This window comes from Podarcis filfolensis, assembly GCF_964270895.1.
Source record: "Podarcis filfolensis genome assembly, chromosome: 12".
In the NCBI taxonomy this organism is placed as follows: Eukaryota; Metazoa; Chordata; class Lepidosauria; order Squamata; family Lacertidae; genus Podarcis; species Podarcis filfolensis.
In genome coordinates, this window is record NC_139614.1 from 26,398,128 (window position 1) to 26,466,003 (window position 67,876).

General features: G+C 40.0%; 1 protein-coding gene and 1 long non-coding RNA gene across 2 annotated transcripts; both read right to left on the bottom strand.

Moving 5' to 3' along the window:
- Positions 1-11,652: 11,652 nt before the first annotated feature.
- Positions 11,653-59,233, bottom strand: AHR (aryl hydrocarbon receptor). Its single transcript, XM_083578596.1, has 11 exons — positions 58,360-59,233; positions 47,528-47,715; positions 30,838-30,947; positions 28,973-29,062; positions 27,764-27,887; positions 27,279-27,409; positions 26,371-26,573; positions 25,403-25,512; positions 23,939-24,080; positions 21,147-22,407; positions 11,653-14,551 (listed from the first exon to the last, which is right to left on the bottom strand). The coding sequence occupies exons 1-11, from the start codon at positions 58,413-58,415 to the stop codon at positions 14,399-14,401; spliced, it is 2,568 nt and encodes an 855-aa protein (XP_083434722.1). The 5' UTR covers positions 58,416-59,233; the 3' UTR covers positions 11,653-14,398.
- LOC310745899 lies at positions 40,482-46,655 on the bottom strand. Its single transcript, XR_014540441.1, has 2 exons — positions 41,372-46,655; positions 40,482-41,190 (listed from the first exon to the last, which is right to left on the bottom strand). It is a non-coding gene; the product is annotated as an uncharacterized lncRNA (long non-coding RNA).
- Positions 59,234-67,876: the final 8,643 nt, after the last annotated feature.

Sequence of the window (67,876 nt, forward strand, 5' to 3'; positions counted from 1 at the left end):
AGCAGAATATTGTCTTCAACTCTTTCCTCAGCAAAAGGTCTTGAATCCATGCCAGGAAAGTTTGGGGGGTGGGGGGAAGGCTTGACAGATCAGAGTCCATAGTGTTTATTCACTCCCTTTCCAAACCAATCCCTGAAGGAATCCTACTTCCCCCCGCCTCCGCTTTATATAATGAAGTGAAACTCAAGCAGCAGGAGGTTGCCACAAAAGTTATAAAAGCATTTCTACTGGCACGACATTTACTAGTACAGACAGATGCCACTCATTCAGTCTGTTTGGTAGGAGTGGGAATTGAGTTAGGCAGAGGATTAAACTGACTGTCAGTCACAGCCATCCTTGACTAGTACACGGAGAAACCGCCGATGACAGGGAACACTCAAGACTCAGCGAACCTAACAGAAAACAATAGGTTTATTCACGACAAGCAAGGGAGTCTCCCTGCAGTGCAGCGGTTTAATATGCACCAGTTACAAGTGACATGATGATCAAACGGCTTTCTGTCCCGCTGACACTACTTCTGGCATGGCTCCGGGTAAGCAAGCAAGTTGTAACAGCAGCCCGATTGGAAAGGAAGAGCTTTCGACTCAAATTTCTTGAGGACGATTGGAGGATTTGTTGGCTGGGTAATGGGATATGCCTCTTTTCATCTGCATAGCTTTGGCTTGACTCTGCCAAGGATAGTGGTTACCAGAAGTTTGTAAAAGAGTAAAAAAATAAAAAAATCCATTGGATTAAAAAAGAAAGAAAATCCTTTTAATGTCAGCTAAGTGAAAACAGCATGCCCAGTTCATGGCATGCAGTAAATTCTGATTGCCACCAGCAGTCCCTCTATTGCCACCCTTAGCAAAGTCATCAATGTGGATAGGCCTTGACTGTCACTGGGCAGGGCACCTGCCCTATCATTAGGCAGAGTGAGGTGGCAAATGCTGACATGTGGAGATGGAGCAGGGCTGCATGAGCCACATGGCCTGCCTAAGTGCCCTAAGCTGCCCTTGAGCGCAGTGGTTATGGATTCAGTCTCACTGCTAGTGTTAAAGAAAAATCCGCTGCCAAACTGGCCACTGTTTATACACAGAACAGGAAAGGCAGCATGGTGTCCCTTTGCCTCAGGCAGCAAAATATCTTGAGCAGATCTTGTTCCGTGACTTTTAAGTTTGATCGAGAGTCTTTGGGGATAAACGTTATCCAAAGTGTTTCCAAAATTCCAAGCACTGGATCACATGCTTACTAACGCTCTCAAAGAATTCTTGAAATTTAGCGAGACCAGACTTACCTTTGCAGAAACCACGCTGATTCTTCAACCAGACTTGTTCTTCTTGCTGGGCCTGTTAAGAATCTGATACCTAATCCAAACTATTTGCGTAGATCTCTTAGTCTGCTGTAATATAATGCTTTGTTGAGTTGTACCAGAATAATAAATTCAATAAATAATAACAACAACAACGTTTAAAAATGGCTCTCCTTAGTAATTCTTTGAGAGAGACGATGGTCAATAAGACATTTGACTTTCTTCAGGGAGACTTGTGCTCAAATCCATACACAGCTATCAAAAATCAATAGGTGACTTCAGCTTTCTGAACTTTCTTCTTGAGTTTCCTGTGGAGATGAGCAAGACAAGAACGGACAACATTTTGCCATTGCTTTAGCTTCTGTAAATTAAGACCTTCGTGGCTAAAAGGCAGGCCTAGATCCGATGGGCACAAAGTTACAGGAGGACAGATTTCAGGTGAACATAGAATTGCAGAGTTGGAAGAGACCACGAGGGTCCTCTAATCCTACTCCCTGCAATGCAGGAATCTTTTGCCCAATGTGAGGCTCAACCCCACAACTTAAGAGTCTCCTGCTCTACTGAGCTATCATGAGGAGAAACGTATTAATGGGAAGAGCAGTTTGACAATGGAAGCAATTACCCAGAGGGATGGTGGATGCTCTCTCTCAAGAACTGGCTATTCATCTTTTAGGACTGCTCAAGCTCTGGAATTCCTCAGTTGAATGGGGGCTTGGGCCGGATTGCCTACACATCCCCCTCCCTCCAACTCTATGATTGATTTACAATCTAATGCTTTTTGATGCCAAAATGTTATATTAAAAATGCCTACTCTGAATGAAATTCCAAGTTTGTAATATATGCCCAGTCTCAGTGTATGCTCTTTTGCTGTCTGTGACTAATGGATGTTCTACATTTGCGAAAAGCATAAATGCAAAGAAGAGCAAGCTTTCGAGTGAAGCAGGGAAAACCAAGATGGCACAGTAATGAAGAGGCTTATTTGCATCTCCCTGGGCACAAATTCTATCAGGAGCTTCGTGGGCTCTGTTTTGGCTGCAGCGTTTTGGGAGAATTCATTGGATTTCTTATGTTTGCATTGTCTGTGTGTGTAATGGTAGTCTAAGGTTACATGTTTATTAAAAGAAAAGCTATAGGGCTTAGCCAAAATATGATCATCTCAGATAAAAGCTGATTCATTTTGGCCCAAGGGCAGAATCACTGAAATAAATCCCACTAAGCGCTCAAAATCAGGGAGAATCAAAGCTACAAATCTGGCAGGCAAGAGTATTAATCTAGCAGTGCTATATATGTTGCATTATAGTGAGGATTTTAATGTGTTCATTCCTTGAGAGGAAAAAAAAAAACCCCACACATCTGCTTTACATTAGGCCTGCAGAGAAGAGTTAAGTTGATTTCAACCACACTGTAGGCACAGAAAACCAATAAATGGTTTCTGGGCCTCTCTCAAAATAACTTCTGATAAGAGCACATCAGCAATTATTCTTGAGCTGCTAGTTTGAGAGCCTAAATATAACATAGGGAGCAAAGCTCAAACTCCTTGGAAACTGGTGAATTCCACAATGCATTGGGAAGCCTCCAGTAAACAGAAGTACCACCATGGCACCAAATGCCTCTGCGCATGCACAGATTGCATTGCTGAAGACTTGGAGGCTTATGGAATCCACTAGATTCCTACATGCTTGCCACCAGAATAGGAGCTTCCAGAATCTAAAACAGATCTTCAGGGGGTTAGGGGAAACGAGTTGAACCTACTGGGTCCATGCATCTCTGTTAAAAGCACAGCACAATCAAAGCAGAAATCCTACATTTCCTCTCAGGTATTTCATGGGCAGATGGGCATTTCTTATCATGTAAGTATACTTTTGTGTTAGTGGAGAAAATAGTATGATGTGTTAAGCTTGTAAGTAGGGATGAATGGATCCACATAGTTGTTTCTCTCTGCTTCTCATTTTTAAGCTTGGTCCTCCCCATTTCTGCATTTGTTTCTTGAAAAACTGTTTTAAAGTCTGTATGAAAATTGATATGTGTTCTTAGGCACATGTATTGCATATTTTAAACGCAATTTTGCAAAGCATGTATGCCTTTTTTCCAAACAATTTCCCCTTGGACAGAATGCATTTATGTATGTTATTGGCACTAATGCATGCATTTGTGTGAGCACTTTCCCCTAATATATACATTTTTGTGGCCATTCTTTGGTTGAAGCAGTGCACTGCAAAATTCGGGAAAGTGCAAATGTCGTGATGTTGAGGTTCACCATTGGTTCAAGAAATGCAATTTTTGTAGTTTCGCAAATTACTATTTCATGAAACAATGCACAAACCAAAACACAACTCTCCTTTAAAATTCACATGTCTCCAAAGTATTTTTTGGAGAAGTATTTTTTTGGGGGGGGAGGGTTAAACTGATTAATTTGGGGCAAATCAAAAATTCATCCTAGAATTCCTAGTCTCACTTCTCTCTTTCTGAAGTGCTCTCGCAACAAGGTCTTTAAAAGAAATAAGAAACAGCCTGTGTTGCATGGATAAACATAACTTGCTGGAATTTTAATGGAGAGAGACAGTTGAAAATAATGATCCTTTGATTCTATACATTACGAATAACTATAGCAAACAATCTTATAACTAGTGAACCACATACCCATTAGGGTCACTTTATTACAGTTTGAATATGATGACAGTTTCTATCGCTCGGTTTTGAAAATGATTCCAATTAGAGCTCTCTTTATTCACATATAGTTCACTGAAACAACATCCTTTGGACATGGAAGCACATATGCTTAGTACTTAAACACTTCTGAACAATCCCCTCCCCCAAGTAAAAATAAATAAATTAAGGCCACATGTAAATCTTTTCATTAAATGTGATCTGTTTTGCTTCAGCATAGCCTGTCATACAAAGGAAGGATGAGAATTAATGTGGTGTAGTGGTTAGAGGCATTGGGTTAGGACTAGGAAGATTTAAGTTTGAATTTTCACTCAGCCATAAGATCACCAAGGCTGTAATCCTATCTCTGGGAGTAGGCCCCATTGAATTTACCACAGAAATCGCCCGTTCTTGTGTTGCCACTCTCCAGACCTCTCATGGAGGAGGCACATGAAGAAGGGCCTCAGATGATGATTGCAGGTTCCAGGCCAGTTCATATGGAGAGAGGAAGTCCTTGAAATTCAGTTCCCCACCCCCCACCCTGCCTTACAGCAAGTCTCAAATTGGTTTAACTTAAAAAAAATCCAGTGGTCAGGCTCCCTCCCCTCGTGGCAGCAAAGCAGCAGATAAAAAAGAAAGAAAGAATGTTGTTGTTGTTTAGTCATTTAGTCGTGTCCGACTCTTTGTGACCCCATGGGCCAGAGCACGCCAGGCACTTCTGTCTTCCACTGCCTCCCGCAGTTTGGGCAAACTCATGCTGGTAGCTTCGAGAACACTGTCCAACCATCTCGTCCTCTGTTGTCCCCTTCTCCTTGTGCCCTCCATCTTTCCCAACATCAGGGTCTTTTCCAGGGAATCTTCTCTTCTCATGAGGTGGCCAAAGTATCAGCTTCAATATCTGTCCTTCCAGTGAGCACTCAGGGCTGATTTCCTTCAGAATGGATAGGTTTGATCTTCTTGCAGTCCATGGGACTCTCAAGAGTCTCCTCCAGCATCATAATTCAAAAGTATCAATTCTTTGGCGATCAGCCTTCTTTATGGTCCAGAATAGTTCTTACCAATTTTGTTGTTGTTCAGTCGTGTCCGACTCTTTGTGACCCCGTGGACCAGAGCACACCAGGCACTCCTGTCTTCTCTTGCCAGAGACAAAGAAATGCAGTCCCACTCTAGAAATGGTGTTGCTCCAAGTAAAGTCCCACCCCAACCTTCGTCTCCCCTATTCTATGTCAGTCCTGCATCTGCTAATCTGAGCCTTTGCCTCTGAGCTCTCTGTTCTACTACCCTCAATGCTGGTCCTGGGAGAAGGGGTGTGTGTCCAGGAATGCTTTCCAAGGACACTGAGTCTGTCAGCTGTCTCTCCCCTGGTGTTTCTACTTCTTCCTGCTGTTCCTCTTCCAATATTTCCCAGCTTCTGCCCTCTGCAGCCTCTGAACTATGCCCTTCTGCAAACCACTGATCTAAATCTATACTGTCCTCCTGTTTTTGGGAAGGTTTGGGAGAAGGCCCCCACTATTCCTCCTCCGTCCAGCCTCTGACACCAGTACATTTCAATGGCAATCAATTAAATATAAGGAATAGGGGGGGGGGAAACACCACTGCAGTGTCTGCTAAACCGCTAGAAAAATAATTGTCACAACAATGAGAACCACCAGCATAAGCATTAAAATGGATCAGACTAAAAAATACCCATCGGGAACAGCAACAAAAGTGCTAAAACCATTTGCAGTCCTGAAATAAAAGGAAGGTCTTCAGCTGGCCTGAAAACTGATGTTTATGCAGACATCTGGTGAGCTTCTTAAGGGAGAGCATTTCATAAGGGGCAGACGGAGGGGGTGATATTTTTGGATGGAAATGCCCACCATCCTTTACAGTTGGGGCTGTTGGAGTTAGAATGTATGACAAATACTGTGTTGGCTATTCCTGGAGTAGGAATTTCTCTATGGGAAATATGATACTGAAAAGCTATGCATTACTGTGGCTATGCATGCATTCTGGAATAGTCATAAATGGCACAATGGCCCCTGATGGTATAAGCTTCATGTATGTTAAAGCTTAAATTTGTATGGGAAATTATTTAAGTGGGATGTTGCCAAAACATTTGTTTGATGCTGTATTAAGGATACACCTTTAAAGACTTTGGGGTGGGGTTGGGGACAGCTGCTTCATATTATCTCACAGTACATGTTCCAAGAACAACTGAGGGCTTTTGTTTTTACAGTGTACCCTATATATATAGGGTTTGCAGCTTCAGTGTAAAGTGGAGCCTCATGGAATTGTTTGTTTTGGGGAAAGTTCACATTATCCATTGCCGTTGATTTAGTTCTGAAGCCCGGTTTCCAGTAAACCAACCCAAGAAGTTTGATGAGAGCTGTTCCTGTGAAATAAAATTTCTGAGAATGGGAGACACAGGGCAATCAAACTGTAACTACAGATAGCAAGAAGCCACATTTTTGGAGCATAACTGATGAGGAAAAAAGTGCACTAGCATGAAGGTATCTTTTTACTTTTCTCACCTGCTGAAAGAGATGCATCATAGCCATGTAAAACCTAACAGATGCTCACTTTGTCTCCAATGGAGGCATTTGTAGCAGGAAGGGACCTCTTTTAGAAGAAAAAAACTCTGATAGAAGTAGGGTGACTCTACTGTGCTCAAACAATACAGAACGTGTACATCACTCAAGCTCCCATAATTTAAATGACTTGCTGTTGAATGTGCCAACAGATGGCACTGACAATGATTGCATTTGAAATGACATCCTGCAACATGGAAATCTTGTGATGTTAGACTGGAGAGGGCTCATTCAAACATAAAATCCACAAACCAGCTGCAACAGTGATCAAGGGACACAGGTGTGAACTGGTCCTCTTTTTAAATTATTATTACATCCAAAGACTGCAGGAGCACTAAAATAAACAGGAGCAGGTCCTTTTGCCACAGCCTGCATCCATTTAAAGTAGCTACTAGTTTTCACGTCATTATTTGAGATTTGCAATCTATCCCTACAGAAGGGATGAGAAAGGTGCAAGACTACAACTCCCATCATCTGTGACCATTGGCTGTGCTGGCACCAACTGATGGGAACTGGAGTGTAACAATACCTGGAGAACCACTGCTTCCCTCTTTCTGCCTTAAGGGATCAGGTCTCAGGAATAAAAGACAATAAATGCATCCTGCTTTCTTGATGCAATCTTATGCATGCCTGCTTAGAACTATTTCCAGTGCACCTTACCCACAGGTAAGTGGAAATAGATATGGAACTGCAGTCTGCATTAAAGGGCCCTCAGGCAGGTGAGGCAATGAAATAGATCTAAAAGAGGCAGATAAGAGCAAATGTTGTGTACAAGTGTGCTTGTGTTTGCTTGTCCATTGTGAAGTGTTCAGCAAACAAAGGAAATGAATTCAATTAATGTTAAATTCACCTTGATCTATGTGGCAGTTGATAGCAATTTTATCACTCGCTTTCCAGTTCTGTCTCTTTTTATGTCTCACTTCTGATTTGGTATTGTGTACAAGGAACGATGATGGAACACCGGGCCACAAAATGTACAGAGGAGCTTTCCATCTCTTTAGAAAAAGAAGAAGAGTTTGGATTTGATATCCCGCCTTTCACTCCCTTTAAGGAGTCTCAAAGCGGCTAACATTCTCCTTTCCCTTCCTCCCCCACAACAAACACTCTGTGAGGTGAGTGGGGCTGAGAGACTTCAGAGAAGTGTGACTGGCCCAAGGTCACCCAGCAGCTGCATGTGGAGGAGCGGAGACGCGAACCCGGTTCCCCAGATTACGAAACTACTGCTCTTAACCACTACACCACACTGGCTCTAAGTGGTGGGTGGGGCCGCTTCCAAGTTTTCTTCGATGCCCTGTGGGTTTCGTTCTTGTATTCTTTCCATTCTTTTATTAGTCAGCAATCACAAAGGGTATTTATAGAACTTTATTATGAGAACTTTTCGGAAGAGCCAAACAGAGTTCTCTCCCCCACAACCTGCTTTCTTTGCCACAGTGTTGAATATACAGGCTTATTTTACATAATCAGAAATAGATGTAAGGAAACACCCTGTGGTTCTCCATTGCTGGGTCAGAAAGTGGGGGTGCTTTAAAGGTACAGTCAAAATGAAAGAGCTTAAAGACCTAGACAAGATGTAGGTTTTTTAAAAAATGGACCAAATAAGTTTTTACGCAGCCCATCTCTTTTGCTTAATAGCATCTTAGGAGGATGTCAATTGCCTTCAGCTTCAAAGCATCTTAAGTACTTCACCATGGACATGAGTCAGTAGGAAAGAAGGGTGAAATAGAGTGCTATAGACAGATTCCCCCCCCCGGGGTACCAGAAAAAGGGCTTGGCCTAGTACTAAAACAAGAGGTGGGGGTGGGGGAGAGAAGCTGCCCACAGTGAAGGGGAAAGTATGTTTTCTTTAAAGAATGTCTCTAGGTAGGCCATTTCTAAACTCACCTGCCACCTTTTGACAGCCAGGTTTTGTTTTGCTTGCTCTTTTATTTTTTAAAAAACTGAAGATTGAGCTAAATGCATTGTGATTGGGCCTCTAGGGCAAGGAACCAAAGTAATGAAAGTACAACTAGATGAAAGGACAGAAAGCCAGAGGGAAAATAAACTATATCCACACACACACACACCACTTTAGAAAGAATTCCAGAGCTTTTCCTAAAAAATGCCCACAAGGGAAAAGGCAGAGACAAGGAAATTATATTTTTGTAGCTAACATTCTGTATTGTTCATGCTCTGCTGCCTGACACTTTTAAATTGCATCTGAGATAAGGGGATTTCACCCAGTCGCTGCGTTCAGTTGGTACTTGCCCCAAATGCTTTTGAGCATTCAAGGGGTGTGGTTCCGAATCATAGCACTGGACTTGCCCCCTGAGGTAGCACAAGAAGCACGGTCAGTAAACGGGAGCGCAAGTACAAATAAATGAAACTGTGAGTGCCATCACTTCAAAGTGACTGAAAATACTGTTCACCTGCAACACTCTGAAATGAGGTGACTGGAGGAACTTCGATTCCACAGTGCTCAACCTACATGTAAGGAATATGTCTAGCTTTGAGTGTGAGCAAGCACTGGGCCATTAAAGCACAAAGAAAACAAAGCACACAATGTCAGAAGAGAAGAGAATTTATTCTGAAATACACACAGGGAAGGGGAATCTGTGGCCTTCCAGATGTTTGTTGGGTTACAACTTATCTTACTGTTAAGCCATGCTGACTGCGGCTGAAGAGACTTGGGAGCACATCTAGAGGGCTACGGCTTCTCCATTCTTGCTATAATACAAAAAGCTGGGAGCAATAATTGCTATGTGCTTACAATGAACACACATTCTAGAAATGCACATGTGAACGAGCTGCACAAAAATGCACACATCACCACATTCCAAAGATTTTGCAGCTGAGTGACAGTTCACACCCTTTTTTTTTTACACCTCTTTTCATACAGCTAATCGGAAACTCAGGGGCTATTTTCCCATGGAACACAAAACCTTTCTGGTATGCACACTCCTTGGACAGATTTCTTTTAACACCTGAAAGCAACTGCCTTTCATAAATACTGCATGGCTGCCTTGCGCATGCAGATGACTGCCTGCAAAAACAGCTCATGGAACTGGGACACTCCACTGAATGCACCATGTATTCACATGTCCCTTGAAACAACAAACAGCAACAGATCAATGTGTATTTGCACACAAACCATGTTTTCGGGTTGCTAATTCCAACGAGGCTGTCTACTGGAATGGGTCTGCAAGGATATTTTATGCAAGACTGAAGAATAGAAACCAAATTTAGTTTTCCACCATACTCCATAGCAACAGAGGGGGGAAACCTGCAGCCTTCCAGATGTTGCTGAAGATAGTAAGTGGTCCTTAAATGGAAATAATGACTCCCACCATCCCTGACCACTGGCCATGTTGGCTGGGATGGGTGTTCTGCCACATCTGGACCACTGCAAGTCTTCCACTTGTACCAGTAGAATGTTAAATGCTGCATTTCGTCCTGGCAGCTAAAGGTAACTGATTTTTAAGTCTAAGGGGTAGAGTTAAATTCTGTGGTCGAGAGCTAAGTGACCTTTTCATTTTTCCTGTCTTATATACGAAAGGGAAGTCGAAGCTCACTTCAGTATGCCTGTACATCAAAATGCTTTTGTTCTAGAGCAGCCTTTCTCAACCTGTGGTCCCCAGATGTTGTTGAACTACAACTGCCATCACCCCTAGCTAGCAAGGCCAGAGCTCAGGGATGATGGGAGTTGTAGTCCAACATCATTGTGGACTACATTGTGTTGTGTTGTACTGTTTTATTGTTGTTAGCCGCCCTGAGCCCGGCTTCGGCTGGGGAGGGCGGGATATAAATAAATTTATTATTATTATCATCATCATCTGGGGACCCACAGGTTGAGAACCGTTGTATCTAGAGGCTTCAATGTGAAGGGTATTAAAACAGCTGGAACAACAGCATCCCAATCTGTGTCACACATTCACAAAGCATTCAACAGAGGTGAACAATTCTACGTTAAAGTACATAAGGGTAGAGTTTCAGAAGAAAGCAGTATGTTGGACTCTGATATCAGCTCTAAACCCACCTAAAAGTTATCCTTTATGGAGTTGTCAGTATTTTGAAGACAATTTCTCTGAAATCCCATAACCAAAAGAACGAAATATTATGGTTGCAGTCAAAAGGTTCCCATGCGGAGTTGTGTAGCATCAACCTTGTGCCAATCCACTCTTCTGTGCGGTCCTAATAATGTGAGCAGAATTACATACCACTGTCATAGTGCTGAAGCAGAGATGTAGCTGCTGAGATGTAGCCAAAGGAAGAGAGTACCAGCCTTGTACAAAAACATGCTTCTGTGTGTGGGACCCATCTTGTTTGAATAAAAATATTGTTTAATATTATCCAAGGTCAGGTCTAGCATTTGGAAATTCTCACTGGGGGGTCAGTGTCAGAACAAATCCTACAGTCAAAAAAATGCCCCCCTTTACTTCCTCCCTCGTCACACGCAGGCCTTAGATCTGGACCTTAATTATGCTTAGAGCAGGCCCAATACAACAATGGAACTTAAAATATAGTTACCACTGAAGTCCCACTAGCTTTAATGGGTTTCCCATAAGCATAACAAAGTCCAGATCAGAGCTTTCCAAACTTTTCATGTTGGTGACACACTTTTTAGACATGCATCATTTCGCGACACAGTAATTCAGTTTTACTAGCAAACTGGAGGTTAAACTAACGCCTTTCCATCCCCGGGAGGAGCACTGAGCGCACTCACGCAACACACCTACACACTGCAGCCGACACACTAACATGATGCAACACAGTTTGGAAAGCTCTGGTCTAGATCCACCTCAATTGTTTTAAAAGTAGCAGCAAGAACTAGGTGAAGCCTCATTTTGAATTCTATCATCCTTTCCACTCTGTTCTGTTTGGCACTTGAAGGAGGGGTTTAAAGGCATCAAAAGCATTTTGAAATTCTTTCTGTTACTGGGGAGTAACACGAACTCAGCTGGTACCTTTGCCAGAGACAGACACCTGAGGGAGTATGCAACAGATGGTTAGAGAGAGGGAGGTCTAGCAATGTTGGATCTTGTGTATGAAAGAGGGTTGTCCATCCCAAGCAGTCCTGGAAACCAAGTTATACAATATACTTTCAAGTGTCTGTATTATCTTCCAGAACTAGGAATAAAGTATGGTGTGCTGTGGAAAAAATTACGTATTAGCTCTAGTCAGGTGATATTTTATTGTCGTATATTATGCTTTACAAGTTTGACTGAAGCTCATTAAAAGCACTATAAAATTATACCCCAACACGTAAGAAATTAACTGCATGACATAAAGCATAGATAACAAAGGGTGATGGGAGACAGACGGAAAGGGGAAAAGCCAAGATAGAATCTACAAAAATGGGTAGTCTAATACTGATTAAAACTAGGAAATAATTTGCTTGGAGGTGGGAGGGTAAGTGTGGGGTTGGTGGGGCGATAAGTCAGCAATTCATCACTTTTGAGAACAGTTTGGTGTAGATTAACAGTGCACCACCAATACACAGGTTTGTTACATATAGATGCAACTAATGCAGAGAAACAAGTTGATATTACACACAACAGAATTAAACTAGGCTACAATAAAGCAGTACACCAGTTTGTACTGCAGCCTTGGCACTTAGTGGCGGGATCATATTTGGTTTAGCAGAAGTGATATGATATGCAGGTCTCAATTTGTTGTGGAGTTTAATGTTTTGTTTTTGTTTTGGTCTTTTTCTTTAAAAAAACAACCCTACATTATCCCTTTGAACCTTTCACATTTTACAGTACAGCTACTGATTGTCAACATTACTCTTGTAATAATAAGAAGATGATACTGTTACAAAAAATATTACAGCAATTGTTTGGAAAGAAGGTAATAAGAAGCAATCAATGGCTACTAATCTAATGCATTTGGTGATGGCCAAAGCAAAGTTCAATGCTTAAAGGGCATTATAGCCCAAGCTTCATAGCTATTATTGAAACATAGTATCAAACAATATTTCCTTTTTAAAAGCAGCGCTAGATCCTAAATTTGAAGGTCTACAAACTGCCTGGCCATCTTTTCTAGAAGGACAAATTTACATGATTTGTGTAAGCAAAATTTTACCATGACTCAGATTTAAGATGAAAACAACTACACCGCTTTCAAGTGATTAAAATGAGTAGCCACCTCCCGCTATCCATACAACCTTACCCTTAAAAACATTCCTTCTTGTTATATAAACGTATATATATATATATAAAAACTTAACTGAAACTCTTTTCTCATCAAAAATTTAAACACCACCCTGGAGGGAGTTGGTTTATTATTTTTTTCTTTTTTGAAGAGTCTACACTGTCATTTACATTATACATATGTATGCAATAGACATTTTAATAATATGGAATAACACTTTAAAATTAACTGTTTGTAAAATATTTTACAAAGACATCATTAAATGGTGCTTATTACATATTAACAGCATGTAAGGATATTCACTTGTTTGAACATGTACACATCCCTCCCTCCCTTCCCCATTTAAACTACTATGAAACACCAAACATTGGTGTATGCGGTTCTAAAAATCCTCAGATAAAAATCCAATACAATGTTTTCCATTTTTAAAAACAAAGCTTAAAATATCCTTTTTTTTGTTACAAGGATCATCTCTCTCTAATTTTGAACTAAAATAAATTTTCAGTTTTTTCATCTCTTGAACAAAGACATTTAAAGTGAATTCACATACACATAGAAAGATAGCTTTTTCTTTTTAGAGTGCAATCATCAGGGATATTTAACATGAACAGACCCTCTCCCCACTGGAACGGTTGAAAAACAGCAGCCAATCAAAATTTGACCCTCAGTGTAGAAATTTTATTTTACAAAAGTAAACTTTAGTACTATTTGCTACTGAGACATTGCTTTCCACTGGTTTTTTAAAATTAACCTATCTCAATAACCACTTTAAATGGAAGTATTTGCATAGAGCAGCCTTGTACTTTTTTTTTTAAGAGACCATTTGACAAGTGTTGTAACACAAGATAAGGCACATGTTTTCAGTATTTGAAATTCAGAGCTAATTCCGAGGAGACAATTTTCTCCTAAAAGGTTTCTGCTTTTACCCTGTTCTACCTGAAGAATGCAGAAAAGCAACAAAACACAAAATCAAAAATCCCAGTCTTTTAACAAAGTAAAAACTCTGCACATATAGAATAATATCAAATTCTAAAGAAAAACAATATACATTTAATAGAGAAGGAATACACTGCTTATAGGTCTCTAGCTGTTTAAAAACAAACCAAAGTAATCACTAAATAGTCACAAAGTAAATATGATTTGTTCTTACAGTGAATCTCCTTTTTCCTAACAAGCTCCTTTCTGAAATAAGGTAGCAAAGTTGTGAGGCACTTAAGGCTAACTGTAAAGGAGGAATGCAACGGATTTGGTTGTACAAAACCTAAAACTGTGTATCAAACCCTTGTATTAAACCGTCTACTAAAGTGCTAGAACCTGACATGTAAAGTAAAAGGATAAGCTGAAAAACTACTAAATAAAGTTAACTGAAGAAAAGACATAAAAAATTGAGTGCTTCACTTGCTCCTCTATTTAGAACATGGCTTTTTAAAAGGCCTAAAATAACCTAAGATTAACTATCTTATACCATTCCAAATAAGATTGTCGAAAGTGCCCATTTTATCTGCTAAACATAAAACCATTTGCCTTATCTTATGTTCTACAATGTGATGCAGTAATATTGCAATAGTGCATGTTTTCACACTCACTGAAAATTACATGTGCACACTTTTAGGCCACGATTACAGCTCCAACTTCCACCTATGAATATTAGGTTTGGGATGACAAATCCTATATGCATGCGTTTTAAGTGCAACCACACATGATTTTCAATCTCTGTTCAATAATCCAGTCCTGATCTCTTTCTCTATATGACTTTGTTCTTGAACTACATAAAACCACTGGATGCCAAATCAGAGAAAGATCTGGATTCTGCTGGATGATGAAGAGGCTGAAGATGTGTTCCAGGCTGGGTGTTGACAACATCTAATTGCGGTGGATATGCATCATTCATATTTCCTCCATTAAAACTATTCTGGAACTAGAAAAAAAAAGGCAAGGTCTTATTAAAGATAAATTGCTTTCTTCTTAACACTGCTAATTTATATCCAGGTACAGAATAAATGATCCTACATGCAGTATCCTAATTTCACTGCTTAAGCAGAAACTATTTGATCCCAGCTAAGCTAGTTGCACTCAGGTCCTTTGGGAGCCAATGTGAAAAGTTATTTCAATGAAAACTAAATGCAACTTATCCCAACACCTGTAAAATACGTAACACAGAATCTTAACGGGACACATTTAACAGGTAGTGGAAAGGACAACTGTTTTCTTTCCCAGCTACCTGAAATGATTCTTGCCTAGCAGGAAAGATTGGTTTCTGCTGAATGAAGAGAAAAGATTTCATTTCCCCCATTTCTTCTTCTAAGTCTCTCCATATAATACAGGTGTGTGTGGTGTGGTGTGTGTGTGTGTTTAAAAAACAACTTATGGTTTTCATCTTCCTAGCACAGTATCTACCTAATATCTGCTCAAGCAGGCCTGTTTCATCCACCTCACCTCAAGAGGATACCCTCAACAGTCCATAGGTGCTGGATGCTGACAGCATGGGCAAGCTCATTGGAGGTTTTATGATTTGCTTTTTAAAAGTACAAACTAATATAATTCTGCATACTTTGGCAGTCTACCAAGTTTGTGGAACATACCACCTAATTTTAGGGTATTCCATTCCAATGCCAAATTATTAGAAGTTATTATGGTGATGAATTTGCTCTTAAAATTTTCAGAAAATTTTTGAATTCTGAATCTTTTGATACATGTTTAGCTAAACAGCCTCAGAGTATTTTGCATTTGGCAGCAGCAGATATTCACTGCTATTTAGTGCCCTCTGGATTTTGCTCTAATTTCACTCGCCCACCTACCCATGAAAACATTATTTCACAGGCAGCAAAGATCACATTTCAGTCTTTGAATCAAAGATCTAAATTTCACATTTTGTTTCAAGCTCTAACACAGGCAACATCAACAAAAGCAGAAGTAAAACATCTAGCCTGGTTTCCGAATATGCAACATCTTCTGATTGAAGAAGTGTTCTATCAAATAGATTATACACAAGTATCAAATGCAAATAACTGCATTTCTAGCACTATAACTTAGATATGCAGTGTACAATCCTATACATGGCTATTCAGAAATAATCCCCAATGAGTTCAATGGACTTATTCCTACATAAATGTGTACATGTCTGCAGCCTAAAATATATACCACTATGAACTGCTGCTGAAACCTATTTAGACTTTTGGATACTGACCCATTTGACAGCTCTGAAATCTTTTTGTCAGTTGTAGAGAAAAATTATAACAAAATCCAATGACTTGGAAGATAAAGCATATTTTGTATCACTTGATCTGACCACAAGTAAATCTCGGCACCTTAACAGGTCAAAAATTTAATTTATATTTCTGTCAGTTAGAATATTTTGGAGCCTGTTTTCCAGCTACCCCTAACTTTAGATCTTTCTAGTTTATATAACGGAAGTTCCACTAGCTCTTGTCTGAATCATTCCTTTCACTGAACTCTTCCTCTTAAGAGTGTTTTCAAGTTCATTTCAGGCCAAAAGGAGATGCTCCAAAAAGCCTGAAGAGAATTCTTCTTAAAATGAGTATAAAGTGCATCAAAAAATTACACATCAGCACCCTCAGAAATGGCTATAAATCATAAAGACAATCCAGCTCTATTAAATGCAATGTTCTACAATGCAATTTTTGTTGAGACATGAATAATCACATGATCCAAATAATTACACCGAGAGGATGTATAACAATAAATACAGGCATTAACAAAAAGTCTCTTTGTGGGATGCACGGTGGATGCGTATGCAAAGGCTAGTGATGTTCTCTTAAAAAGTGGACTTGGATGGCCCCAGAGGAGGTTTTCTAAAAGATCAATAGCACCAACTAAGGCCAACGAAAGTGCAGCCAAGGGCTGTGCAAGCATACACTCCAAACTGCCAGAGCATGTTCTACCCCAAGTCATTGACCTTTATAGCAAGAGATCTAAATCCTACAAGCACAAAGCTTTAATGAAGAGTTTCGTAGAATGCACAACTTATCATGTCATGGTTTGGCATTATATGCAAGAGTAGAGGAGAACCAAGCTTTAGCCTTATGTGCTCCCTTCCTCCTCTTGCGTGCTGGGGTTGTTTTCTTTTTCAGAAATGCAGTGTTTCATAAAATTAACTGGTAACATATTGAATTGATACAAGTCAAATCTAAAAGCAATGTTATCAACAATTTTTTTCCAGGTGACTGCTCTTAGAAAAGCACATATTCTGATGCACACAAGCATTCTAAAACTATTGTTTCAGTGCCTTTCTCCCCTTTAATATCAAAATTTTATTTGAAACCCACGTTGAAGGTCTTGACTTTGAGCAGCAAACACCTGACAAATATGTTATTTAATCCTGACAGTTCTAAGCCCCCCCCCCACATTTTTTCATCAACATGATGGGTGATTGTTCACTGGTGTCTGTGCATGAGCGGAATGGCCTTTTGCTTGTGCAGCAAGACTTCTTCTGCCTCTCCTCCCATTTGCAGCCCCTCCCAAATCTGCTCCAGAGGGTTAAGAGACATTCAGAGGCAGATGAGGGAGGTTCAGGGAACTCCGGGGGTGGGAAGGAGAGTAAAGTGAAAGTTGGGTTGGGAAAGAGAAAGTCCACTTACACTATACTGAATTTCACCAGGTATGAGGAAGTCAGCCTCTTTGATTTCAATGGATCAAAAGAGAGATGATATTAGGGACGCGGGTGGTGCTGTGGGTTAAACCACAGAGGCTAGGACTTGCCGATCAGAAGGTCGGCGGTTCGAATCCCCCAACGGGGTGAGCTCCCGTTGCTTGGTCCCTGCGCCTGCCAACCTAGCAGTTCGAAAGCACGTCAAAGTGCAAGTAGATAAATAGGTACCGCTCTGGCGGGAAGTAAACAGCGTTTCTGTGCACTGCTCTGGTTATCCAGAAGCGGCTTAGTCATGCTGGCCACATGACCCAGAAGCTGTACGCTGGCTCCCTCGGCCAATAAAGCGAGATGGACCTAACGACTGGACCTAATGGTCAGGGGTCCCTTTACCTTTTTACACAAATAAAGAAGCTTAAATTTGATAAGATTTCATATGTCATTATCTGTAAGCATCTATTGAGACATGGAGCTGTTAAAAAATATATAGTTTGTTCAATTCATGTTTACTGAAATGAATAAGAGCAGCATGATTGCTGTTATATTTATTAAGACAATGTGCAAATTTGGCATAATCTAGTTTAATGGCCAGGGATGGTCCCTGTAGCCTCATGCCATTCCTTATCCTGCAGTTTTTCCAACTATCCAACGCTTCCTCTTGCCTAGGTACAAATTAGTTGTGGCCCATGTAGTGAGGGATAGGGAAGGAAACTTCTGGTTGTTGCTGTTGTTGTTATAGCTTATGGGAATTTCACATCCATGGCCATTACACTTGCAGTCCATAATGTTTATTACATGCCAAGTTTGTGTAAACAAGAATAATTCACTGTAGATTCTGAACAGCACATGTTTTCAATGTGATTTTTAAAGATGAAAATTTTTGCCGCAAGACATGGAGAGTATGGTCAGTGAAGTGATCTTGGGGGAACTGTCACAAGGGACTTTATACACCAAAGGATGCTACATTTTAGAAATCGATCTAGATCCCAAAGCTGCAGTTGAAGAAGACATAAACTGTTTTTCAAAAAATCCTAACAGGATGAATGTGAGTCCTTCTAGAAAACCTCTAGTTTGGAATCTGGATATATGCTCCAAGCTAAGCAAAGAGAATGGCAAACCAAACAATGGGCTTGTGTGAAAGTTTCTTTACATTTGTTGCCTGACACATACTATATGGCACATAAAAGTCTATTTTGGTTTTGAACATTAAACTTCTATAACACTTGTTGGGGACAATTGCCAACTAATGAAAACTACTGTGGATGAAGATTTAGCTGTGGGCTTTGTTATAGGGTCTCAGACTCAGAATTCAAACTTACTGGAGTAAAACAAAAAAGTTTCAATGCATACTAAAGTAAAGCTTCAAGCTGGGTGAGTCAGAGAGCTACTGAATGACTCAAATATAATAGCTTGAAGGCAGACCCAGCTGCATTTCAAACAATGATGGAAAAATGTCAACTATTACAGCTATGGAAGGATTACAGTTCTAGCCACGCAACACTGTACTAAAAGTTGAAAACATAGCTTTAAGCAGTGGCCAGCTTCTAATATCTTGTAGTGTTTTGATTTTTTTTTCATGCATCTACAGCAGTACTTCGCCAGCGGAGGGTCTGGGGCCATCAGTGGGCCCATGTCTACGACTAGATGGGCATCCAGTGCTTGGGCATACTGTAGCCTATTGGACTGACCAATGCAAGCGCAGCAGCATCTTGCAAGCATGGCACATAGGAACATGTGGTGGTGATTCTGAGAGCAAGGTTGTAGCATGCAAAGTCAGAGGGGAGGAAAGAAAGAAAGAGAGAGCGATGGAAAACAGATGATGGACAGACTGAGTAGCAGTTTAGAGAAAGAAGAGAGTCTGAGGGAGACGAAAAGGAGAAGTGCCTACAACTGCAATATACAGTCATACCTCATGTTACGTTTGTTTCATGTTACGTTCTTTCAGGTTACGTCCCGCGGCAACCCGGAAATACCAGAAAGGGTTACTTCCGGGTTTCGCTGCTCACGCATGCGCAGAAGTGCAAAATGACATCACACGCATGCACAGAAGCGGCAAATCACAACCCGCGGGTGTGCAGATGCACCGCTGTGCGTTGCACTCTTTTCATGTTGCGAACGGGCCTCCGGAATGGGTCCCGTTCACAACCAGAGGTACCAATGTATATATAAATAAAATCAACAACATCAGGGAACAGAGAAGGGAGGGGAAGTTGTTATAAGAGCAGGAAATATAAAAAGAGAAGAGATGTGAAGGAAGTCAGCAGGTTGGTTTTTTGGGGTAGGGATAAGGTTATTTCACGGTTTGAGGTGACAGATTCAGTGCAAAAGGAGAAGGCAAGAATAAATGACAGGAATGACTTTTGAGACACATAGAGTGGGAGAGAAAATATAAAACAAAACACTTTCTCCACAAGGAGCCCCTGGTTTAGCAAATTCTACCTAAAATGGGGATGCTGAGTCACAACACCTCCAGTGCCAATGCCTCTATTTAGGTTGAGAAAAGCTGAAGGATGGACCTCCTTGCCACAAGGAAATTTATGTGGCAAAAAAATTAGCAATTTTCAAAGAGAAAGTAGGTGTCAATAGAAAATGCCAGTAACTCCCAGCTGGTTATGCCAAGCTCTGCCTCATTTTGTGATTGATTCTGCCTTTGGCTCTGTCATTTTCTGGCTCTCGTGAATTTTCAGCCCTCTCAAATGAAATCTGGGAGTAGAAAGTTCGATAAATCCTGGTCTGCAGTAGAAAGTAATTGTTAAGATATATCAACGGGGTTTCGTTTCCTGTGTGTTGTATACAAATTTAACAGAACTGAGGCTAAAATGGTTTAAAGATCAGAAAGTCCAATTTTAGTCCCAAGGCAAGATCCTCTTACAGATCAGCCCATATGAGAGTTTGCCAAGAGAAGCTGCCAGCTGGGGTTGGAAGAGTCATCACTAGACCTGACCTACACCAAATAACCATCATCAGCCACATCAATTTTCTTCTCCTAATGCTGTGCTAAGGAGATATTATAAATGTGTTCTATCCCACAAACTTCTGAATGCCAGACAAAATTTATTCACCAATAATGTGAAGCCATTAAAGATAATATTGTCCTTCTACACTTATTTCGGTTCTTAAATAATTGTTCCTTATGACTCCAAAAATAATCTGAGAGCATTTGATGCTGACCATGTGAACACACTCAAATTATGTAGATATTGTTTAAATCTATTTCTTTCCCGTACAAAAGTGCATTAATCACTACTTTAAATATCTTAAATTACCTACAGTAATGTAGCAAAATTACCGTATTTTTGCTCTATAAGTCGCACCAGACCATAAGACGCACCTAGTTTTTGGAGGAGGAAAACAAGAAAAAAATATTCTGAATCTCAGAAGCCAGAACAACAAGAGGAATTGCTATGCAGAGAAAGCAGCGATCCCCCTGGCTGTTCTGGCTTCTGGGATAGCTACACAGCCTGCATTTGCTCCATAAGACGCACACACATTTCCCCTTACTTTTTAGGAGGGAAAAAGTGAGTCTTATAGAGCAAAAAATACGGTAAGTTTCCTGACCCTAATGAAGCAAATAATTCACCATTTGACATGACTGATCCTTTTTTCTTCATAGTTACAGTTAAAATAATTGCTAAGCAATAATGAGGCAGCAGGAGAAAAGGATTCTATTGGAGGGGTACCAGAAAATTTACGCTACGCAGCTAAGTCCTTAGGTCTCTTTAGGGTGGCCCACTGAATAAAACTCCATGCACAAATTAAGATGCAAACCAATCAGATGGTAACAGTTCATTTGTACAATGAATTTGTATATTTAAAATTGTTAGCTAGAGAGCAACTCTCAGAACACTGACACAGCACATTTCCAAGTTAAAAAAAAGCCAAACAAATAATTTCAGAAATGCCATACCTTGCTTAGCAATGCTTGCTGTCCAGATACCACAGGATTATACTGCATTTGTTCTGTGCTGTTTGGTTGAGTTTCAGATACACACTGATACATTGACACAGCACCTGCATAGCACGTCTGTGGAGTTACTATAACTTGCTGAGAGTTTACTCCACAAGGCTGGCTTTCTGGAACCTGCTGCAAACAACTGAGAAAATCCTCCAGACCAGAAGACCCTGAATAGGATGATCTGTCAAAGCTTCCTACTGGGAAGTCTATCTGTGTAAAATCTGAAAGCTGTGACACCATGCTGGTTGGCTGCTTGTAGGGAATGAACTCCTGCCTACATGCGTATGTTGCTGTGTTGACTTCAGATTTGTAAGGGAACTCCTGAGTTACTTCCTGCATGCCAGAAAAGACATACGGCTGTGTCTGTTGCTGTGAAGGGTTAAGGGGCATGCTGCTGACAGAGTTCCAGTTTGAGAGCATCCCATTGACCTGCATGTGCTTCATCTTCTGACACAGCTGTTGCTGCTGCTGTTGCTGCTCCACCCCTGGTTGTTTCTGCTGCTGCTCCAGTTGCTGCTGCATTAAACAAGTAGAGTTCTGAACCATGGGCTGCTGTTGCTGCTGGCAACCCGAATACAAGAGGTCAGACTTGTTTAAAGACTCCTGAACATAGGTCAAGATTTCATCAGTTATATCTATGTCTCTAATATCATCTGCCCCAGAAAGTTCGTTTTTAAAAAACTCTTCATCCTGCTGAAAACATTTTATATCTTCAAAGTCAACACCCAGAGTTTTCATGATGTTATACAGTTCACTGTTTTTGTTATCCTGAAAAAGTCCCACGCTGTCTTCAGGAAGCATCAAGTTGCTTTCCTGGGGGCACTCAGTCTGCTCCTGTTTCAGAATGCTGTTATTCCTCACTGGTAAAACATTATCCTGCCAATCACAGGCCATCATGCTACCCAGTTCATCCCAGGTGTCCGCAAAAAGGTTCCTCTCAAAGGAAATTTTATTTGGAGCAGGTGGGCAGAGATACACAGATTCATCTTGCTGCAACATTGCACCCAGAAGTGAATTGGGATCAACAGATTCTTTGCGCAGTGTAGCCTTAGAAGAAGCTCCTTTCCCAATGCTGCTTTTAACCTTTGCCTGAGAAGAATCCATTAAGCCAGGCGGCTGAAACATCACTTCATAGAGCACAGCCTCACCTGTCGCGAACACGAAGGGCAGCTTCATGTTCCGCTTCCGTAAATGCTCTGCCCCTTCTTCATCTCTGAATTGCAAAATAACAAGAATAGCAAGTTAATAGCAGGAACTGTAAGAAAGAAAGGAAAGCCATACAGTCATACCTCGGGTTACAGACACTTCAGGTTGCGTTTTTTTGGGTTACGGACCGCCGAAACCTGGAAGTACTGGAACTGGTTACTTCCAGGTTTTGGCGGTCGTGCATGCGCAGAAGCGCTAAATCGCACTTTGCACATGCGCAGAAGTGCCGAATTGCAACCCACGCGTGCGCAGACGCGGGTTGCGAATGCTGTGGGTTGCGAACGTGCATCCCGCATGGATCATGTTCACAACCTGAGCATCCACTGTATTTTACTTTAGTGCTGCAACAGACTCTCCCAGTACCTGAACAGATACAGAAAGCTATTATAACTGGGGGAAAGGCACAGCACTAAAACTGCACACCTGTATAAGAAGCAGACACTAATGGTAGGCTGGGAGAAAAGAAACATAATTTACATATTGACCTAAATCCAAAGGACCACATGACAGCTTCCTTATGCCTACAGGAAGTTTGAACATGTTTTTGAAAGACACCCCTAGCTTCTGCCAATTCTGCATGGCAAAATGTTTTTGAAAGCACAGGGAAGGGTGGGGAGAGATGACTGGACACTCTGCATCCTAGTTATTAAGTTCAATTTTTATATCAAAACTATTTGCTAATGGAGATTAGAAATTCTATCAATCCTGTATCTATAAACAACAGTCAATAATGTGATGAATATTCTGCATAGCATTAATAATGAAGAACAACAACTAAAAGGACACACAAGTATTTTAAATGATTTTGTCATTCACAGAAACATGTTACAGAATATTTACTTTTCTGTATTTAGGCGAAGATCCAAAAAAGTGAAGATAGTTCTATGCACCTCAGGGGGCATCAAACCTTTCTGATTAATAACAGTTCCCCTTGCTGTATGGGGAATAGCTTTTTCAAACTGAGTAGAGTTAAAAGCAGCTTGTGGTACTGTAGTTATTCTTCGGAGACAATAAAAGCAAATAATTTCACACTGGGCTAATGCAAGCCTCTAGCATGTACTTGTTTTGGGTTTCAGTCTATAAGATTATTAACCCACTGTATCCCATTTTGAAGGTTACTAGTAACTCATACAGCAACACCACAACAATTAAAAAAGTTTAATATAATTGTTTTAAATACATATTGCCCTGTAAAAAGGGCCAAACTACCCACAGAGAAAAGAAGAACAAAACAACATTAAGCAAGTCCCTAAACCAAGCAAAGCATTGTTTCAGATCCCAGGTAAAGGAAGCGCTGATTATAACTGTGGTTAAGGGGGAAGCAGGCATTGTCAAGATTCTCATAACTAACCACAGAACCAGCATTTTGCCTGCACTTGCTCCATAGGGAGATAATGCTTTTAGTGGGAGGATAGGAAGTACAGGGCTAGAATTCTCCCCATAGGACAAACTTTTTTTTTGTTATATATCTCTGTTTTGAATAAGATATCCTTAGATCATCCCAACTGCAGTGTCTCTATAAGTCAGTGGCTACTTACGTAAGAGGTCTCTGTGTAGCAATAATATAATCTGGTCTCCCATTTTTGTAAACCAGGCGTGCGTTTGCTTGAACCCAGGCCCATCGATTTTCTTTGGTAAGAAGTCGAAACACAGTCATACCACTCTCTCCTGTCTTCATCACTAAAAAAAATGAGCAGGAAAAAAGAGAGAAGCATCTTTAATGATGCCCAATAAAAAGTTTGGCATTCCTATTTACATAGAACTTACAAACTAATCAAATCAAAACTACTTAAAAGGTTAAGTCCAGCTAATTTTCAGGATCAAATGCATATCCATTTAAATGGGCCTTTGGTTATGACTGACTCATGTCCCATTGATTTCAGTGGTTTACTCTAGATATGACGAAGTTTGAATCCAACCTACTGTTCTGTATTCTATTCTCAACAACACAATGACTGCATTTGCATGCCAGGCTAAAACATGGTTTGCTGAGAATGCACAAGCATAACTAAGTCTCAGGATTGTGTGCTGGACATAGAACTTCTCTTGTATAGCTGGAATAACTTTTGAAACTTTTCGTTCTGCTTCTAGCAAATCATATTTCCCTGCACTGTACAGTCATGAAATTGTGGTAAATACAAACTGTGGTTAGTTTAAACAATTTGGCTTCAGAAAACCATGTTTTGAATTTGGCTTGATTTAAACTGACCATAGTCAGTGTTAAATTCCGGTTAACTAAATCTGTCAATAAAAGCTTCCAAAATTATCTTCCGAGCTGTATAGGAGAAGTAAAAGAAAGTATGCAAGCCCAAGTTCATTGCAAATTGTACATAACATGCTAAACCATGGGTCGGTATTATGTACAAATATGGCCAATATTTCATAGCTAAACAGAAATAACAGCTATGGAACCCAAGAGGTTTCAACTGCAACTTATTTAAAACTTTTCAGTATTTTGGGGGGAAGGGGTGTCTCTAAACAGGATAAAAATATGGAATATTTTAACTGGTTTTAGAAAACAAAGTTATTTCCCAAAAAAAGCTTTCAGCGAGGAAAGGAGAATGGAAGGCATCTCAAATAAAATGCTATATAGGACAAAGAAAGAGTACACCCCTTCAGCAGAAGCTATAGAGATGGTCAAAATTTGTGACAAAGGGATTCAAATACATCAAGGTCAGAAAACATTCTAAATTTAGACTTTGACTACTTTGAAGAGATTTTTTCCATCTGCCTGAGAAAACTGCTGAACTGGCAGCAAGAGAGGCAGAGAAGAGGAAGTGCAAAGAGCAGGATGTGACAGGAACATGGAGAATGAAGCTAAAGGAATCCACATGGGAAAATTAAACACTGCTTCTTCCAAGTAAGCTCACATGTTTGGTCGAAGGACATGCCTAGAAAAAAGCCCTTATTAGAAAAACAATAAGGTTAATTTTGGATACATTTCTGAATTTATTTTGGCACACTTTGTTCTGCTACATGGCTCAGGAGAAGAGGGCACTTACTTCGGACATGATTCTCAGCACAATAAAGCATATCAGCTGCGTGGATAAACTGGTATCCTGTTCCTCTCATGCAGAGTTCTGCTTCAGTATAACCCAGCACAATTCGGCCTCTGCAAAAGATATTTAAAACATTTTAATCATATTATGCAATCCTTTCACAGCTCAAGAGCTTGAAGAAAAATAAATAAAACAAAACCCAAAATAAAATCAGAATTTCCCACTGAAAATCTGAACAAGCAGAAAACAACAACTACTCGGCAATTCGCAACAGCTAAATGTTGCCCAAAATAATAATAATAATAATAATAATAATAATAATAATAATAATAATAATAATAACAACAACAACAATAAGTACAGTAGGCCAGTATCACTGATCAGTGGATCCTTTTTTAAAATTGTTTTTAAAAAATTTAAAATTGTTTTTATTTTTTATCCATGTCATTTTAAATTGCTATTGATTTTAATGCTGTATTTTTTCAGTTTTAGATTTTATGATTTATGTGGAAATTGTTTTCCGTTTTGTTGTGTACCTTCTGATGTGCTCTGTTTATTGTTTATGACTTTTGTTATGTCGGTAATTATGTAAATCTTGTCATGCTGTAAGCCGCCTTGAGCACTGTTTTAACTATGGAAAGGCGGCATACAAATAAAAAACGATGATGATGATGATGATAGAAGAAAAGTGTCCCATATCTTGCTACCTGAAAATGTGGCTTAAATTCATTATTGACCAGTAATTCTCTGAAATATGTACATTTTGGTCATTAAAGATGCAAGAAGATCATGAATGAAGCTGTACTTATTTAGAGGGGTTAATTAATTGAACTTCAATGGAAAGGATGTAAGGACTAAGGATGCAGAACAATTGCCACCGGGGCTACATAGACTTATATATTACAACTTTAACCTGTACTTCTGAATTTCAGCTATAGTGTATAATTATTCTCAGATAACCTTGCACTTACTTTGCATCACATCCTATAGGTGTGAAGTCTAGCTTATGCTTAGTTCTGAAGATGAAGTTTTTGGTACGTATTTCAAGAATGGATGGAGGCTGAAGTGGAGTAGCCACTGCAAACAAAGCCAACTGGGGGGATATAGAAGCGCCATCCTTTCCTTTCTTGTTCTGTCCGTGGAGAAACTTTAGTCTCCCTTGAAAATTCATGGCCTTTAAAAGAAGAAAACGGGTTATAACCTCATGCCACATTTTTAGATACAATTTCATTTTTGTTAGATATAGCTGTGATAAGCTATGCCACTGTATATTTTAAACATCATCCAAAAGAGCAAGTTTACCCAATTTTACTATGGGACGACCAATCATGTGAAAGGATAGTGAATCTTAAATTAAGAGATTTGATGAACAGCCATTGCATCATGCACTACTGAGAGTGAATCCCTTTACTGTTATTTCACAAGTAGTTACTTTTATGCAAATATGCAGATTACTTTTTTATATTGTTTAAACAATTCTTTTGAAAGTACAGTCATACCTCGAGATACGAATGAGGTGGGTTGCGCGTTTTCGGGTTGTGGACCGCGCCAAACCTGGAAGTACCGAAACTGGTTATTTTCGGGTTTCGGCACTTGCGCATGCGCAGGAACACAAACCGACTTCACTGGTACTGTTAGCTAGGGATGATGGGAGTTGTAGTCCCAAAACAGCTGGAGGGCAAAGTTTGTCTATGCCTGGCTTAAGGCTATGCACTTGCTAGCTCCGATTCAAGGTCAATATAGTCCTACTCACGCATACAGGATTCAGAAGTGGAATAGCTATGATAGCTTTTTGTTTCTTTTAAAAATCGAGTGAAAAATCTGAAATCATAGTATCCTGTTAGGTGTGAACCAGACATTAATGCAACTCTGTACTCACCAAGAACCCAGATGAATTATCCAAGAGACAGCGTAATCTACAGATGAAGTTTCGTTCCATAAAAGAGGAATTCTCTGGAGGTAGCTGCTCTGGGTTATAATATGTTGCTGACTGTGAAAAGCCATTATCACCTATATGAAAAGATCATTTAAGACTTCCTTTTAGACAAACATTTGTTCATATGATAATGGCAACTCCCTTTGTAACCAAGGTTTCAAATACTATTCTAAACAAGAATGGCAGTGGGAGGTATCGCTAAGGCATAACACACTTTATAAATATCTGCCATTTGGAAAACCTCTAGATGTGTGATGCATGTCCCATTAGTATCAGTCCCCGTTACAGATAAGCACCTTTGCAGGTAGTAGGAGAGAATGCAGTGTGAAGTTTTCTCCCCAATACCTATAAACATAAACATTGCTTCATAGATATGTCTCATAAAGACAGACACAAATTATTTGCTAGTGCTACTACCAGATACTAACCTTGCATTATCTGTCCAGAATCTGTAGAATGTACGGGGTTCAGAGCCCAGTGAAGCTGGCGCTGGAATTCTGGTCTGTCTTCCGTGTGAATTAGTTCAAATACACTCTGGTGTATAATATCAGACTATATTCAAGAGACAATGATAGCAAAGAAAATGCTAAGTAACATTCCTGTGCTTGATTGCTTTGATTGCTACAAAGAAGATTACAATTCATCATATTTTAAGTAAGACAGTCCACTACAATTAATGGACTCCTATAGAATTATGAAAGAAGGCAAGTTAATCTAGCAAAAACCAGTTTTTTTTAATCCTTCATAATTGTTTATTAAAACTGTTTGTACAACTGGGAGCAAAACAAAGACCACAATATCCTTGCAATACATCCAAAAGGTGCTAAGCATATAAGTGTATCTTGAACAGGGTTGAAACTGGTGTGCTTATTTCAAATCTAACTAGAGTATGCATTCAACTGATGCAGTGCCAGCCAAAGTTCCAACAACTGGATGTAAGTTAGGTAATGCATTTCTATTGCTTAATTCGGAATCAAGATAATAAAATATATTACCTTTTTTTAAAAAAGGGGGACTAGTCTACTAATCAAAGTCACATTTATGCTGTGGACTTAAAATCAACTTTAAATCTCATAGTAAGAACATTATTTTTTGAGGGTGCTGATGATTGGAGTTCTTAATCCTTTCACAGGAGCTACAAAAATTATTTACTTATTTTCATACTTTGTGCAACACTTGGTGACCCCTGTCCTTCTGACCTTCCTGTGTTTCACACATGTGCTTGGAATTGTTCTTGAGGCTTTTGCACCGAAAGTGAGAAGGTGGAGGGCTGGTGCAAAACACCCTTGTGCTACCTGCATACATTCACATGGAAACCTCAAGAGAGGTACTGATAGCAACAAGTGACAGAGCCCAACTCTCCATATAATCTCCCCCAGTGTCTTCATGGAGCAGTTAAATTATATGAGACAGAAGGCTGGAAGTTTGAAACAGAGGTAGTTTTTAAAATAGGCCATAGTTTCTTTATAAGAGGTTTCTCTACAGCTTCCTTAAGAGCTGCTTGCATCTACCATTGTTACCCAGGGAGGTACCATTTCTGGGATTTCTCTAGAAGCCATCATGACAAATAAATTTGCCTTTCGAAGCAGACCCAAAACTTTGAAAGTACTCTTTCTGAAAGAGGAAAAAGTGCTTACCTGCTGAAAACCCAAGTAATCCTGGATTGTAGAAGAAACATAAAATATGAGTGCATCTGACGTGACCACCAGCACAAAGCCGTTTAATGCCTGAAGATAGAACAGCAACAAGTTTAATTTGAAAAATACATTGATACTGCATGTTGAAAAAGAGGATTTAAAAATGTAATTTAATATATATTACAAGAAGCACAGGAAAAATGTTAATATAGCCACAATTATTATTCTGGCCAATACCAAACAGCAAATCAGCAGCAGAAAACCATGTTAAAGACTAAGTTTTCCATTTTCAAAGCATTTACATAAAATCTACAATAACCCCCAAGAGTGAGATTGCTAGTACATTAGGCATGCAATACTAATGTCCAAGGGTTTTATGATGTGAAAATTAAATCCAAAGTTAAATCGAAGACACTTGTGTAATAATGTTAATGTTCGATGATCATTTCATAGGAATGTTACCTTAGAAATTGCATCTAGGAAAATGTGGTCCATCATCTAATCTAACATCTACTATGTCTCTTGGGAAGAGGATTAGACCCATCTGGCTGGCTGTTTTGCCTGGGTTTGGGCAGCTCTAGATACCGTCACCCAATTTGTCACGACTGTCCCATGAAAAAGGAGTCGGTTTTTGTCTACGTTTGGGTGCCAGCTGCCAGCAACACTGAAGGAATCATGCACCAAGGTTGTAGCCCTGCTAGCTACTGGGTCTGCTTCATTAGTTTATTTCTTGCACGGAATGCATTGTCAAAGCAACAACCAGCAGGAGACAACTCTTCTGATCTCTGCAGTGCATTCAGGAGAAGGCGGAAAGGAGATGCAGTCCCTCCTTCCCCTGGCCTGCTAATTAAACATTAGCCCCACCCTAAAATGGATTCAGGACCAAATCTGGTCAGGTGTTCCCCAGGTCAGATCAGGGCTCTGTGTCAGGGGGTGGGGGCTGAGTACAGCCCTCAAAACTAACAACTTATACTATTCATTTAAAAATCTCAATCTGTTTTAGTTTCTTAGATTCCCAGGCAACACTGGGCACTTTCAGGTAGTGTTACTATAAAGCATCAAAGGATTCTGCACACATTTACAGATTAAGATACACCTATGATGTTATATGCTTAATGCTTTAATTATGGGATTTTGAAAATACATATGCGGTCCAGAGCTGAGGACCTAAAAACCTGTAATTCAGATCCCAACTTACTAGTTTGATTTAAGCCCAAAATACTAACATTCACTCTGGACAGTGTTTTAAAGAAGCTAGGAAATTAAATTATGCAAATAAGCAAAATGAGCAACATAGTGTGTATTTAACAACTTGCTTGGTTGTCATAGGCGACAAGGAAATCCGTACAGGCCAGTGAGTGGGCTGGCAGAAGATGGACAAATTTCTCCTAGCCTGTCAGCTTAGTATTTGTGCTAAAGGTTGAGGAAGGAAAGTCTTTTCCTCTGTGACCAGGACATAAATGCACTAGACTAGTGGAAGAGGGGTGGGCCATTCCATCCCTCCTTTGCCAGTTAAAGCCAATAATTTTATTAGCCTGTATATCCATGAAGAAGGTTCTCCCTGTTCTGTAGCCAAAACTGAAATGCAGGCCATTAGCTGACTAGTGCATTTTTTTAGTAGCCTAGTAACTTTTGTAGGCTTACTTACAAGGCTTAGCTAGTAAACAATGATTTTCTGGCTCAACCCATTATACATAGTAAGGCATTATGTTCTAGATCTTAGAAAAAGATTAAAGAAAAGCCTGGCGTGGTAACTGGAATAGATGCAAAGTTTTTGCTTATGCTTCTATTGATGAATGAAGCAAATTAAACCCATGTTCCAAGATTATTTCCCACAGAAATTCTTTCAACATAACCACAAGTACCTGTAGTAAAAGTTCTCCTTCCAGCATGGTCTCTCTAGGTTTAATAGTTCTGCTGCTTTCTTGAATGCCATTTCTGTCAGACTTTGCAGAACTGGATGATTTTAGTGCAACTGCAGAAAAATAAAAATGTAACATTTCTGTGAACAAATTATCACTTGAGTTGATTAACATGAAATATCAAAAAAGTACTATTTCTAAAACTACATATTCTGGAAATGCTTATTTAAGATGGAAAACTCCAAAAATAACAGAGTAAATATAATTCTAAGAGCTATTATCCAATGCTGCAACATTGATAGGATTAAGCTTTCTCACAAAGGAATTGATTCTTGTATTTGGCTCCAGTTCTTATTGCTACAAATTCTCATGTAGTTTGTCTTTGTAAAATAGGATAACACAGCATGTCTTATATATTTTTTTAAAAAAAATAAAAAACTTTGCAATTATTTGAAGAAGCTAGTTCAACACTTTGCATTATTAATTTCATATTTAACAGGGAAAATGAAGTGAACTGTTTTTCATTTTAGGGTTTTATAATTTTGAAGATATATGAAACTGCTTTGGCAATAATTAAGCTATAAATGAAAGGAAGAGTGAAGCTAGTAAGAACACTGATTGGAGAATATTGATCAAAAGCTCAAGAAGCTGTGACTACATAGCAGAATTTCACTGAACGGCTGGGACTGGGGGTGGGGAGTCAAGGAAGCATGCATGCTACAGATATGTTCACTGCATTTTGAGGGCAAACTGCCATGAAACACATGAATTTGCTGATAGAAACACTCACACACTCATTCTGGCTGCCTGGAACTAGTATTGTGGTTTTCTGCTCTGTGACCTGATTTTTCCTGCCTAGGAAGCTACAATTTTCAAGAATTATGTATATTTGATTTTTATTTGACTCCAATTTGCATTTTTGGCAATACATAAATTAAGACCATCTTAAAAAGAAATCCGTAGGCAGCTCCAGTCTTCGTTTAAGCACATGCTTTTTTTATAATAGAAGGGTCAGTTCTCTAGCTTTTGTCACTAGGTCATGTTGTTTTGGTGCAGTGTGTTCTCTTGTTCTCCGCCCAGAATGAAGCATCAAATGCAGGTTTGCAGAACAATAAATCTATTCTCTTCAAGCCAAGCTCCATAGAAGGAAGGTGACATGGAGGTGTGGGGTGGAGAGGAAGATCAGAAATAAAATAAAATAAGACATATCAACTTCCTTGAGGAAGGCCCCAAACAATACACTATGCAAAGTTTCGAAGTCATGGGACTCCACTTAGTGTGTAGTCTGAGTCTCAGGCTCCGGCTTCCTAGAGACTAAAATGCCAGGTTTGGGAATGCAGCTTCCCTAGCTTTGCTTCCTACTATGCAGTCCTAAAATAAAGCCAGATATTGTGAATGAAGTAGATACCCCTCTATGAGCAGGCCACTGCCCTTCTCTCACCTCCATTAGACAAAACGTATTTGAAAGTGAGAATAAGCATGTCGCTGGTGATATGCTGCTGGACACACAGTTTTTTGAATGAAGCACCCTTTACAATTCTCCCCCCCCCCACTAAAATGAGAAATCAGACAACCTGCTCTCCCTAATCAAACAGTCTCCAAATACACCACGTTCCTTAATGTTGATAAATGAAGTCATTTTGTGTTCCAACGCTGCAGTTCAAATATTTGGTTTATTTCTCAACTCACAAAGCAGCAAATTTACAAGATGCAACTTACAGAAAAAGTCATAGCCTGATTGTACAAAATTCACGTGAGCTTCATGCAAACTGAGGGCTGGGATAAAATAAAAATTATCACACATCATCTTGGAATATCTGTATCACTGAATGATATGGGCAGGTTTCAGAGAACTGTGAAAAGAGGTCTGCTTCTGCAACAGGACTTCCCCGCCTCCTCCTTCCCACTGAAGCTGTATGTGCCCACAAAACCCATTCTCATGGGGGAAACAAGCCGAAATTGGAGATACCACTCTTGCCTTTCAACCATTCAAAGGTTTTTCTGGGTCTCACCCTTGGCTTTACAGATAAATATTTGGCTTTGAACCCAATTATAACTAAAATACATAAAAAATCATAAGCCCATTTCACACTCCCACTAGTGGATTGAAAAAGGCAAAGAATTTTCTGCACATAGCCTGGTTTTCTCAAAAATTAAAACTCAAGCGCATTAAATCCAATCTGCCAGTTCAAGCACAAATATTTTAGATAGCTTACAGGCTTACTAAATTCTACTACACACTAATAGAATACCACCACTGTTAGTAAGAAACAATAGCAGTCTACTGCAAACAAAGGCATATTATAATCTACTGAACAGAGTTGCACTGAATTTTTCAACTGCAATTTTCTTAAAGCATTCTATCACAGGAAAAAGATGTGCCCTCAACAGTCATAAATTGTTTAGACATTCTGTGAATGACATTTTGTGCCACTTTAAATTCAAATCTGTTTCTCTGCATACAAATATCCATGGTCGAGAGGGGCAGATACAGGAGGCAGGATATCTAAGTAGGTTGAGAAATGGTACCTGAAAAAAGTTTAAGAACACCAGTGATCTTCACTGACCCCAAGCAAAATAACTTTTTCACATTTAAAGTATCTGTTTGATTACCACTGAGGCTAAGGCTACCAACACAAGCTTCTCTATTTCCCAATCATGCTGTAGTCTCAAACCATCCATCATTCCCTAGTCATTCATTAACTTGGTATGGTAATGAAAGATGGACTTAATGTAAACACAAAGCAAATGAAAACAAATAATTATTCCTCTTCACTGTAGTCTGTGTCAGTGGTCAGTGTGCATGTGTTTCTCTATTTTGCCACCTTCGTAAGGTCTCATCTGCACACATACTTGAAGGTTTCAGGAGATTTTGTCACTTGATTCTTATCAAACCTCTTGGGCATGCAGGTGATGGTTTTTATCATCTGTGGGATACCTTTTCAAACTTTGATTTTTAAACTCAGGGAAATTTGAAAAGCAACGTGACATGCTTTCAGTGTTAAGGGCACCTGAGTGCATGTCTAATTCCTTTTGTAGCTTCTAGCCTTGAAGACTGAAAGAAAATGATTTAATCTTGATCTGTATTAAAGAAAACTAAAGTACTTGTATTATACTGTGATATTGTACTGTGACTGAATGATGCAACTCCAGAAAACTTACGGAGGAAGTAAAAAAGAAGTTAAAATTCATAATGAAAATTACAAAAACTGTACATAGTATGCAGCTTTAGTGAATTCTAATATAGGGTGCTTATTTAGCATTTAGAATGCAATGGTGTGTTTTATTATTATTTTATTATTTTATATTTCTTTACACTCCGTCTTTTTCCTTAACAAAAAAAGTACTTGGGCTAAGGGGGGTGGAATGTGGTCCTAGAAAATGAAAGAGAAGTTCTGGGAAACACTGGCATAGAATATTTCACGTTGGTGACTGAAACTAAACCTTCCTTATATTATTTGCCATTCTGAAGCTGACTTCTTTTGATGGAGATAAGCTTAAGAACAGTAACAAGATTAAGTACAAAGAAGCACTGGCTGAAAGAACAGAGAACAGATGAAGATTAGATACATCAAAAGCTGTAGAAATATTGTCCACAATACTAAGACCAGTGGCCATCCCAGTCAAACATACTGTACTTCAGAGGTGCCACTTACAAGTTGTTGCTTTAGGATAGAACAAAAAAACCAAGAATGAGAAATGTTGCCTAGTGCCTGACATTAAGGAAGACAGGAACTGTCTTACACAGAGCTTCAGTCTTCTCTACACTGTCTGGTAGCAGGTCTCCTGTGTTTCCCTACTTGGAAATACTGGGGATTGAACCTGGGTCCTTCTACATGCAAAGCAGATGTTCTACCACTGAACTATGGTCCAACGTATGATCACTTATTCTTGCCGTTGCTGAGAATCCAGATGAAGATCTTAGGGTAAAACCTGTCATTGATATTTGTGGCTGCTACGGTTTCCACAACTTCATTTTTGCAACTTGCCCATTGTCAGATGGCATTCACCATACGTTCATCTCCAAATACTGGTGATACAAAACTGTATATGGTACACAATTGTTTTATGTATGTACGTATCCCCCACCAGACCTCCACACCTAATATGTGAACATCAGAAACTGACTGGTCCTTTAACTGTGTGGAACCCTGCTCACTATAACAACTAGTACTGCACAACTTATGATTCCACAATGCCGAAGGCAGTCCACCAACCATATATTGGGGCAAACTGTGCTTTACAGCACTCTGCTTATTGTAGTACTCAGGCAGCAACAACAGAATGTTTATCAAACTCTTGAAGGACCACCATTCATGACTCTTTGAGTGGGTTTATCTGGTTGGGTTATACACAGAGGCCAAAACTACACTGAGCTTCTACCACTGAACTACAGCCCTTAATTGTGCTACAGTTTTCTTAGAAGCTGCTGCCAGGATGGGAGCAGCCGCTGTGACCGTATAACACCAATCCAAAAATATTTACATTGGCTCCCAGTACGTTTCCAAGCACAATTCAAAGTGTTGGTGCTGACCTTTAAAGCCCTAAACAGCTTCGGCCCAGTATACCTGAAGGAGCGTCTCGACACCCATCGTTCAGCCCAGACACTGAGGTCCAGTTCCAAGGGTCTTCTGCAGTTATCTCAATGCGAGAAGTGAAGCTGCAGGAAACCAGGCAGAGGGCCTTCTCAGTAGTCATGCCTGCCCTGTGGAACACCCTCCCTTCAGAGGCCAAGGAAATAAATAACTATCTGACGTTTAGAAGATATCTGAAGGCAGCCCTGTATAGGGAAGTTTTTAATGTTTTATGTTTTACTTTGGCTCCATAATTTGTTGGAAGCAGCCTAGAGTGCCTAGGGCAACCAAGTGAGATAGGTGCCATATAAATAATAAATTATTATTATCAGAAGTGAATCCCACAATGTTCAGTGAAACTTATTCTCAATTGTAGTAATAAATGTCTTCTTTTATATTTTTAAAAATAAATCACAATAATAACATGGCTGTTCCAAAAAATGCCAATGAAGATAATTGCAATGAACTTCCAAAAGTTACCGTATTTTTCGCACCATAGGGCGCACCGGACCATAGGGCGCACCCAGTTTTTAGGGGGGGAAATCAAGGGAAAAAATCCCCCCCAGCCCCAAAGAGCAGCGTACAGGCTGCGCACAACCTCTCCCTGCCGGAGGGGTTGCGCAGCTATGGCACAAGCCAAGGCAGCGAGCAGGATGGATCCCGCTCGCTGTTTTGGTTTCCCCTTTAGCCCCGTGCAGCCTCTCCTTGCTGGGAGAGGCTGTGTGGGGCTAAAGAATCCATAGCCCCGTGCAGCCTCTCCTTGCCGGAGGGGTTGCGCGCAGCTATGGAGCAAGCCAAAGCAGCAAGCGGGATGGATCCCGCTCGCTGTTTTGGCTTCCCCTTTAGCCCCGTGCAGCCACTCCTTGCCGGGAGAGGCTGTGTGGGGCTAAAGAATCCATAGCCCCGTGCAGCCTCTCCTTGCCGGAGGGGTTGCGCGCAGCTATGGAGCAAGCCAAAGCAGCAAGCGGGATGGATCCCGCTCGCTGTTTTGGCTTCCCCTTTAGCCCCGTGCAGCCTCTCCTTGCCAGGAGACACTGCGCATGGCTTTCCTGGCTTTACTGGGAGGTGGGGGGGATTCACCCACCTCCCGCAAAACCGGCAGAAGCCGCGCAACTCCTTTAAAGAGATCGCGGCTTCTCCTGGCTTTTCTGGGAGGTAGGAGAAGGGACTGATGCGGCCAGTCAGTCCCTTCTCCCTCCTGTGGAAAAGCCCACAAGAGCGCACGGAGCTTGTGTGCAGCTCTTGGGGGCTTTTCCCGCCTGCCTCCCCCCTGCATTCGCTCCATAGGACGCACACACATTTTCCCTTGCTTTTTAGGAGGGAAAAGTGCGTCCTATGGTGCGAAAAATACGGTAAGTAAAAAGGAGGGGTGGGAAACATTTTAGAATACCAAATATTAAGTTGTTGATGGTTGTTTACCAGCTTACGTTTATTTCAGGAGACTGACTTCTCTTTCAAATTAGGTAGCTGACAAAACGACACTGAAATGTCAGAACTACTACATGCCATGATAAAGAAGAGCTTTAAAATTATACTTTCAGTGAAAACACATATATGATATAAGCACAGAATTGTAGTGTTGGAAAGAGTCCCAAGGGTCATCTAGTCCAGCCCCCTGCAATGCAGGAGTCACAATTAGATCATACATGACAGGTGGCCATCCAACCTCTGATGAAAAACCTCCATGGAAGAAGAGTCCATAAACTCTTCTGGGAGTCAAACAGCTCTTATCGTGATAAAGTTATTGTTTATTCAGAATCTTCTTTCTTATAACTTGAACCCCCTGATTCAGGTTCTAGTCTCTGGAGCAGGAGAAAACAAACTTGCTCTATCTTCCATGTGACAGCCCTTTAGATATTTAAAGATCGCTACCATATCGGCTCTCAATCTCCTCTTTCCCAGGCTAAACATACCCAATTCTCTCAACCATTTCTCATAAGGCCTGGCTTCCAGACTAATCTGAAAATCTGTTCTTCTCCTTAGCTAATTAAACAACAATAATTTGTGTTTTATGGAAGAGAACTCTATATGAAGTGGGAGGGGGCACACAACAGGCTGAAGAAACAATAGGAAGAATGGAAAAGGTCAAAGTTTTATACTTGCTGCTCTTCAAGGAATAGTTTTTGAAAGCAGTTAAGGGTGAACACACTGTATATATTCCACACCAAGAAGGCATTTAACAAGACGTGACAAGCAGGCAAAGCCTGCACACCTCATCCAGACAGAGTAGTATTTTTGTGGCTCTTTAAATCTAATCAGTTCAAAAAAATGGTTAGAATTTCAACAGATTAAAAAAAAGTTAAAATACAAATTCTGTCTTGAAATACTTCAATTTTCTAAACAAAATAATTAAACCACCTTCAAATTAAGAACCTGCCCCCCACTACAGAAGATAGAAGAATGTTCAAATATATGCTCAGTTTAAAATAGGCGGAGGATACACTGGCTGAGAAAGCACCCTGGGAACAGAGTTTAAGACTCACCATCTAAATATTTAATAATCCACCAACAATATGAATGAGACTGTACGAGACTCATCAAGAAAGCTCATAACCTTAGCAACTGGCAACCTGAAGGGCAGGCTGAAGGGCAGCCACACCATACAAAAGATGCTTTGGGAAAACAGCTAGAGTTAATTCTGGACCCCTCCCCCATTTAATACCACCACAAGAAAAACATCTTGACTATAGCAGGCTTTGGGGAAACAAGGCACTTAGAAAAGGTTTCACACAATGCAAAACAATGATTCATTTGCAAATTATAGCAACTTCCAAATTTCAAGTCTCCTAAATAAAGCAAATCCTCATAAAGATCTTTATAAGACGTATGCTCACAATAGTATCCAAAATATTATCTGTTTCTAGGGGCATTTCCAATGAGTGATTCAATGTCATTTAACAGACATTCAGCACTTAATATACAAGAAAAGGCTTTAGTCCATCATTTCATTTCAAAAAAGGAAAAAGGAGATCTTTAATTTTTGATTACACCTACGGTGCAGTGCATCAGATATTCTGTACAAATGTTTTAATCTGTAATAGCTGCTGTTTGGAAAGGAAAAACTAGTTTCCAGGGCATTGGTTAAACAGACACTTTTGAGCATTTTTGTGTGGATGCAGATGCCTTTCGAAAAGCTATAATTATATAGCGTAGTCCAAGTTAGCAGGTGTTCCTTTAGTACAAGACAATAAATTATTAATCCATAGTTGCATGTGAGGGGGAAAGGCTTTGTCACTGTTAAGAAGGTCGTTGTTTCTCAAGCCTCACCCCCAGCATGACAGGAAAGTTATATTATCTTACAGCACAACTGCAGTGTCCCTGAAAGCTTGAAGAAGTAAAAGCTGTTTAAATCATGAAGTGGCATCCAAAGAAAATCAATCTCACTACTTACTTAATGGATAGGTGGAGGGAAAAGATGCAGGAAGCTGACAGTTTTTAAAAACCAGGAAGTCACATTTCTCACTGAACCTGCCAAGAGAGGGTGAAGGCCCCCCGTATTCTCACCACATGCCCCCAAACTATGCAATTCTCTTCCAAATGGGATGGGGCGGGGGAGAGATCATCCTCACATCCTACTGTGGCCACAGGTAGCCGGCAGGACTTTGAATGAGGCAGTTGCTGCACCATGAATTCTCCATGTCTCTCCATCACATAGGCACCCTCCACACACATGCAAGGAAAACAGGACTGCATTGCCCAAAGGCCCAAATATCTATGGCAACTCAGGTTTGGTTGTTCACATGTGGTATGGGGACCTGAAGGAGGACTGATGCCTGCTACTCTCTTCCTAATGAGGACGACACAGTATCTGAGCAGATATTGTGATGGCTGGCTTTTGTCATAGTCTAGCAACAGATAAAGAAGAACAATCCAGGATCTGCAGACAGGAAGAGACTTGATGTTCAGTGCCTGCCATTAAGGTGTTCAAGAGAAAACAGACTACAAATAAGGAACACTGTTGGAGAACTTGGCTTGCTTTTCCACACTTTAGTCACCAGGATCTGGACATTTTACTAATTAGAATTGAAAAATAATGGCTCAGTGTAAATATGAGTATGCTGAGTTGTTTCCAAAGATGAAATAAGTCATTGCGGACTCTTAAGCTATGCACTGGAGTTTTTGCAGAATTTCATATTGGTGACTAAAGGCTTTAATTTCTAGATCCATCCGCTTTGGAAATTCTGTTCTAGAAATGTAACCACACACTAAGTGGTACCATTTCCATACATGCAAGCAGATCAAAGGTTTTAAAATTGCCTTCAGAATCTACCACAAAATTATAACTGTTCAGGAAATGGGCTCTGGCTACTAGAAATATTCACTATTTAACACCATCTGTAAATGTAAAAAGTTTCTCCACGATTATGTTCAGATCTAAATAGGATCTTCAGAAAAACATGTTGCATTTTGATGTGTGAGTTTCCTCTGATGGCAACTTTTGCAGTACTTTAACTCAAACGAAAGTTAACTTTTCTCTACAGCATAATTAGAAAAGCACACAAATGGGGGCGGGGGGCGGAATTAACATAGTTTTCACATACATTAGGCAGAAGTCAGCACTGCTTGGCCCTTATCCTTAAGACAGTAAGAACTCAGCAATTATACTTAGATTTATTTGACTTGCATTGCAAATAAAACTCTACCCATCTCGTTAAAAAGGCTCAAAAATAAAAACCTTTCCATTCTGTCTTTTTTCTACATATTTTTGGCAAGTCATATAGGAAGCTGTCTCTTTTCTAGTATAACATATGTGCATTTTTGTAATGTACTACCGTCCAAGCGTGTTCAATTTTTGTTGTGCCAAAATGACATTATGAATTTTGAGAATTAGGGCAAATTCATACAACATGGTAAAATGAACAAGAAAAATAGTTGTGAAGTTCAATTCAATAGACAACATCCATGTGAATTTCTAGCTCAGAAAAAAATAGTTACTTGGCAAAAAGCTTTAAAGTTTTAGGTACTTTAGATAACCAACACTTACCTCATTAGATTATGAAGTATGTATATACTATGAGTCTTTCAGATTGATTAAAATTTTCATCAAAATGCAATGTGTGCGCCTTTAATTAATTTTTGGAAAGGAAATTAATTTGAACCTACAAGCCTGCAGTGTCATGCATCTCACCCCTTTAAGATGAGGTTAAACAAAAGTTGCACACAGTAGGATCCTTACAATTTGCCAGAAGAAATAACATTCACAGTGGCAAAGACTGATCTGTTTCATAATTATGCATTTTATTCATTCCAGATGCTTACAGAACTTGAGATTTGCATAAAAGTGGGAAATATACACCACAGTGCTCTCCCTAGAGATCAAAGTGTTTATGCAAATCTTAAATTAGCATGCAAAATTCAGTAAATAAGTGTACATCATTATGAATGTTGTTGATTCTCCGATTGTCCCTCTCTGATTTAGAACATAATTGTTTAAGGCATTTCTATCAGACGCTAGGGACTCAGGAAACATTAGTGTTCTTTTGTTCAAGAGAATTTCCACCAGCTAGTAACCTCTAATCCTCAGGCAGCCACAAGGTCATTATGAAATCCTAAGTGATTGATGTCAATGAGTTTTATTCTTCACTAACTGTAGAATAAGATGATCTAGGCTACTACTCTCTTCAGCAAGTGTGCACTGGGTTAGAATAACTTTGGCCCAGACATTCAGGACTTGGTGTGAACCATGGACAAGTCCTGCCACTGGAATTCTTTTTATTTTATGTTATAATTTTTATTAAATTTTCTGTTTTACAATTTCTAATAGATATTGTACTTTACAGTACTTTATAATAGATATTGTACATACAGTACTTTAAAATATAAAACCTGGCAGAAAGTAAAAGATGCAAGGTTCCTTATATTTCAGAAGATTGTAGCGCCACATGCAAAAAATAAATGAATTTGAAACATTTAAACGTAAATTTGTAATTGTCTGAATAACAATACCTTAATATATAATATACCTTGTATAATTTTATGAAAAATCCAGGTTATACACAATACATTCAGGTATTTTTGTCTGGCCATTTGTTTTGAGCTTTCTAGGATTCTCATTTTATCTATGAACACATAAAGTTCTGCATACTTAGGGAGTCCAAGCATGAGGAATGCACTGTCTTATTTTTGGGTAACCCTGTTTCATATCCAAACAAATCACCTTTGGTGGCCGAATGACTTATTTGAATGAATGACTGCCAGTATATGCCTACTTTAACATCTAAGATTATTTACGAAGCAACTATTCTTCAGCTTGTGCTTCATGAGAGAATTCACAAAGCAGCGTTTGTTTTTGCAAAAATGGAGCATTTGTTTATATAGGGGAAACATATTATGTTATAAATGGCTTTAACTGTAAACATCTACAAAGCTCCAGTATGTAAGAAAGCCTTACTTCCTTATCGGAATTCTGATGAAATCAAAACAAGAAAACAGGAATTTCTGTGAGAAACAAAGTGTAGTTGCTGAGTCATGCAGAAGAATCTGATCTTAAAAATATGCTTTGCCTTGAATTCTCACTTAAGCTACACAAAGGGTGTTCTAACAGTATCATTAAACTCAAATTCTTTACAAGTCTTTCATGTTTATCAAAGAATGTCTACCTGATGGATGTGTGGTGTCTTAAACTAAGGCAGAGTATTTGGAATATCAGTAAAATAATGTTTCTTGCAGCAATTACTAAAACCATGTTTTCATTTGTATTAGAATTTGGCAGAGACATATTGGCTACAGACTAGTTCTTTAAACTCATGTCCCATGTACTTTTGAGCAATACAAACACACTTCTTAAAAACAGATTAAGCTCATTAAATGTTACAGCAGCCTTGGATTTAAGCACTCATATGGAAGCCATAGGTGACAAAAAATTGCATGCAGGTGAGTGAGCATGTATAAATGCAAGTTTGGGCCATTCTTGTTAGCATACCACATATCAAGCTGTGTTAAGTTTGAAAAAAGACATTTTGATGCTGTGTTTTTGCAATTTGAAGCCCAACTATCTCCCTTCTTTAAGCAAGTCTTGATGCGAGGCCAGATGACTTATAACATACTGGCATCAAGTCTTGGTTTCAAAACATGGCTTATTCTGAAACTACAGCTGTCTGAATTTGGGCATAACTGGGAACTACGGATAATTTAAAAGGAGTGAATCCCTCCATTCTCCTCCTCCTCACCATAAAAGGGGATGGATGGGAATAAAGTAAGCCCAAGACTCATGCACCAGTGGAAAAGTGTGAACAGATCCCTCATATATATATAAAGGCACTTAGCTACGTAACAATAACCACATATGAAGTCTACAGCCGCTGACCTGCTATCTTCTTGGAGAGAATAATTCAACCTGCTAACTACAAAGGAAATGGACAACAGGCATTCATTAACTCTTTGCTAGTGAAAATCCCAAGCTTGCAATTATTGTACTGGACACTTGAGTAAACAGGGAACTGAAAAACTGCAGCCTCAGTGAGCACATGACATCCACTCCCTGTTATTTCTAGGAACTGCTCTTTCAGTGTATTGGAAAGAACACAAAGGTGTCACCTCAGCCCTGTGTTACCAGAAAGTGTGCAAATATATTCTTTCAGTCTTTAGGAGAATTCTTTTCTAGTTGGGAACAACTGAGAGACTGAATTGCTCAAGGCCATCTAAAAGCACACACTGTTTGAAACCAAGACCCCCTGGAAAGACACTGCAATACTAGAATTCCATGCTATATAAAAATATAGCACACATTTGAAGCAGTGATCATAAAGGGAAAATACATTGCCCAAAGTATAGGTTGAAAGCACAGTTACCAAACATGTACAGCCTTGAGACATTAAGAAATTATTTCAATACGGGTAGCCTTGTTACCTCCTGAGTTTGCAGCAAAAACAATCAGAGTGCTGTGTCATATTAAAGATTCGCCACATTTTCAGAATAGCAGCATTTTAGGAAAAGGAAAACTAAAATTTTCTTTATTGGTCTCTAGATTTTAAAATGAAGGCTGCTCAGTCTCTACTGGTATACTTAAGACTACAATCCTATACCAAATCTGAGAGGAAGCACCACTGAACTCAAGGCCACTCACTTCAAAGTACACAAGCATAAGATTACAGAGATAATATTATTCAGATTTTTAGATGGGTTTTCTGTATGAATAGGTACTGTGGCTTTTTGAATTGTGTTACAAGCTATGTTGATGTCATATAGACAAAAAAGCAAATAAACAGTTCTCTCTTGGGAGAACAAGCCATTTGAAGTTTTAAAAGCTTACAATAAATTGTTTTGTAATTTTCAGTTTAAGCTTTGTACTAAAGCACAATATGTGATTTCTAGCTCTCATTTAATGGTTTACAAAATTCAGGCTTTTGGCTGCTCATCATTTTAAGAAGAACTAATTGCTAGTAAAAATCTAAAAGCTGACAGAGAAATGCTATTCATTTTGGAGTAGTCAATACGAAGACTACTGAAGAATGATGTTTTCCCCCATCTTTAGCACTGATTTTACATATCAACTGAACTAACACGACAGGACAGGTTTAACATCTATTTTTAACAAGTTTTATGTGCCTAGCCCTAGCTTTAGGAAATCTGAGATAATTAAACATGAAGTTAAAAGCTAAGCACAGGTAAAAAGAACTCCCACAAAATGTCAGCACATACTCACAGAAAGTACATATCCGATTACCTAGTATCCTTAAATACAGACTATTTTCCAAAAGCGCAGCACAACCCTTTTAAATAAAGCATGATTTAACTCAACAATTCACTTACTGAAAAGCATGATAATCCCTCCTAAAATTTTGTTTGCATTCATCACATGCAAATGCTGTGCCTCTAGCCCTGGAGAAAATTTTGAAACATTGACCAGAATGTAGCCTTTGGATCTAACCAAAAGAAATGCAAGACAAATGTCTTATTTTAAATGTCAAATTGAAATGGAATTTTTCAGCATTCTTAACACTTGTAAAGGCAATTGTGCTGAATCCAGAGAATGCTTTTAGCTCCACCCCTGACGATGTATCACCTTCTTCCAACAACTCTGTGTTGTGTTCAGCCAATGCACAAGCAACCAATTGCTCATTGGGGTTCTTTACAATGAAAGGGGCAGAGCTAAAAGCATGCCCATGCTCCGGGTTAAACCCAGCAATGCCCTACATGAGAGAAATGTATAAGTAGGACTTTATTCATAACTAAATGCTATAGTTCAGATAACATATTAAGCTAAGGTAAAGCCACAAGGTCCAGTTTGCAATCACACTCTTGCAACACAAGAATGTTAAATCTTTATACTGTATACTGGAGGTTTAAAAAAACCTAAATTTTAGGAAAAATTATCATGTATATACTAAAAAGAAGTTCTGCCCCACAAAATATAAAAAATCTGCAATGTAGACATTTATGCAAATCTGCTTAATTTAACTGTTCCTCAGTGGTGACTCAATGATTGTGAGTGTTTCAGTCCTGAAAAACAACTGCTTAAACTGTACATCTTACATGAACAGTAAGTAAGTGACATATTCCAAGCCACATGTGAACTGTATATAAAATAGATACCTTCAGAGTTTACACATTTTTAATAAGATCATTAGACTAATTCTTTGGTTATGTCTAACTAATCGACTTCCAAAATGGTTTATTTAAACACAGAAAAATGCAAGTGTTTCTTTTGGAGGGGGAGACTATTGTTATAGCAAATTCTTTGGTTTCCTTTCAAATGCGATTATATGATTGCACGTTTATATTTTACTTTCCTCAGGAATTCACACACCCCTCATTTGTATCCTGTTATTCACTTAGCATTTCCCTTCACATCAGTTAACTGTTAACATGAGCCTAGGAGATGCAACTCCACATCACAATATGCATTTCTACATTTAGCAGATATGTTAAGAAACAAGTGCTTTTACTTCATGCTGTATCTAGAAGAACCTGATCCTTTTGACAAACTTCTCTTCCTTTCACTTGTTCTTCTATGTTTACTCTCTTAGGCAACATCATGATTAGCAAGAGCAGGGGAGGAGAACAAACAAAGGAAGCAAGTGCACACTTTCCTAACCTCATGGGTTGCCTCTGAAAAAAGCTGCCACTACACTGTAGTCTAAAGAAGCAGGACATACTGGAAACAGTTGGCATTACAACTGCATGGGGTGGGGATGGGCGCAGAAGAAAGACGAGAAGCCAGAAGTGCACAACACAGACATGGCTTTGTTCTGATATCCAAAGTGTGGGAAGTCAAATGATAAGCATTTCTAAAGCGGTTTGCTTGTTTAAGCACAGCAGACTTTATACTGCAGGCATGCAAACTACATGTAGAGACTTCTGCGCATGGTGCGTGAGAAATTAAGGGAAGTAATAATTTAATAGATCAATGTCTCCAGAGATAGAGGATGTCCGCCACCCCAGGGGGAAACAATCAGGTTCTGGTTTACAGTGAAAAGTTTAGGATTTTTCTACTAGTTGCTTAGTGTCTATTGATAGATTAGAGTTACGTCCCCAAACTGCTATATCGTTTGGGTGCTATGGGTGGATCTGTACATTCCTGGTGTTTTCAAAGCCCAGCCACTGCTTCCTTGTCTGGCAATTTGTAATTTGTGGTGCAACTGGATTTCTGTTCTCTTTCCTCCTGCAACTCTTGCCCACCAATTGTTTTTCTCCCAGCTCAGGTTCCAGACCCTTGCTTGTGATGAAAACTGCTAGCTGCGGGGAAAGTAACTGATTTGAAAGTTTATCTGTTAAATGACATTTCTAACTTTCTGTAATTTTGCCCTGATATGATTATGGTATACTATCAGTTATTAGTTAATTAACTACCTAAGATTGGAGAACTTGCACAAAGACAAATATCCACTTCTGTCTGTCAGCTAACAGAACGGGCACCAGGACTTCGTCTTCCCTTCCTCTCCTTTCCCTTATAGCCCCACCGACACTTGGGCAACATCATGATTAGAAAGAGCAGGGAAGAAGATCCTTTAGGGTTGGAGATCCTCTGGAGAAGATTTGTAGGACAGCAGGGGAAATGCTCCAATATCAAAAATCCCTCACTCTATATTTTAAAGCCAAGGCAGTCCAAACACTGTTTCGCATGTTTCACAAAGTGTTTCACAAAGCAGCAATCCCTATACTGTTCAATTCTTTAATTACCATGCAATGTGGTGAACACAAGATCCATTATGCTATCATATGACTAACTTAAGTATACTTAATGGAGCACTGTAAAGCACAGAGAAATTGTAAGGGAGAAAAATATCCACTTTGGTCCCAGATACCCTTGCATTGGCCCATCAGCATAACTATAACAGAGTTTGGCCGCTGAAACACTTTTACATTCTAGAGGTTAACATGAGTCCTCTAATGGGTACTAATCAGTTTAGGTTTTGAGTGTTATAACTTGCATATTTCCTTGAGTCTAGAAGGAACTAGACAGCCAGTCCAACTCCCTTGGAATGTGATCTCATGGATCCCCATTTGTTAAAATTATAGTGGCTGAATTCTGCATTATATGCAGTTTTCCAGTTCCCTTCAGGGCTAGCCCCATATACAACAAATTACAGCAATCCAATCAAAAGGTGACCAGTCCATGAAGCACATAGCCAGACTATTCCTAACCAGCAATGGTCATAGCTGCTAAACTAGACAAAGCTAACAGAAAGCACTACCAACCATATGATGGTTGGATTAATAGCAGCCAGACCATTTCTTCCTCCTGGGGGTAGAGAGATAGCTCACTTCTTTGTTAATATGAACATATGAACAGCCAAATATGCAGTATTTGACAATGCTCCACAGGTCACATTCAGTAACAGTGAAATTATGATCAACACACCTCCATGTTCAAGCAATAGCTCCTTGTAGTCAGATTAGGGCTGGTTTTTTCCACATCATGCTTCAGAAAATATTTGCATGAGGAAAAAATGTGGGGTGAGGAAAATTCTGCAGGCTGATTAAAACTATTTTAAATTTTTCGTTAAGAATAGGTCTTTCAAAAGGAGTGCAACTCTTTTTTTTATTATTCTTACCAGCATACTTGGTCCTTCAGTACTTTAGTTCAGTTTTTTTTAAAAAAAAAGCAGCAGCATAAGACTAAAGTTACAGTACACACATTTCATAGTCAGTTGTGAAAATAAACTCAAATTTCTTACCATCAAAGAAACTTTTGGCTCTTAGGTAGCTAACGCTGAGCCTAAGCACAGACAGTTTATCCAGCTTGGCAATAACATCCTGAGGGAATGGCAGGAGACTAGCCAGGCGATCCAACTCTGCATTCAATCGATCTCTATGCCTCTTCGATGGATTAGACTTGGCTCCTTCAGGAGGTGAAGGTTTCACTCTGCCATAGTAACAGAACATAGTATAAAGTCACATTTTAAAATAACTATACATTTAAATACATTCTCATTAATAAAGCTTTTATTGGGGCTCACACAATATTTTAATTCACACATTTCCTGAATAGTTCTGTCACTTCCATTCAGGTGATGCATCCCCAGCACATTCTTCCTTTTAAAGAAATTCTCTCCATTCAAATGGAAGCTGTGAAAAAGGACTGGAAAGCTAGAAAATGTTATTCTGACCCACTCCCCCAAGATTTGGGGATTTAACAACTTCCAAGTATTTTATATATACTGCTCTGTGGTCATTTGAAATTGCAAGGTTGAAATCTGCAGAATTACACTGAAAGTCACTTACACAAACAGCTTATGAAATAGGGTAGTCTGTACATAGTTGCATTTTAAAGAGCCACCCACACAGCAAGGTTCATGTGTGAATTGGGTCACAGGACCAGTAGTCTGAATTGTTCCCAGTTAGTTAAGAACTTGCTTTGTTGAATGTCGAGCACATTATGTAACCATACATAGATTTTATGTATTCAATGCAGAAAGTCCAGTTAACCTACCTAATGAGTTCTAGATCAGACACTATTTTAGGACTGCCCCCTGAAGTAAACATGTTTTAACATATCTAACTCAATAAAGTCTGAGCCAAGCAAACCTCAGTTATCAGGGTCTTCCGTCAAGTGGGTAATACCATAGAGAAGGATCAGGTATGTGAGTCCTAGATTATTTAAAGATCAATCCACATCCTGTCCTACAATATTTCAGGATTTCCTTTTTATTCCAAAAAAGGAACAATACTTTTATGATTTAAATGAATAGAAGGACCACACTGTTTCCTTCTTAGTGACTGTTCCACCCTGCTTGTTCAGCAACCCTTTTTCTTTAAAAATGCTAAAATTTGCTAATTGTAAACATACAATTTTTCACATTTAAAATTTTATTAGCTTTTTCTTACATGTTAGATCTATTTACTTCACATGCCAGCTCCCTTGCTGCCCAACAGCACCATTCTGTTTCTTATTTGGGTCTCTATGCTATCATCTACGCTCAAAAATCTCCATTTTGTTTGTAAAGGTGAGCTGACAAGGTCAATAAGTAGCACAAAATGAATTTGCTGTTCCTGCTGTCATACATTGCTGAAATGGAAAAGGAAGGAAGCCAACATGTATGCACTCGCCTGGGAACTCTCAGATTTGCTAAAGGCTAATTTTTCTATGCTCCCCTTTTCTGTGTTCCTCCAAGATAACACTGTATCACCATTCAACTGGCTACTGGAAACAGAGCTCTTTGGTTACCTTAGTAAACACTCCTTTTGTAAATGGGGATAGTCATTCATCCTTCTTTTGTTCACCAGAAAATCTTACTTCCAGTAAATGCCTTAACCTTTTGTTTTTCCTAAGCCTATAACTGGTTATAGACTTCTGCACTTAGGGAGACCTGACAAGATCTCAGAAGCAGTATGATTTCAGGAGAGCTGTCTTGTTAAAATAAATTCATCCCAACTGTCTCCTAGAGCTCTTGGTTTTCTGTATCTGTCTCTGCACTCTTCATCCAATGACCATCGACTGTTAAAGCCTTATCACAGCTAAAGAAAGCCTTTTTCTTTTTGGATTTGCCCTGATGCTAAGGACAGCTGCTAATGTTGACATGTTTTCTTGCACATCACAAGGAAGGAAAAGCATAACTGTCTCTCCCGCCTCGCCTCGCCCTGCCCTGCCCCCAGCTTCCCAATCTCCGCTCGCTTCAAGCCTTGCTCCATCCTGCTCCCTCAAGCACTGAAGCAGCACTTAGTCCCACTTGCACCTCACTTTCTCTATGGCAGTCTCCAAAATTATCTTGTCTTACTTTCTCAACAGAAACCCATTTTTGGTTAGGGGGAACCTCTGATCTCATCTCTGTTGCTAAGCATCTTATGAGAGAAATTCTCTACCTTGACTGCTGCAAAACATCTGTGGTTGAAATGCTAATTCCTGAGTTAGCTTTACTGGACCAACAGAAACCTGTCCTCCAGCAGAAAAGAGCCAGGTCCATAGACAGAAAAGTTTCCAATGGAACTAGAGTTAAATTCCCCCTACTGATTCAAGTTCCAGAAGGGCTGAATATTAGTAAGTATGTTTCTGATGTGTAGAAAGATTAATGTCCAGAACAAGTGTGGCAACACCTCCTCACAAACAACAAAACAAAATAAAAACAACTGCAGCAAGTTTGAAGATACATACAAGCATCACTATGCAGCAAATGAGTATTTGAAAACAGCCTGCCAAGAAATCCCACAAGTTTAGAAAGCAAATATGCCACCAGAAATGCACCAGGATTAGTTGCAAGACAGGTGACAAAGCTAAAATTAAAGCTTGATAACTATGTCACTCTAGGTACCCTTCCTGAAATAATGGCATAACATAATTTCAATACTGTCTCTTTTACAAAACATAGCAAAAGGTTCCATCCAGTTGCCATTACCATTAATTCAATTCTACACAACATTTTAGACAAAGAAATTATTATATTTATTTATTTATACTCTCCCATCTTCCTAATGGGACTCTAGGCAGCTTAGACAAGGAAATGCAGCAAAAATGCAAATATAGACCAGATCTTATGTGCAATTGTTTATTATCAAGAAGCAATGCAAAAAAATAAATCCACAGTTGTTCCCAGACATGGATTAATTATTAACAATATCCAAAAAAGAGTTAGCTATTTTCTATATAGTTTGATACCTGAATTATTAGTTCTCAACTTATCTGCTTTGGGCAGACACATAATGTAACTTAAGTACTCTGATTTAAGGCAGTAGAGTTGCAGCAGTTTCAACCAAGCAGTTTCAGCTTGGTTTAAAAACTGGTTACGACAATTTGTCTACAGTATCGAATAATGCATTTGGTTTATTCATTATTACCCTTAAAACCATATTTTGGCCTTGTTCCAGATTGAAAAACACGTGGATTTTCATATAATAGTTGGAGTTGCTTGTGACAAAGAAATGTTACAAGAATAATTATCAATGTGTCTAGTGCTGGTTAAGAAAAACTATTTTTTAAATTAGTCTCTGTGTAAATTTAGCATCTCCTTGCAGTCTTGAAATGCTTTAGATTTACTGAAATGCTTTGGCTTCCACCACACCAATAGCATAGTCCCTTACCCTCCTTGGTTTACTGGTGTGGCTGCCTGCCTTTCCTCTCAGCCCCACCCCCTTTACTTTAAACACAGAGGGTACTAATTTCGGTGAAAGTTGACAAAGTTACTCTTTTTCCAGTTTTGGATCAGACCAAATTACATGACATTGTGCAACTCAAAACTGTCAGTAGCCTAATACAAAGCAAGCTGCTCAAAGTTGGATTATGAAAACGTAAAACAGGGTCTCTTAGCGTCTACACAATAGGGAGAAGACAAAAACTATAGGGAGAAAACTGATCATCAAACAGAAATCATAGTAGGAACTGGCCAGAGGAAATTCATCCTAATTTCAGAAGTCTTATCCTTAACAATGAATGGAAATATTTTGCTTCTTGTTCAATTCAATAGGTTTGTCACTCTGGTTAAGTGCTTGAATTTTAAATTTACACATCCCTTGTTAGTGAATTAAAATAGGTTCTTTTCACTCTCTTTGCTAACAAATAGAAGGATACTCTACTGCAAAGATTATGCAAACACTGTTATTTCCCCTCTCCTTTCGAGATCCAGAATTTGCATTCCAACAGAATACCATGGTACAAAGTGTAGAGTAAGGAGTGTCACCTTTATATTTTTGGGGGGCTTTCAAGATTTAAAACCAGCTTTCCTCAACAGGAAAATAAAGGTTCAAGAGTTGGCCAGTGATGGTGACTGGCTGTTAATGGTCAAAAGGTTTACAGTTGGCTTATCAGTCATTTGAGGTTGACCGCAATACCTCAAGGGACGCCCCTCTCCATATACACCTACCCAGACCCTGAGATCATCCTCTGAGTCCCCATGAGAGGTCCGGAAGGTCGCAACACAAGAATGGGCCTATTCTGCAGTGGCTCCCCATTTGGGGAATGCTCTCCTCAGGGACGTTTGGTAGACACCTTCACTATACACTTTTAGATGTCAGGTGAAAACATTCCTCTTTAACCAAGCCTTTGGCTGATTGACATCCAATGTCCTATTAAAATGTGTTGTAGAAGGGGGGATTATTGGGTTGTCATTGTTTATATTTTCATTATGTATTTTATATTCTAATTTTATGATGTGAACCACCCTGAGATCTACAGATATAGGGGGGTATACAAATTTAATAAATAAATAAAATTTAAATATCTAAGTATAAAATGAACCAAGGCCATGTTTCCCACAGGACTAATCACTGGAATACATCTCTTCTCTGGATTAAGCAATTATGTTAAACCTATTTCACTATAACACAATATTAAAATAAATGTTTTAAGAATATATACTCTCTTTTTTAGCCAAAACAATACTTAAAATTTATCATTCCACTGTGACATTTAACAGAAGAACACTTCTCAGATTACACAGAGTTCCAGGAATATTCCCAGTTGCACACTGTTTAAAGCTCCCCAAATCTGAACTGTTTTAAGTTCTATAGGCAGTTTATAATAGAAGTGTTTTGCTTAAGTAAATCACTCTTAGATAGGTACCAGACAATTTTCAGAAGAGCAGAAAAAAATAAGCCAGTTAAATATATTTCTCAGTTGTAAAAGGTTTACAGCTTTCCTTTAGCTAGTAGACAGGTAGTCCAATGCTATGTAGAAGTTAACCCTACTGAATGTAGTGAGACTTACTCTAAGGCAAGTGCATATAATTCTCACAGCTTAAACAAGTATTGTTATAGACTTTCTGGTATTTATGTAATATTTTATTCCACTCTGTAATATTGTATTTCAACACTTGAGGGGGTGGAAGAGGTTATACATATTCAGTTCAGATATGCAGAAGATGCTGTGCACATGTAAAACACAGCAGTTATATTAAAGGAACCTGCATTTTAATGTATGCATGGACAGAATCCTATTCTATTCTTACTGACTCAAGTGATTTCCAAAAATGTTAAGAAAATTATCCTTAAACATTCTATCACTATTGTTTGAGGCCTTAATCACCTGCTTTCAAATACTCCAACAGATGAAAGGCAAAAAGAAAATGGCTTAATAATTTTAATGTTATGTGCCTATAAAAGTAAGGCCAGAAGGAGCCTGGGTTTCACCTTCTCTTTCTCTATTATTGGAGATATGCTGTGGTCAATACAGTACTGACTAGAATTGCACATCAGGTCATGCGCCCAGAATAATTAGGAGGTTCTTCATACCTTTTAACCTGTGTTAAGGTTTTAGACTTCTTAGAAGTTCTTGTAAGTTTATGTTAAATCTGCTGCAACTCGATTTCTTATGTACAGTGCCAATCCTGAATGTATTGGATTTGTGACCATTATGCTCATTTGCCTTCCATAGCAGTAACGCTCTGCTGGATGAAATATTAATTGCCTCTAGTCTATTTTTTGGGAATCCTGCAACGAGTTTTTACTCTGCTAACTATACATTGGAGTTCTGCTCTGGCTCAATATTGAGTAGAACTCCATGACAGTGTTATGGTGATCAGCAAGTGAAAGGTGTCCACTTATTTACTCTATGTTGAGAATCTCTTAAGTAGCTCACAATAAAGCAGGGGTTGGCAAGGGTTACCCACCATGGGCTGGATCACTCCCTCAGAGATTGTCTGTGGGCCAGACTGGCGCAGCATGATGCCAGAAATTGCATCTGTGCATGTCTGTGGCACTGGAAATTGCGTCTGCACATGCCCAGACGCCAAAAATCACACCTGCACAGAAGCACAAACTCTGACGCCGTTCAGCGAGTCCCCCATGCGCTAAACCGGTGCAGCATGGCGCAGGGACTCGCCGAGTGGGTGGCTCAGTTCAGGGGCAGCTTGTGGGCTGGTAAAACGGTCTTCATGGGCCGCATCCAGCCCACGGGCCACACGTTGCTGACCCCTGCAGTAAAGCAATACAATTAAAAGCAATCCTAAAGGCTAGATTAAAAATAACACAAATAAAGTTGAGCAAAGGACAAAGCAGCAAATAAAGTTGTCTGTATATGTATACATGTTTTCAGGTAGAGGAATAATATTTTATGTGCATTTGACAGTGTTGGTGGATATGTTTCACAATTTTATACTTTCCCCTGTGCACCTCTGGATGAATATAGGCAGCATATGATGATGAAACTATTCCACTATTTCCCACATCAACATATGACATGGTTCTTAAACAAAAACAACTTACCACTGAAAAGTCAAATTAAATGCAAATCTTTTGAAACATTTTAGTCCAAGTCCATAAAAGTAACAATGGTTGAATCTGTCTCTTTAATTAATGTTTCATTAAAAAAAACCTTTAAGTATATATATTATGTTACCATAGAATGACATCTAAAATTAATTCTGATCCTAAATACATTCATAAACACTAGTACTGAAATGAAAAGGAGCCACATAACACTTTCAGTTCTTAGCCAAGGAAAGGTGCCAAGAACGACAGCCTGGGAAAAAACAAAAACATGTTAGGACAGGAATTCCCAGAACCATGCTGCAGGGAGGTTCATCAAGCCACAGAAGGGAAGGCGAAACAACAGGGGGGAATTATCTGACTGCCCCCTGGCAGATTCCAATAAATAACCCAATCGTATGACCCACTGAATCTACACACAATAACTTGTCAGCTTTTATGCCAGAATCTTGTAACCAGCAAGTCTACAAATGGCAGTTTCAAGCGAGCTATAGCCCCACGATCCCAGTATGAGAGCAAGACTTGGGGGTGGGGGTGGGGGTGGGGGTGGGTGGGCTGCCAATTCATTTTGTCCCCTGAATGATATCAGCTCCATCAGAATGTGAGGACATTCTTCATTGTATGCTAGGCCTAGGAGGCTGGGAAGTCTATTTGCCCTTTTTAGATACAGAATGTTGTAACAGTTGCAGGGATAAAAGCCAGCACTTATATCCTGAACGTTCTGCTCTTCCAATACAAAGTTGCACCCAGTATCATAATGGGCTTCAAAAGGCCCAAAGAAAATATACAGAAAGAAAGCCATATGTGAACCTATATTCTTTCTATTTCATATTCCTAATGGGACAACAACAACAAAAAGGCGGGGGGGGGGGGAGGCATGAACCACATCAAACCAGGGCTTTCTTCAATTGGCTCCTTGTATAATGAATCAGTATTCATGAAGGAGCAAAGCACCACATACATGTCATGTTATACTACAGTGGGGGGTAGGCCACACATCAATAGAGCACTTAAATATACTGATAAAGCCTGCCATACTGATAAAGCCTGCCATTAAGCAAGCTCAAAGAAAGCCAGAATATAAATGCAATAAAATAAATAAATATTAAGAGCTCCACATACCTCTGAAAGGGGAGCAGTGAAATCTTAAGCACAGAAACAAGTTCCTCTGAATTCAGTGAGATTTATTCACAGGTGTAAGAATTAAAAAAATGTTTTTCTAAGGAAGTGTTTTGTCTACTCTTCAACAACATTGGTTTGGAATATTTTTACTTCCACAAAGTAGCCCTGAAGAATATTTCTACATTGCAACCGACTACAGCACTTTTCCTTTGGAGTATGTATCTTTTGTATATACAGTACTAGTGCATGTGTACCATAATGTAGACACAGGAAGGAAGGAATTCTCTTAACTTTAATCCTATACAAAGATTAAGTGTAAGTGTTGCCCTCCTACATGAATTGGCTTCGTAAATCAAGAGGAGTGCTCTATTAAGTAGAATGCCTGCTAAATTAACTTTGTCGTGAGCCTGATTTGTTTCATAAGTCAACAATCGCATAGCTAACAAACCCTGTTTGACATGAAACTGTGGAGAACAAGGAAGCTCAAATACAAGCTTCCAAAGATTTCACATTCCTCACATGATATGCTGGTAGTTGTATCTCACAATAGTACATGAGTGAGTCTGAGTGTTTTTCCTAGAAGCAAGGGGATCTCTTCAGCAACAACCAGCTTAAGACTATTCCATACATGCTAAAAAATATTTCTATAGGATACAGTGTTAAAAACTCACTGCATTTGCACATCAGAAGCCTGCTTCTGTTTACAAGACAAACTACAATGTTACTTAACAGTAAGTGTTGCATAACCGTCACCTCTAAAGTAAACTTTGGAGACATAATGGCTATCCTTTTTATGAGAGTGCTGCTTTTCTAGAATCCAGAAACTACTACATAATGTACCTAAGGCTGCTTAATAAGCACAGATAACTTTCAAGTACTGTAATGTGAGGTCAGATACATAAAGTACACTGGCAACCCCCCCCCCCCCCATTATTTATACTGCATGGCAGTAACACCTGCCAACCCCCTGCCCCAGCATTTTCATGCTGGATTAGAAAAATAAACTAGGATTATTTTATTTTTTAAAAAAAATCCTGCATCTCAAGGTTAACACTAGCACCTTGAGGACAATACTAGCTTTGCCAAAGTTATAGAATTCAATTTGTATACATTATTCCAAAGGATTTCCTCCTGCATTTGTTCCTATTAACAATTTTAAAAGGCTAACCAGTTAGACTCCACAATCTACATTAAACATTGGTATGCACTTTAGTAAACTTTAAAATTGCTAACACAGCACAGACCGCTCCCATACCATTCCATTTAATCTTTCTTGAAGTCCTTTGGGAAATCCCACCAAGCTCAGTACAGTTACTTTGTGTTGGGGAATAAATATTTCATCAGCAGTGCTACTTAACCAGTAAACACAGATTAGTGAAAAGTGGTACTCATAAACACTACAGAAAAAGGATTTTTTAAAACTAAATATTAATTTTAAATCAAACACCTAAGGGTAAACCTTCATACCTATGATTAACTTTTTTTTTAATTAACTATTGATTTCATATATTCCTAGGATAAGAATTTACACACCCATTAAAAATATAAATCCATTTTTTTTCTACGATTGCTTATCGTTCTCTTAAAGATGAAACCAATCTATCTGAAAGTACATAGCTTTGACAGCTTGGTAAACATGTACATTGTACAGTTTTACATTTGTAAAGCCTCGTTTGAAGAATTACAACCATTACAATAAATACGAAAAAGTGCACAGATTACTGACACACTTAAATTATTCCATCTGTATCACAATACTCCTGGCCTCCACAACAACAAGATGCCGCTCCGGAGACTGACACTGCACAACATTGTGGCCTACGGTGGTGAGGTAGAGAGCGGCAAATCACAATACTGTACAATATAATCATCATAAAACCAAGCTGAGCAAATGAGTAAATGATCGTCTTCGAATCACAGACGAGCCCACTGCAGTGGCAGAAGCACAGTCAGCACAACGTGGCTTTCTGCACACACACCATACATTAACCAGCAATCCCTGTTAAGACAGCACAAGTCACAGCCCACAGCCAAAATAAGCCAAAAGCTACATCCATTGCCGCAAGCTTTCGATAATTATCTTAAACTTACATTGAACAGACTGCCAGACCATCACCTTAAATGCCTGCTGACATCCTTGGTCAGGGAGCCCGGCCACACTGGCCGACAACGCAACCCAATGCAGGTTTACCCAGAACCAAGTCTCATTATGTCCAGTGGGGCTTACTCACAGGTAAATGTGCACAGGGATGCAGCCTTACACTCAAATCATTCCTTCATCCCCTCCCACCTCCCAGTCCTTGTTCTGATTTTAATCAGCTGTTTGAATTTAACTGGGTCATCAGAGCCTGACAAAAATAGGGCCCCGAATCAAGGCTTAATTTTACTGCAACTCAGCCCAGGAATCCATTTCCAATAGCACAACTAACTGCTGAAATATATGTAGCTCCTAAGCTGCCCCTGTGCATGTGCAGAGTGCCTTTTCCTCCCTAAATCACAACCTGTCACCACAAATTTAGAACAAGGTTCAGAACGGTCCCCATGGCAGGCCATTCCGAATCCCAGCCCAGTTTTTCCCAAGATGAACAAAATAAAACAGTGGGCACTGCCTTAAACTTAAGACTTAAACCTTTCAAGCGGAGAACAAGAGGCTCCTTTAGACCTTTACAAATTATTTACAAACATCCAGGGGAGTCACCAAATGCGTTTCTACCAGAGCAACGTAAGGAGGGATGACACAGATTGCGCAAACGGTTAACTCGGGCCACCAAATCCCTTTGCACATGTTTAAGAGTTATCCCAGGGCACCTTGTTTAGAACGAATAATAATAATAATAGGATAGATAGATACAATGGGGGGGCGTGATCCACAACTGAAGGCTCATCGACAAGCTGAAGAAACTGCCGGAACACAATAGCAAAGCATAACCTTACAAGGGGGAGGGAGAGAGAAACAAAAATACAAAAAGTTGCAGTGCGGGCACTACGAGGGTTTGGAGGCGATGCGCTCGCAGCAAAGCAACGCACAAGGTTACAGGGAAAAGGGCATCAGGGTTAATTGGAGGAGGAGGAGAGCTGTGCAGAGTGTGTGTGTGTGTGTGTGTGTGTGTGTGTAGAAAAGAGGCGACAGCTTTGCAAAGGGGAGCGGGGAGGGGAAATCCAGACCTCAGCATGGAGAAAAAAAGGCACCCGTTTTTGCTCTCCAGGAACATCCACCCCACCCGACCCCACCCCACCCACCCGACCCACTTACATTTTCTGCACGGGTTTCCGCCGCTTGCGGCTGGCGTAGGTGACACTGGGGTTCATCCTGCCCCCGCTGGCCGAGGCTCCAGCGCCTCTCCTCTCCTCTGGCTCCTGCGGCAGAGAGCGGCAGCCCCTCGTTACTTCTGCACCGCCGCCCGAAACAACAACCGCCACCTCTCGGCTTGAGAAGCAGAAACCTCTCCGCAACTATGTCAGCGGCGGCTTAAGAAGGGACCTTGTGTGTGTCTGTGTGTGCGAGAGAGAGAGAATATTCCTCTCGGGGCGAAACGGCTCCGCTCGCAGCTTCCCGGCCTGCCTTGACACCGTTGTTGTTCGTCGTGCTGCTGCTGCTGCTCGCCCTGATGCCACTCCTGCCGCCGCGGCGCGGACTCCCCTGAGAGGCGGCCGACGGAGGGAGAGAGGAAGGCGGGCGGGCGGGCGGGCGAGGAGGCGGCGGCAGGAGGAGGAGGAGCGGCTGCTGCGGCGGCGGGGGACGGGGCCAGGTGCTCGGCGCCGGCTACACCCACTACGGCCGCCCTCCTCCTCCTCCTCCTCCCCTCCCTCTTTCTCTCTCCGTCTGGCCGGCGGGAGTGCGAGACAGGTGCGGAGGCGGCGGCTGCGGCTTCCCGGGCAGCTGCCCTCAGTCGCCGTCTCTCCTCCTCCTTCTCCTCAGGAGCGAGGCGGGAAGCGAAGCCTCGCTTCACCTCAGCGAACGTCGTCGTCGTCCTCCCTCAGTGTCGGCCAGAAGGCCTCGCTACTGTTTTCCCCTCCCTCCACGCACCCTCTCTCTCTCTCTCTCTGGGCTATAGCAACGGCTCTTTCCGTCTCAAAAGCCACCCCGCCAGCCAGCCAGCCAAGCCTTGCTCTCTCCCCCGGGGCCCGCCCCGCCGCCGCCCACAGAGGAGGCCCTTGTGGGCGTCGTCGGCGTCAAGGGGGCGGCGCGGCGCCATGTTGGGAAGGTCAAGCGAGGGAAGCGAGCAGGCACGGCGGGTGGATGGGGGAGAAGCCGAAGCAGGCGGCTGGGCCTCCTCCTCCTCCTCCTCCGGCGGTTTTCCCGATGCCACGGGGTTCTGGGCCGCAGGAGGAGTGGGGGGCCACACATCAGGACAACTTCGCCGCGCTTGCGGGGAGGACAATAGACCCCCACCATAACAAACAAGCGACGCGATCAGATAGAGGGTGGAGAGAGAGATTGATTCTTCTTTTTCTCTCTTCACGCAGTTTGCCGAACGCGCACGTGCGAATCAGACTGGGAAGTGGTTGGCCTGAAGTCCTGTGTGAGCGCTGGAAAGAAGTTGCTGCAGGAAAGTGGCTCCCCGCCCACATGGCTCACCTGCACTGGCAGGCAGTATTAGAAATGGATTTGCTCAGCTCTCTCTCTCTCACTCCCTGGCTTTTAAAAAGAGAAATTCCCCAGAGCTGCTTAGACCACAATCCAAAGAAAACACAACGTTAAATCTAGGCAGTAAGTAAAAAACTCAAAATAGGTAAGAAGCAGTAGTACTTCGGTGCAATATCAGAAATTGCAGTCTCTCGTAGATAGAACATTTTGATTTATTTTTTTTAGTTGGAAGGGACCCTCAGGGTAATCTAGTCCAAATCTGCAATTTGGGGATCCTGCCATAGACATCCCTAGGTGGGCTCGAACCACCAACCTTCTGGTTTAACAGCCAGACAAGTAGATAGATATGGGGTGCAGTTGTCAACACAAGAAGCATCCCAATCCTGCACAGTTGTTTGTGACCATCTAAAAAGAACATCCATAGAGATTATTTGCTGAGTGAATGCTATTTGAAGGAACTCCATTAATTTTAAAAGATTGCTTTTTCCCATAGCTTCACACCCCCTCAAACATAGCATATATCCTTTATTTTATGTGATTTTAGGGAAGCACAGCTCTAATAAATCAACAAAGATTCTTGTAGTACCTTAAAGAAACCCCCACACAGGGTGATGCTTCCATTAGACACAATTCCATCAGGTCAACAATTCTGATGATATATTCTGCAGAGTAAAGATGGATAGGCATGAACCGGAGCTAACTGAATAAACAGAAAAATAATTGTTTCCTAGGACAAATCCTACTGTCACTGTTTTAAATGAATGCTATACAGGGTAATGAGATATGTGTTACAGTCTTGTGCTGACAGCGTGTTATAGATCAAATAATACCAATGTAAACTTGAAGGAGAGGAAATGAATCAAAGGGCTCTACAACACTCTTTGGCACTTGAGAAATCAGTTATCTACCTTTGTCTTTTTAAGGTGCATTGATGTTTTTGATGTCTTTGCTGTAACTACAAGGAGAGAAAAGCTGAGATAATGAACTACATTTGATGGACGTATGGATTAAATCCGGCCACAGATCCAGGAACTGCAAAACAGTTCGTGACCTATAGGGTTATATAACCTCTGTGGTTACAGCACTCCACAATATAGTAGCTAAGTGGATTCTTTCAGTATAATAATTACAAATAAATTTATTAATTTATTTCATAGAATCAGAGAGTTGGAGGGGACCCAAGGGTCATCTAGTCCAACCCCATGAAATGCAGCAATCTCAGCTAAAGCATCCATGACAGATGGCCATCCAACCTCTGTTTAAAAACCCCCAAGGAAGGAGAGGCCACCACCTCTCGTGGGAACCTGTTCCACTGCCGAACAGCTTTTACTGTCAGAAAGGTTTTCCGAATGTTTAGTTGAAATCTCTTTTCTTGCAACTTGAAGCCATTGGTTCGAATCCTACCCTCCAGAGCAGAAGAAAAGCATTTTAAAAAAAGATTTCAAAACTGCTTAATATTTTAAAATCTCCAAGTGGTACACAAAAATACAATATAAAAACAATAGTATGGTATCATAAAAACAAATATAACTAGTCACATACTTCAGAGTTCCTGACAAATAACAGAAGATTATACAAGACACACCTTTGTGAAAGGAAACAAAATCAGAAGGGTTTAGGTTTGTAAGAGTCCATATAGAGAAGTGCATTGGAGTCTACATGTGCCTTATAAACTACCTGTTAAAAATCAGGACCAAGATGTGGGTAATCCTACATTGTAGGTAATACTGATAAAATAAGGGCTGCGGACTGGTAGTAAGCGAAACCAGGATAAGGATAGAAAACCAGACCAGCAGGCAGGAAGTGGAAACAGGACAGAGAGCAACTACACTATTACAGGCCAGTTAGCTTTGTGTCTGTGTTGGAAAAACTAAGAACATAATTTGAACCTATTGGATCAGGCCTGTGGTGCAGCTAGTCAAGGGTACTGTTTTCACAATGGCCAACCAGATGCCTATGGGAAGCCCAAACAAAAGTAGAACCTGAGCACAACAGCCCTCTCTAACTTCCTTGGACAAACTCTATAGAAACACAGTAGTACAGTAGCTCCTTTCATCCATTTATCATTGAATGGGTACTTCATATAATTAATAGGAAACAGTGTTTATGTTTAGGTCTGCACCCAAATGGGATTAGAAGTCATGATCTAATAGAAGTATACACACAAACAACTCCCATCTATATGCTTCATCAGTGCAGACATTCACACCAATGCACAGAATTCTAGCTGCGTGGAATTACTGCTACTAATTGGAGTGAAGCACTCCTTATGCAGTTAAGAGGGTTCTCATGCATTACATTGAATGAGTCGCTATGGAATGTAACAGTTGTTCACTTTAACATATAAGCAATCTGCATATACAAATAGTGGGACTGTAGAAATCAACATGTGTACATCCTTTCACACAAACATTTGTACGTGTGTGGAGACAGCTTGTGCCTGTGGTCATTGTGATTTGTGAACAAGTCTAATGTGTGATGGAGACCAATTTATTAGCGGGGGGAAATAGGCCAAGGTTGCAATCCTACACAAATTTACTTGGGAGTAAATCCCATTGAACTTAGTGGGACTTACTTATGAATGAATGTGCTTCAGATCACTCTGTGAAGCACAGTAAGTGGTCTAAGGATGTGGACTATCTTCCATTGAAACAAATGGCAAACTCCTTAAAGGAGAGAGAGAGAGAGAGAGAGAGAGAGAGAGCGCGCGCGAGAGAGCGCACAATTCTGAGATCACTTGCAAGGTGATGATACATTTTGAGAGCTGGAATTCATTCCTTTAAGAAGATGTGAAGGAGCATTATGCCGTTCTTAGTTCAAAGGTAGCTAGTCAACTGATATATCTCTGGTTGCAAGCCAGTCGTTGAAATGTTTGATTGTCAAGCCAATTTGGGTGGAAATGGTCCAGTAAATTTCAATACTACTATTGCAGAGTAAATGGCTTCAAGATTATAGACTTTATATCTCAGAGTGTTTTCATGTAAGACTGAAATAGTCTTTGCCTCTCTCATATTTATGTTATGTCTGATCATTGTTAATGCAGCCTAGAGGTATTTATAATATGAATGGGTAGTCTGGTCAATGTAGGTTTTACACTTAAGCCTAATGTGTGGAAATACATTGAGAGAACACCAATAGTGTTATTTTTAAAAATTCAATTCCCTAGAAGAAGCGTGCCAAAATGGCTTGGTTTAGCAACATCCTCTTAAAGTGGAAAGATTCTTCCATTTCGCAGCCAAAAATCTACTTCTAAGAATACTCTGGCACTAGTCTTGACAAGCTGGAATCTGGGTTCCATCTTCTTCTGCATCCCAGCGCAGCTTCTGTACAAAGGGATGAAGTAAGATAGTCTTTCAGATACACGAGGTCATCTCTTGCTCATTTCCCGCTTTGACAATAATGATAAAGATCTTTAAAAGGACATGGTATCGAAAAGGTTGGGCAACATAGAACAGTGCGGACTAGTTGCCTTATATAGCCATCAAAAAGCTGTGGCTTGAACCAGTTGAGTTTTCCAGCTCACAGAATCATTTCAGACAGGAGTCTGTTGCAACAACCCAGCTTGATACAAGCTTGCAAAAACAAGAGCGCCTGTGTTTTTCGATTATACTATAATGTGACATTATTAGGATTCCTAAATTCTTATCATAGTTATTATTTAAGTCTCCATAAATAATCACAAAGCATATGAAGCCCCATATTAACAGCTTCATTTGGGGGGCCCAAGGCAAGCTAGCTCTGGGAGAAGGATTGTGTACATGTCATTGTGCTTGTATGCAGGTCTGGGGAAAAAATCCAAATCTCAAGGCCGTGAAGATGAAATCAGCGATTGTGGGTGTCTAGGTCTGAGCCCAAATGCAGAGATAACACCCATTGTCTGAGAAGACTTCTGAGTGTTATTTGTGAAAAATTCCTACCACAAATTGCCTAAGGATATGCTTCTGATTTTCTATATGGGGCCAGAATGATGCGGCTATATGCCACCTGTCTTGATGTAATTGGTGTGTTTCCTGTTTGGATCATATTCCTGGGACAGTGCAGTGGTTGGTTTCGGAGTTAATCAGAATCCTGTCTGTTGTGACACACACACTCTCTCTCTCTCTGTGTGTGTGTGTGTGTTGGGGTGAAAGGAGCATTTATGTTCTCTTGGTTGACTTCACTGACTCCATTGCCAAGGAGGAGTAACTCAAGTATAGGAAATGCTGCTGTTGATTGCAAAAAGCGGATTGTTGATGCCCAAGACTAGGTTCACACATTAATGTCTGTCACGTGAGAACTTCAGCTATCGCTTGAACATGTGACACTGCTGTCATAGATAATTGCATAGTAACATAGAATTCCTGCCATATGATAGGTAGAGCATTTGGACAATGAAGGTCCATTTTTAAATCTCAGCCCAACCGTTAGATCCACAAGGTGGCAACCCCCTCCCCCCAGCATTTTTACAGCAATTGCCGTTTTGTTAAAGTGTGTCATCTGCTTTAGTTATGCCTCAGCAAAAGACCCAGACCTGCCATATTTCTTAGCTTATCTTCCTAGTAAAGGTATAGGAGGCTTTAATATGAGATAGGGATATATTACAAATCACTCTGAGCCCTTGGGAAAAGTTAGAAAGAAATCTAAATATGTAACACATAAGCTGGAACATGATAAGCCTGTCTTAGTAGTTGTTGTTATACACCAGCTGTGTGAGCCTGACAGTCAGTTTTTCACCTCTATGGCATTTCCAAGCTTATTTCAACTTCTGGCTACAAGCAACATTAACCATATTTTGTTGATTAATTTTTGCTGATATACCTATGGAAAAGTAAAATGATCTGACCTCTTTTCAGTGTTAGCCTCTATTTTGTGGATGTAGAAATGTTTAAAGGGAGGTTTTATTATTATTAGTATTAACAACAACAACAACAACAACAACAACAAATATTCTGTTAAGACTGACAGCCAATATTCCTGCAGACCCTGAAACCTGACCACTTTGTGGGGTCTGATACTCCTAGGTCCAGATAAGTAGACAGAAAGGTATTATTATGACAGTTATTAATTGCCTTCCAAACCACCATCTCAAGGTGATCTACACATTAAACAATTAAAAGACAAAAGCCTTGATAAGTGGACACTCATTTATCCAGCTGGCAAACAATCATAGAAAGGTACATATATACATACAGTAAACATTTATAGTCACACAGATTAGAATTCCTACTTCATTCATAAACATGCAATGAAACGTGCTTGACTGAGACTACAAGGGCATTTGAAAACGTTAGCTGGTAACAAATCATGTGTGCAGACAAACCCTTAATTGTTCTGAGGAAATCTGTCCAAGGGCTGGGGAATACAAGATTTAGCTTGCAATAGAGTCTTGTTTGGTGCTCAAGTTTGCATTTACATTCTTTCATTGCTGCATGCAACTATCTTTTTGATGCCACTCTATTCCCAAACGTTCTTTGCCAGAAAGCTGTCACTCTTTCAAAAATGATTGATACTTGCAATGTATAGCAGGCAGCTCACACGCCTTCCTCTCCATGTGTTGCCTGCAGAGGGATCAAAGGCTCTATCTTATCCAAAGAACAAGATATACCTCAAGTGGAGATCAACCCCCCCCCCTCCGCCGAAAAATTGTTTGGATTCTACTTCTTAGGGGGGAAATCATCTTTAGTAATAAGTGACAATAAATACATGGAAGAACAGGTGAGAGGGAAGTGACTTGCTAATTAACACAAAAATTCAGACATGTGAAAAATTCATGTCTACCAAAGTAGAGACATCACCTTGCCAACAAAGGTCAGTATAGTAAAAGCTATGGTTTTCCCAGTAGTGATGTATGGAAGTGAGAGCTGGACCATAAAGAAGGCTGATCGCCGAAGAATTGATGCTTTTGAATTATGGTGCTGGAGGAGACTCTTGAGAGTCCCATGGACTGCAAGAAGATCCAACCTATCCATTCTGAAGGAAATCAGCCCTGAGTGCTCACTGGAAGGACAGATTGTGAAGCTGAGGCTCCAATACTTTGGCCACCTCATGAGAAGAGAAGACTCCCTGGAAAAGACCCTGATGTTGAGAAAGATGGAGGGCACAAGGAGAAGGGGACGACAGAGGACGAGATGGTTGGATAGTGTCTTCGAAGCTACAAACGTGAGTCTGACCAAACTGCGGGAGGCAGTGGAAGACAGAAGTGCCTGGCGTGCTCTGGTCCATGGTGTCACGAAGAGTCGGACACGACTAAACGGCTAAACAACAACAACCAAAGGTATCTGTTTAATTTTTCATAAAAATGTAATCAACATCACTTTAAGACTAAGAGATATTTAGTATGTTACAATGTTCTTCAAATAATTTGGTCATCTCTACCCTTGAAGTATCCTCAAGGCTAGTGTATTGTTTTGTTCTAGGAAGGACTGGGTAAGATATCTCTCCACCTGCAATCCCAGAGAGCCTGTCCGTGTAGGCAGCAAGTGAATGAGCAAGATGACTCAGTAAAAGACAGCAATTCATTTTATCTTTGAATTTAAGATCCATCGAAACAATATTACGCAGGGATTTTAACCTGAAGGACAATCAGTTAAGGATAACACTTCAGCAATATCATGTTCAATCTCTTTGTCATGCCGGGAATTATGTTACCTGAAGCAGCTTTAGAAAGAGATACAATGCCTACATGTTTCAAACTAGTCAATGACATGACTTAATTAAATAAGCCAGGAGCTCCCATACAGGGGTCCATAGACCACCTTTGGTCCACAGGCTTCATTCAAGTGGTCCATGGCATGTTTGCATTAAATATTCACATCAATTTAAAACTATATTTTTATTGCTTCTTTCACTTCATTTCATTGCATTATAATTTTAATTCCATGGAATGCAAATTGCAATACAATACAGGAAACATTCGCGTTGTATCAGTCGTGTCACTCACGTTTAACGGATTAATAAAGTGCAGGTTTCGTCCAAGGATCATCAAAAGGTGACAAAGTCTGGAGAGGAAGAAAAGTGGAATGTTACTTAAGTCAATATTTTCTTTTAAGTGTGTTGCAGCTAAAAACATTCCTTTTAGACTAGATTTTTTATTAGGGGTTTGTTCCATCTACTCAAATTGCCTTGGCATGAGATGTAATTCCTCTGGGCATAATGAGCTTACTGCTTAATATAGCACTAACAAATGTAACTGCTATACATAGTCCTATGGATGTGAAGATAAATGATTCTTTGTACAAGAGGAGATATGTAAATATGCATGGATGATGGGTGTAGCTAATATCCATTAAGACTTTATTTAAAACAAATAAAACTGGCGTATTACAGGATGGAGCAAGATGTGTCTTGCAATACTTTGAATCACTTCACTGAAATATATTTTGATATGCATTTCGATATGATCCATTTCTAATAAAATTATAAAATCAGACAGTTGTTGCAAAGACCCCGTATGTCCTAATTTGGCCCTATTTACCAAGCACGATCTGCACTTCTCCTGCTATGTGTTGCTAGTAAAACGTTGCCCCTATTTTGTCTTCTTTTGGAGATGGGGGAGATGGGGAACACCTCCTTTTCAAAACTGCTGTTAGTCTCTGTATGCCTCACAGCCTTCGAGCCCCTCTTCAAGGACTCAAAAATTTCTAAGGGGGAAGTCTACATATGAATATTAAAATAGAAATTGTATGGCCATATTCAATGTAGTTTTGCATCAGGAGTGCATCCACAATATTTTGTCTAATCCTAGACCTATTTTCCAGAATTCTTATCTGCACACATCTCAGTGCCATGCTCATATACATTTTGCCACACAGGTATATAATCCCTTCCACGATACCTTCCCTCTGCTTTTGGCAACGAATGCCTAAGTTCTCACCCTAAATACCCTCCCAGATTCATATATCCCATATTTTTACCATTTTGGTGCAAAATGGAAACAGTTTTATTTGCCCAAGCATTTGACTGATGCTATGCTTTTACTGCCTACTGTCTCTTTTATTGCTTGTTGGTTTCTTTGAAGGTTTTCCATGATCATTTGCTAGAGAAAATTTTAGATTGTATATTTCGGTGTTTGAATTATATAAGCAACCTTGCAGGCCGCTTGCGTCATAAGCATGCAAATTATATTAGCAGAATGACAGGAGTTTGCTCACGGCTAATCTGGGTCATGGTTAGTGTGAATGTTGCCCTTTTGTGGAGGGAAAAC

Coding starts and splice junctions, on each gene's coding strand:
- AHR (XM_083578596.1), bottom strand. CDS start 58,415: ATGAACCCCAGTGTCACCTACGCCAGCCGCAAGCGGCGGAAACCCGTG. Junction 47,716..58,359: donor CGGAAACCCGTGCAGAAAAT/GTAAGTGGGTCG, acceptor TTACTATGGCAG/AGTGAAACCTTCACCTCCTG. Junction 30,948..47,527: donor AGCCAAAAGTTTCTTTGATG/GTAAGAAATTTG, acceptor ATTTTTCTGCAG/TTGCACTAAAATCATCCAGT.